This window comes from Salmo salar, chromosome ssa09 (genome assembly GCF_905237065.1).
Source record: "Salmo salar chromosome ssa09, Ssal_v3.1, whole genome shotgun sequence".
NCBI classification, from domain to species: Eukaryota; Metazoa; Chordata; class Actinopteri; order Salmoniformes; family Salmonidae; genus Salmo; species Salmo salar.
The window spans coordinates 156,160,443-156,230,370 of NC_059450.1; the positions used below are offsets into that span (position 1 = coordinate 156,160,443).

The following is a 69,928-nucleotide window of genomic DNA, read 5'->3' on the forward strand; positions in this document are numbered from 1 at the left end:
ACTGACTGACTGACTGTGTAAAGAAAAATGGCGCTGGAGGAAATGGCTGCCGTTGTACTGGCTCCTAACCAACTGTGCTGTTTTTTTTTCTCGCATTGTTTGTAACTTATTTTGTACATAATGTTGTTGCTACCATCACTTATAACCGAAAAGAGATTCTGTATATCAGAACAGCGATTACTCACCTCAACTGGACAAAGACATACGATATTACAGTTTTTAATGAGTCCGACGCTAAAGGATATACTCCTTCTCCGAGACCAGGCCCCAAATCCCCGTCACTCAGGTGTAGAAAAGATGGAAATACAGGGGGCGGAGATCGGGGTGCCTTGTGAGAATTTGTCGGCGAGTGGATAACCCACCTCTACCATTTGTTCTATTAGCCAACGTGCAATCACTGGAGAATAAACTGGATGATCTCCACTCGAGACTATCCTACCAACGGACATTTAAAAACTGTAATATCGTATGTTTTGCTGAATCTTGGCTGAATGACAACACAAATAATGTTCAGTTGGCTGGGTTTTCCTTGCATCGGCAGGAAAAAACAGCTACGTCTTTTAAGACGAGGGGTGGTAGTGTGTGTCTATTTGTCAATAACAGCTGGTGCGTGATGTCTAATATTAAGGAAGTCTCGAGGTATTGCTCACCTGAGGTAGAGTACCTCATGATAAACTGCAGACCACCCTATCTACCAAGAGAGTTTTAATCTATATTTTTCATAGGCATGTATTTACCACCACTAACCGATGCTGGCACTAAGACCGCACTCAACGAACTGTATAAGGCCGTAAGTAAACAAGAAAGCTCATCACTAAGCTAAGGACCCTTGGACTAAACACCTCCCTTTGCAACTTGATCCTGGACTTCCTGACGGGCCACCCCTTGGTGGCAAGGGTAGGCAACAACACATCTGCCATGCTGATCTTCAACACTGGGGCCCCTCGGGGGTGCGTGCTCAGTCCACTCCTGTACTCCATGTTCGCTAAGTCTACGTGGCCAAGCACGACTCCAACACCATCATTAAGTTTGCTGATGGCACAACAGTGGTAGGCCTGATCACCAACAACGATGAGACAGCCTATAGGGAGGAGGTCAGAGACCTGGCAGTGTGGTGCCAAGACAGCAACCTCTCCCTCAATGTGAGCAAGACAAAGGAGCTGATCGTGGACTACAAGAAAAGGAGGGCCGAACAGGCCCCCATTCTCATCGACAGGGCTGTAGTAGAGCGGGTCTGGAGTTTCAGGTTCCTTGGTGTCCACATCACCAACAAACTATCATGGTCCAAATACACCGAGACGGTCGTGAAGAGGGCAGGACAAAGCCTTTTCCCCCTCAGGAGACTGAAAAGATTTTGCATGGGTCCCCAAGATCCTCAATAAGTTCTACAGCTGTACCATCGAGAGCATCCTGACTGGTTGCATCACTGCCTGGTATGGCAACTGCTCTGCGTTTTCAGAGGAAGCCCCCCCCCCCCACACTGCTACTCGCTGTTTATTATCTATGCGTAGTCACTTTATCCCTACCTACGGTACCAGTCAAAAGTTTGGACACACCTACTCATTCAAGGGTTTTTATTTATTTTTACTAGTTTCTTCATTGCAGAATAATAGTGACGACATCAAAACTATGAAGTAACACATATGGAATCATGTGGTAACCCACATTTTATTAAACAAATCAAAATATGTTTTATATTTGAGTTTCTTTAAAGTAGCCACCGTTTGCCTTGATGACAGCTTTGCACACTCTTGGCATTCTCTCAACCAGCTTCATGAGGTAGTCACCTGGAATGCATTTCAATTAACAGGTGTGCCTTGTTAAAAGTTAATTTGGTTAATTTCTTTCCTTCTTAATGCGTTTGAGCCAATCAGTTGTGACAAAGTAGGGGTGGTATACCGAAGATAGCTCTATTTGGTAAAACACCAAGTACATATTATGAGCAACAGCTCAAGAGAAATGACAGTCCATCATTACTTTAGGACATGATGGTCAGTCAATCTGGAAAATTTAAAGAACTTTTAAGTTTCTTTAAGTGCAGTCGCAAAAACCATCAAGCGCTATGATGACTGTCTGTCATGAGGACCGCCACAGGAAAGGAAGACCCAGGGTTACCTCTGCTGCAGAGGATAAGTTCATTTGAGTTACCAGCCTCAGAAATTGCAGCCCAAATAAATGCTTTACAGAGTTCAAATAACAGACACTTGGTCTGATGAGTCCAAATGTGAGATTTTTGGTTCCAACCGCTGTATCTTTCTGAGACGCAGTCGGTGAACGGATGGTCTTCGCATGCATGGTTCCCACCGTGAAGCATGGAGGAGGAGGTGTGATGGTGTGTGGGTGCTTTGCTGGTGACACTGTCAGTGATTTATTTAGAACTAAATCAAGGCACACTTAACCAGCATGGCTACCACAGCATTCTGCAGCGATACGTCGTCCCATCTGGTTTGTGCTTAGTGGGACTATGATTTGTTTTTCAAAAGGACAATGACCCAACACACCTCCAGGCTGTGTAATGGCTATTTGACCTAGAAGGAGAGTGATGGTGTGCCAGATCATCTGATGACCTGGCCTCCACAATCACCTGACCTCAACCCAATTGAGATGGTTTAGGTTGAGTTGGACGGCAGAGTGAAGGAAAAGCAGCCAACAAGTGCTCAGCATATGTGGGAACTCCGTTAAAACTGTTTTAAAAGCATTCCCGGTGAAGCTGGTTGAGAGAATGCCAAGAGTGTGTAAAACTGACATCAATTCTATACATGTGCAAATTAACCTCGACTAACCTGTACCCCCGCACATTGACTCAGTACTGGTACCCCCTGTATATAACCTCTGTATTGTTTTATTGTGTAACTTTTTATTTTAAAAAATTCCTTTCTTTTATTTAGTAAATATTTTCTTAACTCTATATCTTGAACTGCATTGTTGGTTAAGGGCTTGTAAGTAAGCATTTCACGGTAAGAACTACACCTGTTGTATGTGACAAATACATTTGATTTGATTTGACCTGATTGATTGATTGACTGATTGACTGATTGGCTGATTGATTAACTGATGGATGTATGGTTGTATTGATTAGTCGTGCCTGGTGATGGACCCGTTGTTGCGTCTGTCCTGTGAGGAGCTGTTGGAGCTGCCATACTTTCTGGAAGAGGGCGGAGCCAGCTGGGGCCGCGAGGGGGATTGTCCCGGGAGACGCCATGACAACAAAAACTCCAGACGACGACAGGTCGGGGTAAGAGACAGACAGGCTGGGGTGAGAGACAGACAGGCTGGGGTGAGAGAGACAGGCTGGGGTGAGAGACAGACAGGCTGGGGTGAGAGAGACAGGCTGGGGTGAGAGACAACAAATCTCTCTGCCACATGAAAAAATCTGTAACAATTTCAGGAAATGAGCTTGAAAACTGCACACAAATAAAATAGCTGAGGCTTTTAACATTTTCCTTCCCAGGGCCCAAGACTTGGTTCGTACAGCCGTGCACTGACAAAGTCATAGTAAAACTCCTTGTATGCTATTTTTCTGATTATGAGGGGGTCCCTGACTAATGTGCTATCACAAAAGGGGCCCCCAGCCCCAACAAGTTTGAGAACCCCTGAATCCCAAAACTGTATTTTTCAGTCAATGCAAGACAATGTTCTCTGCCTCGTCATCTCTCAAACCCCAGTACCTACTAACGTTGTCTGTCTGTCTGTCTGTCTGTCTGTCTGTCTGTCTGTCTGTCTGTCTGTCTGTCTGTCTGTCTGTCTGTCTGTCTGTCTGTCTGTCTGTCTGTCTGTCTGTCTGTCTGTCTGTCTGTCTGTCTGTCTGTCCTTCCAGCCACAGTACCTTCCTCAGCTCCACAGCAACAACATCTCTCCTGCTCCAGAGACCAAGAAACAGAACAAACACAGATACACCGACCATCACCTGCCCAACATCTAGAGAGGAGAATCAGCTGTCCAACATCTAGAGAGGAGAATCAGCTGTCCAACATCTAGAGAGGAGAAACACCTGTCCAACATCTAGAGAGGAGACACACCTGTCCAACATCTAGAGAGGAGAAACACCTGTCCAACATCTAGAGAGGAGAAACACCTGTCCAACATCTAGAGAGAGGAGAATCACCTGTCCAACATCTAGAGAGGAGAATCAGCTGTCCAACATCTAGAGAGGAGAATCACCTTTCCAACATCTAGAGAGGAGAAACACCTGTCCAACATCTAGAGAGGAGAATCAGCTGTCCAACATCTAGAGAGGAGAATCACCTGTCCAACATCTAGAGAGGAGAAACACCTGTCCAACATCTAGAGAGGAGAAACACCTGTCCAACATCTAGAGAGGAGAAACACCTGTCCAACATCTAGAGAGGAGAAACACCTGTCCAACATCTAGAGAGGAGAATTACCTGTCCAACATCTAGAGAGGAAAATCACCTGTCCAACATTTAGAGAGGAGAATCAGCTGTCCAACATCTAGAGAGGAGAATCACCTGTCCAACATCTAGAGAGGAGAAACACCTGTCCAACATCTAGAGAGGAGAAACACCTGTCCAACATCTAGAGAGGAGATTCACTGTCCAACATCTAGAGAGGAGAAACACCTGTCCAACATCTAGAGAGAGGAGAATCACCTGTCCAACATCTAGAGAGGAAAATCACCTGTCCAACATTTAGAGAGGAGAATCACCTGTCCAACATCTAGAGAGGAGAAACACCTGTCCAACATCTAGAGAGGAGAAACACCTGTCCAACATCTAGAGAGGAGATTCACTGTCCAACATCTAGAGAGGAGAAACACCTGTCCAACATCTAGAGAGAGGAGAATCACCTGTCCAACATCTAGAGAGGAGAATCACCTGTCCAACATCTAGAGAGGAGAATCACCTGTCCAACATCTAGAGAGGAGAAACACCTGTCCAACATCTAGAGAGAGGAGAAACACCTGTCCAACATCTAGAGAGGAGAATCACCTGTCCAACATCTAGAGAGGAGAATCACCTGTCCAACATCTAGAGCGGAGAAACACCTGTCCAACATCTAGAGAGGAGAAACACCTGTCCAACATCTAGAGAGGAGACACACCTGTCCAACATCTAGAGAGGAGAATTACCTGTCCAACATCTAGAGAGGAGAAACACCTGTCCAACATCTAGAGAGGAGAATCACCTGTCCAACATCTAGAGAGGAGAATCACCTGTCCAACATCTAGAGCGGAGAAACACCTGTCCAACATCTAGAGAGGAGAAACACCTGTCCAACATCTAGAGAGGAGAAATACCTGTCCAACATCTAGAGAGAGGAGAATCACCTGTCCAACATCTAGAGAGGAGAATCACCTGTCCAACATCTAGAGAGGAGAAACACCTGTCCAACATCTAGAGAGGAGAATCACCTGTCCAACATCTAGAGAGGAGAATCAGCTGTCCAACATCTAGAGAGGAAAATAACCTGTCCAACATCTAGAGAGGAGAAATACCTGTCCAACATCTAGAGAGGAGAATCACCTGTCCAACATCTAGAGAGGAGAATTACCTGTCCAACATCTAGAGAGGAGAAACACCTGTCCAACATCTAGAGAGGAGAATCACCTGTCCAACATCTAGAGAGGAGAATCACCTGTCCAACATCTAGAGAGGAGAATCACCTGTCCAACATCTAGAGAGGAGAAACACCTGTCCAACATCTAGAGAGGAGAAACACCTGTCCAACATCTAGAGAGGAGAAACACCTGTCGAACATCTAGAGAGGAGAATCACCTGTCCAACATCTAGAGGAGAATCACCTGTCCAACATCTAGAGACGAGAATCACCTGTCCAACATCTAGAGAGGAGAATTCACCTGTCCAACATCTAGAGAGGAGAAACACCTGTCCAACATCTAGAGAGGAGAATCACCTGTCCAACATCTAGAGAGGAGAATCACCTGTCCAACATCTAGAGAGGAGAAACACCTGTCCAACATCTAGAGAGGAGAATCACCTGTCCAACATCTAGAGAGGAGAATTACCTGTCCAACATCTAGAGAGGAGGATCACCTGTCCAACATCTAGAGAGGAGAATCACCTGTCCAACATCTAGAGAGGAGAAACACCTGTCCAACATCTAGAGAGGAGAATCACCTGTCCAACATCTAGAGAGGAGAATCACCTGTCCAACATCTAGAGAGGAGAAACACCTGTCCAACATCTAAGAGGAGAAACACCTGTCCAACATCTAGAGAGGAAAATAACCTGTCCAACATCTAGAGAGGAGAAATACCTGTCCAACATCTAGAGAGGAGAAACACCTGTCCAACATCTAGAGAGGAGAAACACCTGTCGAACATCTAGAGAGGAGAATCACCTGTCCAACATCTAGAGGAGAATCACCTGTCCAACATCTAGAGACGAGAATCACCTGTCCAACATCTAGAGAGGAGAATTCACCTGTCCAACATCTAGAGAGGAGAAACACCTGTCCAACATCTAGAGAGGAGAATCACCTGTCCAACATCTAGAGAGGAGAATCACCTGTCCAACATCTAGAGTGGAGAATCACCTGTCCAACATCTATAGAGGAGAATCACCTGTCCAACATCTAGAGAGGAGAATCACCTGTCCAACATCTAGAGAGGAGAAACACCTGTCCAACATCTAGAGAGGAGAAATCACCTGTCCAACATCTAGAGAGGAGAAACACCTGTCCAACATCTAGAGAAGAGAAACACCTGTCCAACATCTAGAGAGGAGAAACACCTGTCCAACATCTAGAGAGTAGTTCACCTGTCCAACATCTAGAGAGGAGAATCACCTGTCCAACATCTAGAGAGGAGAAATACCTGTCCAACATCTAGAGAGGAGACTCACCTGTCCAACATCTAGAGAGGAGAATCACCTGTCCAACATCTAGAGAGGAGAATCACCTGTCCAACATCTAGAGAGGAGAATCACCTGTCCAACATCTAGAGAGGAGAAACACCTGTCCAACATCTAGAGAGGAGAAACACCTGTCCAACATCTAGAGAGGAGAAACACCTGTCGAACATCTAGAGAGGAGAATCACCTGTCCAACATCTAGAGGAGAATCACCTGTCCAACATTTAGAGAGGAGAACCACCTGTCCAACATCTAGAGAGGAAAATAACCTGTCCAACATCTAGAGACGAGAATCACCTGTCCAACATCTAGAGAGGAGAATCACCTGTCCAACATCTAGAGAGGAGAACCACCTGTCCAACATCTAGAGACGAGAATCACCTGTCCAACATCTAGAGAGGAGAATCACCTGTCCAACATCTAGAGAGGAGAACCACCTGTCCAACATCTAGAGAGGAAAATAACCTGTCCAACATCTAGAGAGGAGAAGCACCTGTCCAACATCTAGAGTGGAGAACCACCTGTCCAACATCTAGAGTGGAGAATCACCTGTCCAACATCTAGAGCGGAGAACCACCTGTCCAACATCTAGAGTGGAGAATCACCTGTCCAACATCTATAGAGGAGATTCACCTGTCCAACATCTAGAGAGGAGAATCACCTGTCCAACATCTAGAGAGGAGAAACACCTGTCCAACATCTAGAGAGGAGAATCACATGTCCAACATCTAGAGAGGAGAAACACCTGTCCAACATCTAGAGAAGAGAAACACCTGTCCAACATCTAGAGAGGAGAAACACCTGTCCAACATCTAGAGAGGAGAATCACCTGTCCAACATCTAGAGAGGAGAAACACCTGTCCAACATCTAGAGAGGAGAATCACCTGTCAAGGGTGGCTTGCACCAACCTCAGCCCTGGGCTAGCACCAACTTCAGCCCTGGGTTAGCACCAACCTTAGCCCTGGGATAGCACCAACTTCAGCCCTGGGCTAGCACCAACCTTAACTCTGGGCTAGCACCAACTTCAGCCCTGGGCTAGCACCAACTTCAGCCCTGGGATAGCACCAACTTCAGCCCTGGATTAGCACCAACCTTATCCCAGGGCTAGCACCAGGCTAGCACCAACTTTATCCCAGGGCTAGCACCAACTTTATCCCAGGGCTAGCACCAGGCTTGCACCAACCTTAGCCCTGGGCTAGCACCAACTTTAGCCCTGGGCTAGCACCAACTTTAGCCCTGGGCTAGCACCAACCTTAGCCCAGGGCTAAGGAAGATTTTAGCCTGAGGCTAAGCAAGTGTTCACACTTGTACATTCTAAAGTGGGCTAGCACCAAACTTAGTCCACGGCTAGCTGGCCCTGCTCCAGAGCAGTGTTAGCACAGACTTTTCGGTGTTAGCCTCAGAAACACAGTGCCAAAATAGCAAGTGTGAAACAGGGTCACGAACAACACCTAGAATGCTTACTGTTCAATCACAAAAGCGGCACTTTCACTTAGTTAACATATGCTGGTGACGCTTGTGAGGCCTGTAATGTGTTCTGCACGGTATTTTAAGAAGTAAATTCATACTATTTCATCCTTCCATCTGAGGACAAAAACCCAAATACTTTCATCAATGCAAAAAAAACAATGCTTGCTCTGCCTAATAAAAATGGTTGCTACTGTATGCAGGTTGGCTAACTTCTTCTCACTTAGCCAACTAAAGCTACAAATTCTACAGCTGGAAGGGCATCAAACATTCCCTTTCCCCCTGTTTTCGTAGCTTTTCTATTGACATTTAATTGCATATACTGTATCCATGAAAGAAATGTTGCGTGATTTCGATTCGGTCCAAAAAGTTTCATTAGTTCACAGCATTCTCTATACAGGGGAGGGATTGATGTTGGACAGGCAGACAGCAAAGTTTATAAAAACAATCACTGTTGGAAATCAAATGCTAGGCTAGAAGCAAGAGGAAATAATGTGTTAATAATCAATGTCGTATTGCTTATAGTCTAGCATGGGGCCGGTCTAGCATATGGGGCCGGTCTACCCCAAGGCCAGCCTAGCATGGGGCCAGTCTAGCATGGGGCCGGTCTAGCATGGGGCCGGTCTAGCATGGGGCCGGTCTAGCATGGGGCCAGTCTAGCATGGGGCCGGTCTAGCATGGGGCCGGTCTAGCATGGGGCCGGTCTAGCATGGGGCCGGTCTAGCATTGGGCCAGCCTAGCATGGGGCCAGTCTAGCATTGGGCCAGTCTAGAATGGGGCTAGTCTACCCTAAGGCCAGTCTAGTATGGGGCCAGTCTAGTATGGGGCCAGTCTAGCATGGGCCAGTCTAGCATTCGGCCAGTCTAGCATGGGGCTAGCATGGGGCTTGTCTTGGGTACCAGTGGGTAATTCTCTAAACTAGGGTACCAGTGGGTCTTTCTATAAACTAGGGTACCAGTGGGTCTTTCTGTAAACTAGGGCACCAATGAGCATTTCTTGTAGTGAACTGTTTGGAGCGGTTACAAAGTCATTAATAATGATTTGCCATTTATTTTCATGTGAATACATTAAGATGTTAAAGGGGGAACATAGATACATTCAATATAATTAATGAGTTGAATGAAAACCTGTGTTTAAACCCTTTCTCGTGCTTGGAGTCTTCACAGATTTGGCAAATATCGTGTGACACAAAACCCTATTACATTGATGATACTGTTGTTTGTTGTTATATCATATACTAAGCATTTTAACAATTTAATTACACATTGACCTTGATTCTGTGAAATTCCTGGATATTGCTGTCAGACTCTATTTAGTGTGGAGCTCTGGGAAGTGGACTGTGACCTCATAACATTTAGTACCGTAAATTCCGGACTATAAGCCGCAACTTTTTTCCCAGCTTTGAACCTCGCGGCTTAAACAATGACGCGGCTAATATACGGATTTTTTCCACTTTCAAATTTTTTTTCAAAAACAAAAACACATTCTGTGACGTGCTCAGTTTTTTGGCGGCATGAAGCTTTCATTAGACCAATGAAATTGCCGAACGGGTTAAGGTCAAACAACTTTTTTGTTTACTGTTTAGATTAAATCGAGCGCTCTCAAACTTCCCATCATTCTGATTACGGTAGTCATTTTGTCACCCTCATCGTGGCAAAGACACGGAGAAATGCATATGATGCAGCTTTCAAGTTGAAGGCGATTGATCTGGCTGTTGGAAAAGGAAATAGAGCTGCTGCACGGGAGCTTGGTCTTAATGAGTCGATGATAAGACGTTGGAAACAGCAGCGTGAGGAATTGACTCAGTGCAAAAAGACAACTAAAGATTACTGCTAATTTATTTTTTGTTACAAGCCGTGTTTCTTTAAAGCCCATTTATTTTTGTTACAAGCCGTGTTTCGTTAAAGCCTATTTATTTTTGTTACAAGCCGTGTTTCGTTAAAGCCTATTTATTATTGTTACAAGCCGTGTTTCGTTAAAGCCTATTTATTTTTGTTACAAGCCGTGTTTCGTTAAAGCCTGTGTAAAGTTCATTTGTTTCAATGTACCAGTAGGCACCTGCGGCTTATAGACATGTGCGGCTTATTTATGTTCAAAATAAAAATAAATAAAAAATTCAGTGGGTGCGGCTTATATTCAGGTGCGCTTAATAGTCCGGAAATTACGGTATCTTCTTATGTTACGGTGTGAAAACAGTTTCCATGGGCGCACATATCCAAAACAATGTATGTGATTACAAAATCCAATGCTTTTTAACAGAAAGAGTAACTTGAACATGATTAATAAAACGAAAATCGATACAATCAATAACGTAGTTCTTCAATAATCATCCATAATAGTTGTTTGATGTCTAGCTGTTTAGTTAAAAGGGGACATTTGTCAGGCAACGTCAGCTGATTCAGGGAAGGATTATCTCTATGACAGTCAAGAGTTTGTAACAGCCAAAGTGCGATAACTAATGCTGATCTGGAGGATTGACAGAACATTTTGGTTCATTACAGCAGTCAAGATAATTATCCTACTTCATGGACAACATTAAATCAAGATTCCGGAGGTAAGATTGCGGTCCGTGTATGTTTTGATCACTTGGTTTCCGTGTAAAAATGGAGCAAATCGGTAACGCATATGCATATGAAACCCCCAAAAATCTACTTGCTATTTCGACGTTCACATGTGGGTGGGGTTAAATGTGGAATGCCTAGTCAAGTGCACATTCAACACTTCCTGTCCTTTCAAAGTAGTCCTTCCTGTCCGTTCAAAGTAGGAGGTCACCCTTCTAACTCCATTCTATTATCTATTAATTAATTGATTGCCAAGGTAAGATTTCTCAATTTCTGCATAAGATTTAGCGTGTATTGTGTGGCTCAGCGGTCTAAGGCAGTGCATCGCGGTGCTAGAGGCGTCACTACAGACCCTGGCTCGATCCCGGGCTGTGTCACAACCGTCTGTGATCAGGAGTCCTATAGGGAGACGCACAATTGGCGCCAGCGTCGTCCGGGTGAGAGGAGGGTTTGGCCGGGGTAGGCTGTCATTTGTAAATAAGAATTTGTTATTAGCTGACTTGCCTAGTTAAATGAAAGGTTACATTAAAAATAATGAACTGCTGTAAATGGTTAGCTGACTGATGCATCTTAGCTACCTAGTTAACCATTGGTCATCTTATTAAATAATGCTATCCAGCCAAACCAACAGTATTTATCGTTAGGCTAGAGATATGGCCTAGCTATGGTTAGCCAGTGGTTGCACATCTAACTAGCTGGAATGAAGCATGGGTGTGAATAGTAGACATGTACATTTCGCCTTTCACTGTTTACAGCAGGTCTCCAGCTACCCAGACCTGTCTGATCAGCCTGATAGGGTGCAGTAGCTGTGTCCTGTGCAAATCTCTGTGTGTGTATAGCAATGGAATTAAACATCCAACCAATGGCTCAAGTGTCGTGCTGTAGGTCCACCCCACAACCAAAGGGTCCTGTCCAGAAACAACCCCTAGCCCCTACTGTCCAGAAACAACCCCTAGCCCCTACTGTCCAGAAACAACCCCTAGCCCCTTACTGTCCAGAAACAACCCCTAGCCCCTACTGTCCAGAAACAACCCCTAGCCCCTACTGTCCAGAAACAACCCCTATCCCCTACTGTCCAGAAACAACCCCTAGCCCCTACTGTCCAGAAACAACCCCTAGCCCCTACTGTCCAGAAACAACCCCTAGCCCCTACTGTCCAGAAACAACCCCTAGCCCCTACTGTCCAGAAACAACCCCTAGCCCTTACTGTCCAGAAACAACCCCTAGCCCCTACTGTCCAGAAACAACCCCTACCCTTACTGTCCAGAAACAACCCCTAGCCCCTACTGTCCAGAAACAACCCCTAGCCCTTACTGTCCAGAAACAACCCCCAGCCCCTACTGTCCAGAAACAACCCCTAGCCCCTACTGTCCAGAAACAACCCCTAGCCCCTACTGTCCAGAAACAACCCCTAGCCCTTACTGTCCAGAAACAACCCCTAGCCCCTACTTTCCAGAAACAACCCCTAGCCCCTACTTTCCAGAAACAACCCCTAGCCCCTACTGTCCAGAAACAACCACTAGCCCCTACTGTCCAGAAACAACCACCAGCCCCTACTGTCCAGAAACAACCCCTAGCCCCTACTGTCCAGAAACAACCCCTAGCCCCTACTGTCCAGAAACAACCCCTAGCCCTTACTGTCCAGAAACAACCCCTAGCCCCTACTGTCCAGAAACAACCCCTAGCCCTTACTGTCCAGAAACAACCCCTAGCCCCTACTGTCCAGAAACAACCCCTAGCCCCTACTGTCCAGAAACAACCCCTAGCCCTTACTGTCCAGAAACAACCCCTAGCCCCTACTGTCCAGACACAACCCCTAATCCCTACTGTTAGAGCCTATTTGGACATATTTGTATAAAAGACAGAACATTCAGAGCTCCATGTATATTTGTGTAAATATGAATGTATATGATGAAATATTAGGTACGTACCTTTATGATTTATATTTACCTGTTTGAGATGTATTCATTTGTTGTTAGTGTAACTTAGTTTTGTCCCCCCCCTCTTGCCCATTCATTGTACTGCAGTAAGTGTGTTAGGATAAAAGCAGGAAGTTGGGCCTTTGGGGGGAGGAGTCCTTGCTAGACGCGGGAGCGGTATAGTTTTTTGACAAGCATACAGACAGGTCATATTGTGTATTTTCCATATCAAGTAACCTATGTTTTAAGTTGATTGGATATTCATTTTCCTGTTAGATATAAGAAGAATAAACATTTTTGTTGCACCATATCCCTGGATCACATTGAATGTTTGGCTTTTTGGAAACCTTGAGTGTGGACTGTATGCGTACCAAACAACCCCGCTTCAGGCTTGGGCAGTAGCTATGGTAAAGAGGAAAGGAAGCCACTACAATCAAGTCAAAAAACTCCGTGAAGGATTGCTATCGGAAGGAAATCTCCGGTTTTGGACACACACTGGATATTATTCTACTTGTAATTGCATTCGTACCATAAGGACAGCTCGCTTGGAAGGACTTGAACTCCTAGAATTCGCCAGCCGTGAGTAACCACTGCGAATGAATGAGCTGCCCTGTTCAATGCGATCGTTTGATCATGCATATTATGGAAGCGCAAATGTGCTTATAATTGGAATGTTTGATAAACTTGGGAATGGAATTCAAAACACAGCGCTGTGAAAACAATTAAGATGTTTAAGTTTGGGAAACACTGAGATCCTATGCACAATGTAACCTAATCATATATCTAATATTTGGCCTAACGTGGAAATGCAATGCATCCACGCAACGAATGATACTGCGTGTTCAAACTTCATTAAAGGGACAAAACGTATAAAGGGATGAAATGTTTAAAACGCAACTAAAATGCCGAACTTGCACATGTTCAATTCAAAATGGGTCAATATGCTGAAATGGATGACTGTGTTTTAAAGCATTAAAGGAGGTCTAAAGGGGCATTACGTTTAACAATCAAACCAACAACTGTGTCATTGTAAATTGAGTGAACTAAAAGTGAATGATGGAGGATGAAATCCCAAATAAGACTCCACTGGAGAGGGCAGAGGATCATTTAAATTCACTATATGCAGCCCGGAGAGGCAAACTTGGAGCGTGTACACGCAAAATGAATGAAATAAAAGTCCTTCTTGTTGATGGAGGAAACATTGAAACTGTGAATGAGAGTCTTGAAGCATTTGATGCTGTTCTCAATGACTTTAAGAATGCTCATGAATCTGTGCTAGAGCTGGTCACAGAGGAGGAACAAGAACAGGAGAGCATGAACTATTATCAACCAAGAATGAGAACTTATGAACATTTCCTGAAAGAGGTGGAAATATGGAAAAAAGCTGAAGTTGAGCCACAAACGCTCATTGAACCACACGACAGCATTTCCAATGTGTCAAAAACATCAAGTAAAACAAAGTATTCTAAGACGGCTTCCTCAGTGTCGTCTGCACGCCTAAAAGCTGAGGCAGAACGAGCAGCTCTACTAGCTCGCCAAGCATCATTACAGGACAAGCATGCACTGGAACTGGAGAGGGCTCAACTGAATGTTAGGATGGAGAAAATGGCACTGGAAACGGACATAGCAGCACATAGCACCAAACTGAAGGTCCTGGAGAGTGTTGAGTCAACTTCTCAATCCCATGCTGTGGCAGCCCATTTACTAAGCCAAGAAGATGGAATGAACTCTTATTTTGAGAACCAGGTACCTGAGGTCTATGTGGAACCTGAAACATCACCTGTTGAGTTTGCTGCATTAGGTGCAGTTCCAAATACCCCACTACAAAGGGTTTTACAACAACCGACAACAAAGCCATCAAAACCTATTCAGAAAACAGTCATGAACCACACCCTTCAGCAGCCAACAGCAAGGTCTAGCAATCAACACAGAATCAACACTGCAGGTATCAGCGATAATGCCAGCCATGATAACCTCTCTACTGTCATGCAAAGGCAGAATGAAATTGCTGACCTCCTTGTACTACAGCACAAACAGGCCACACTCCCTGTTAGGGAGATACCTATGTTTGACGGTGATCCTCTAAACTTTAGGCCATTCATGCGTGCATTTGAACATGGTATAGAAGATAAGACGAGCAGTCACCAGGATAGGCTCTATTACCTGGAACAGTACACCACTGGTCAGCCCAAGGATCTGGTACGTAGTTGTCTGCATATGGAAGCCAGAAGAGGCTATGCAGAGGCTAAGAGGTTGTTAAAGGAACACTTTGGCAATGAAATCAAAGTCCCCACTGCTTACATGGAAAAAGCTTGGAACTGGACAAACATCAAACCGGATGATGGAAAGGGACTGGGTGGCTATGCACTCTATCTTAGAGGTTGCTGTAATGCTATGCAAGACCTACAGAACATGGAAGAGCTTAATCTTCCCTCCAACATAAAGTTGATCATGTCAAAACTTCCCTACAAACTAAGGGAAAAATGGAGGTCTACGGCATGTGATATTTTAGAGAGAAGACACCTGAGGGCCCAGTTCAGTGACCTTGTGACGTTCATGGAAAAACAGGCCAAAATACTGCAGGATCCGTTGTATGGAGATATTCAAGATCCCCTGTTCAACAAAAAGTTTTTTAAAAACCAGAACAGAAGCTGACTTTAAACAGCAGTTCAAGTCCAAGAGTAGGGGAAGCAGCTTTGCCACTGCAGTAGCTGTAGTGGCAGATTGTGACTCTGAAAAACCTCTAAAAGAACAAACATTAAAAGTAAGGAGACCAGGCACCTATCCTTCTGACGCTCCCAGTACCTCATGCGTATTTTGTGCTGGAGAGCATTTATTGGTCGACTGCCAACAGGTGAAGGCACAGCCACACGAATCCAAGGTTGAGTTTCTGAGATCAAAAGGCCTTTGTTTTGGCTGTTTGATGAGAGGACACTTAAGCAAAGAATGTAAAAGAAGGATGACCTGTCAGAGCTGTCAAAGAAAGCACCCCACTATCCTGCACATTGAAGGAAAAGAGAGATTTAGATCTCAAAAGGCAGATATGAGTGGTGTAGCAGTAAAGCGGGAGGAGACTGTCAGCAGTGCTCTTGTCTCACTGGAAGCTGGTGACGATACCGGGGCCGGTACAGATTGTGCACTTGCAATTGTGCCAGTTCAAGTAAAGGTGGCAAATGGAAGCAAGTCTGTGTTAACCTATGCGTTTCTCGATTCTGGTAGCTCGGCAACATTTTGTACGGAGAGACTCATGAGGCAGCTGAATGCTAAATGCAGTGAGACTGAAATTCTGCTACGCACAATGGGGCAGGAGAGTCCTACCAAGAGCTTTGAGATATCTGGATTAGAGATTGGCAACGTGGAAGGCAACACATTTCTTGCATTACCAAAGGTCTACACCCAAAATAAGATCCCAGTGACAAGAGAGAACATTCCCACTCAGAAAGGTCTCAAAAGGTGGCCATACCTGAAAGGGGTTCAGTTGAAGGAAATTGATGCCGACGTCGAACTCCTGATTGGCGTAAATGCTCCAAAGGCAATGGAACCCTGGCAAATCATAAATAGCCAAGGCAACGGACCGTATGCAGTGAAAACCATCTTTGGATGGGTGATGAACGGTCCTCTTAACAATTGTACCATGGCAGAAGAATCTGGATGTCCTACGGTGATGGCCAATCGTATCTCAATGGCCGACCTGGGGGTTCTTCTTGTAAATCAATACAACCATGACTTCCCTGAGAGAGAGTATGAAGAGAAGAGTGAGATGTCAGCTGAGGATCGTAAGTTTATGGAGATAGTATCAAGCTCCATAACCCTCAAAGACCATCACTATTACTTACCGTTGCCCTTTCGCAACAAACAGGTAGTCCTGCCGAACAATCGTGACATGGCAAAGCAGCGGGCTCTAAATATCATAAGGAAGTTTAAGAAGGATGAAGGTTACGCTGCAGAGTACAAAGGCTTCATGGAAGAGATGATAACAAAAGGTTATGCCGAGAAGGTACCACAAGAACAGCTTCTCAGAGAGAAAGGCAAGGTATGGTACATACCACACCATGGCGTTCACCATAAGCGCAAAGGAACAATACGAGTGGTGTTTGACTGTTCATCATCCTATAAAGGTACATCTCTTAACAGTGAACTCCTTCAAGGCCCTGACCTGGCAAACACGCTTATAGGAGTCTTGCTAAGATTTCGGCAAGAGCACATTGCCATGATGGCAGACATCGAAGGAATGTTCCATCAAGTACGTGTCCACGAAGATGACTTGGACTTCCTGCGATTCCTATGGTGGCCGGATGGTGACACTAACAAAAGATTGGAGGAGTACAGAATGACAGTACATCTTTTTCGGTGCTATATCGTCTCCAAGTTGTGCAAATTTTGCACTACGAAAGACTGCAGAAGACAACTGTGAGAGGTACGATGAAGAGGTGATTCAAACAGTGAAGTCCAACTTCTACGTTGATGACTGCCTCAAGTCAGTGGCCACAGAAGAACAACCCATAGCTCTCACAAAAAACCTCAGGGATGTGTGCTCTCAGGGTGGGTTCAAATTGACCAAGTGGGTCGGCAACAGCCGTGCTGTGCTGACTTCTATCCCTGATGAACACAAAGCCAAGCAGATAAAAGAACTGGACCTGGACAGAGAAAAGCTGCCTGTTGAAAGGGCACTTGGAATCCGATGGAACATTGAAAGAGATGTGTTTACCTTCCGAGTCATTGTCAAGAACAGACCCCTTACAAGAAGAGGTATTCTCTCTACTGTCAGCTCTGTTTATGATCCATTAGGTTTCCTCGCACCATTCGTATTAAAGGCAAAGCAAATTCTTCAAGTGCTCTGCAAGCTAAAGTGTGGATGGGACGAAGTCATCCCCGAAGAACACTCTATTTCATGGAAGAGATGGCTCTCAGAGCTAGACCAGCTTTCTAGATTCCAGATAGACAGGTGTATGATGCCTGAGAACTTTGGTCAAGTCAAGACCGCACAGCTGCATCACTTCGGTGACGCAAGTGAGCAAGGTTATGGCACGGCAAGCTACCTTAGGTTCACAAACGGTATGGGAAAGGTCCACATTGCATTCATACTGGGGAAATCAAGGGTCACTCCACTCAAGCAGATGACGATCCCCAGGCTGGAACTTGCTGCAGCAACATTGGCAGTGAGAGTGGGCAGGATGTTAAGGTTGGAGCTCCAGATTGAACTTGAGGAGTCAACTTTCTGGACAGACAGCCAGTCTGTGCTAAAATACATCCGCAACGATACCAAGAGATTCCATACCTTTGTGGCTAATAGGGTTGCTATGATCCGTGACCTATCGAAAGCAAAACAGTGGAGGTATTTGAACTCCAAACACAACCCAGCCGATGATGCTTCAAGAGGATTACATGTTGAAATTTTCCTGAACTCAAAGAGATGGCGCAAAGGACCAGAATTCCTGGAGAAAACAGAAACACAATGGCCAGAAGTCCCCGAGGAGCTTGGCTCCATCCCTTCAGATGATCCAGAGGTGAGAAAAGACGTCATCGTAAACAGTACATGTGTGGAAGAAAAGAGTCCGACCAGCAAACTGATCGAGTACTATTCAACATGGAACAGCTTGAAGAAAGCAGTTGCCTGGATGCTGAAACTGAAGAGACTTCTTATACAGTTAAGCCAGAAAAGGAAAGTTCTCACACAAACTGATCCAGGTTCAGATCAGAGTCTGACAAACTCACTGAAGGAACAAATTGACAAGTTCAAACTGACATTTGGAAAAGAAAGTCTGTCTGTGGATGACCTAGATGAAGCAGAAAAGGCCATCATTCGATTTGAGCAACTACAGCACTATAAACAAGAAATTGCACTAGTTGTGAAAGGAAAACAATGTGCCAAGAGAAATGGCTCAATCTGTAAGCTTGATCCAATTGTTGACAATGGCATTCTGAGAGTGGGAGGAAGGTTAAGCAAAGCTGCTATGCCTACGGAACTAAAGAATCCTATGATCCTACCCAAAGACTCCTACATCTCCAGACTGATCTTACTCCACATCCATGAGCAGGTTGGCCACTCTGGGAGAGGGCACATGCTTTCTAGACTTCGCCAGCGATATTGGATACCCTGTGCCAACTCCTTAGCAAGGAAGATCCTTAAGAGCTGTGTCTTCTGCAGGCGGATGCAAGCTAGAGCTGGAGAACAGAAGATGGCCGACCTTCCACAAGATCGGGTGTCACCTGATTTGCCGCCTTTCACCCATGTGGGCATAGATTACTTCGGCCCCATAGAGGTGAAGCGAGGCCGCGTTCATGTGAAGCGGTATGGTGTGATCTTTACTTGCCTTGTGAGTCGAGCTGTCCATCTAGAAGTTGCTAGTTATCTGGATACTGATTCCTGCATCAATGCCCTGCGCAGGTTCATCTGTCGAAGGGGCCCAGTCACAAGTATCAGAACAGACAATGGCACCAACTTTGTTGGAACACACAGAGAGCTCGGAGAAGCTCTGAAAGAGCTGGATCACAACAAGATTCAAAATGAATTACTGAAGGAAGGAGTGACATGGTCATTCAATCCTCCCTCTGGAGCCCACCATGGCGGGGTATGGGAGAGGTTGATCAGACTAGTAAAAAAGATCCTCTATTCAGTCCTTAAAGAGCAAGTACTGGATGATGAGGCTTTGCAGACAGCCTTGTGTGAAGTTGAGGCAATCATGAACGACAGACCAATCACAACTGTAACAAATGACCCTAATGATCTAGAACCCCTGACTCCGAACCATCTGCTTCATCTGAAAGCAAAGCCAGTCCTGCCACCAGGACTATTCCAGAGAAGCGACCTATACTCACGAAGGAGATGGAAGCAAGTACAATATATTACTGACCTCTTCTGGAAGAGATGGATAAAGGAGTATCTTCCACTTATGCAGGAACGGAACAAGTGGAACAAAACTAAGAGAAACTTCAGTCCTGGTGACCTTGTGGTCATCGTCGACGACACCGCCCCTAGGAACTCTTGGCTAATGGGGCGTGTGGTGGAGGCTTTGCCAGGGGCCAAAGGTCTTGTCCGGAGCGTCTTGGTTAAGACCAAGACCAATATCTTACAGAGACCTATCAATAAACTCTGTCTGCTCCTGGAGGCAGCGTAGTGAGACACACACACACACACACACACACACACACACACACACACACACACACACACACACACACACACACACACACACACATACACAGTGCTCCATCTTTGAATCACGTGCACCTCTGATTCGTTGATGTTGTACTCTTACATTCTTTGATGTCGTAGTCATACATTTTTTGGACGTCATACTCTTGACATTTTTGGAAGTTGAACACCTGAACACTTCAACTCAGACTGAGATCTACGGACTATTTTCCTATATGGCACCTTGTATATTTGTATATAGCTATGAACTGTAATAGTGCTCTGGTATAGAATGTTTTGTGTATTGGCTCTACGTTTGAATATTAAGTAATTGTTGTCCATTCAGTGCAGTCAACAATTAGGGGCCGGTATGTTAGAGCCTATTTGGACATATTTGTATAAAAGACAGAACATTCAGAGCTCCATGTATATTTGTGTAAATATGAATGTATATGATGAAATATTAGGTACGTACCTTTATGATTTATATTTACCTGTTTGAGATGTATTCATTTGTTGTTAGTGTAACTTAGTTTTGTCCCCCCCTCTTGCCCATTCATTGTACTGCAGTAAGTGTGTTAGGATAAAAGCAGGAAGTTGGGCCTTTGGGGGGAGGAGTCCTTGCTAGACGCGGGAGCGGTATAGTTTTTTGACCATACAGACATACAGACAGGTCATATTGTGTATTTTCCATATCAAGTAACCTATGTTTTAAGTTGATTGGATATTCATTTTCCTGTTAGATATAAGAAGAATAAACATTTTTGTTGCACCATATCCCTGGATCACATTGAATGTTTGGCTTTTTGGAAACCTTGAGTGTGGACTGTATGCGTACCAAACAACCCCGCTTCAGGCTTGGGCAGTGGCTATGGTAAAGAGGAAAGGAAGCCACTACACCTACTGTCCAGAAACAACCCCTTGCCCCTACTGTCCAGAAACAACCCCTAGCCCTTACTGTCCAGAAACAACCCCCAGCCCCTACTGTCCAGAAACAACCCCCAGCCCTTACTGTCCAGAAACAACCCCTAATCCCTACTGTCCAGAAACAACCCCTAGCCCCTACTTTGGCGAGTGTTCTGCTAACCCATTTCCAATCCCTTTAGCGTCTCTCGCTAGCTTGCTGGCTAGCTACAGATGTTAGCTAGTTAGTTAGCTACAGATGTTAGCTGGTTAGTTAGCTACATTAGTTAGTTACTGTCATCAGTTGTTTGTTGTGTTATTAGCATATTTTGCGTATTCCACCGTTTGTTGAATGCATACTGGCATTTGAACGTAGCACGGGGAAAAGGGAATCCGGGACACTGTGGACACGGTACAAACATTTACATGTACAGTAGGTGTAGAAGCCGTTTGGAATTTATGATCAGAACTCTATGACTAGAATACAGAATCTGCATGAACAGTCAAGTCTAGATATGATATGGCCGCTGACACCTGGACCCCCCCCCAACTCTAGTCAGATGACATTGGCCTGAATCCATAGAATATATGACATTACTGTCTGCCCCGCCCCAGTATAGCAGCTCCTCCCTCCTCTCCTCCTCTTCTCCTCTCCTCTCCTCCCTTATCAACCCCCTCTCCTCTCCTCTCCCCTCCCTCCTCTCCTCCTCTCCGCTCCTCTCCTCCCTCATCAACCCCCACTCCTCCTCCCTCCACTCCTCCTGCCCACTCCTCCTCTCCGCTCCTCTCCTCCCTCATCAACCCCCACTCCTCCTATCCTCCTCTCCGCTCCTCTCCTCCCTCATCAACCCCCACTCCTCCTGCCCTCTCCTCCTCTCCGCTCCTCTCCTCCCTCATCAACCCCCACTCCTCCTGCCCTCTCCTCCTCTCCGCTCCTCTCCTACCTCATCAACCCCCTCTCCTCCTCCCTCCACTCCTCCTCTCCTCCTCCCTCTCCTCCTCCCTCCTCTCCTACCTCCTCACCCCTCACTTATCACCCCCCCAACACTCCTCACGTCCTCCACCCTCTTGAGTACTCCTGTGTTGTCACTATCTGAAAATGTTACAGTTAGAAACCCCGCCTAGTTCTACAATTTCTCTTCTTAAAATCTGACATTAAACCTGACCATAACCTTATTAACAACACTCCTAAACGTATGCCTAACCTTAACCTTAAATTAAGAAAGGAACACAAAAGCAGAATTTTTTTTTGTTTGTTTTATATTTCAACATGACTCAATACATGTCAAAGAGCATACTGTAAGCACACATACAGTAAAAAAAAAATGCAAACATGAAGTAAATATATTTTTGCATATGCAAAGGAAGAAAAATAGTCCTTTGAAATTAGAAATGATGGCGATGGGCAGTGTTGTACGGACCAAGGGTGAAATGGCGGAGGAGGGACCCCATTGTGGCTCATACCTGCGCATACTTCCCACTTAAACTGTACTTTGTTTCCCCTTCCAGTATTTTATTGGAATCTACAGTCTCTACTGTGCTTTATGTTGTATTAACGTCAAGTAGTGAACGTAGAAGAGAGGTCCAATGTCTGCGGTACATACGGTACCTATTCTCATTATGGGACGTCTGGATGATGGACCCATATGGTGACGCGGCTCAGAGTGGGCAGCGCTCTCTGCCCAGGCTCTCTCAAGGTCAAACTATGGTCCGACACAGTCACCCAAATTTAATCAGATATTACTTTACTTGTTCTTGGTCTTCCTCCACCTCTATCTCTACCTCTCTACCTCTCTACCTCCTCTACCTCTCCATCTTTACCCACAACTCTACCTCCATCTCCACCTCTACCTCCACCTCTACCTTTACATCCACCTCTCTACCTCTCTACCGCTCTACCTCCACCTCCATCTTTACCCACAACTCTACCTCCATCTCCACCTCTACCTCCACCTCTACCTTTACATCACCTCTTATCTCACCACCTACTTTACCTCTACCCACACCTATACCTCTTTCTCCACCTCTACCCTTCTACCTCCACCTCTACCTTTACATCCACCTCTCTACCTCTACCTCCGCCTTTACCTCCGCCTTTACCTCTGCCTTTACCTCTGCCTTTACCTCCGCCTTTACCTCCGCCTTTACCTCTGCCTTTACCTCTGCCTTTACCTCTGTCTTTACCTCTGCCTTTACCTCTGCCTTTATCTCTGCCTTTACCTCTACCTGTCTACCTCTGCCTTTACCTCTGCCTTTACCTCTGCCTTTACCTCTGCCTTTACCTCTGCCTTTACCTCTGCCTTTATCTCTGCCTTTACCTCTACCTGTCTACCTCTGCCTTTACCTCTGCCTTTACCTCTGCCTTTACCTCCGCCTTTACCTCTGCCTTTACCTCTGCCTTTACCTCTGCCTTTACCTCTGCCTTTACCTCTGCCTTTACCTCTGCCTTTACCTCTACCTGTCTACCTCTACCTGTCTACCTCCGCCTTTACCTCTGCCTTTACCTCTGCCTTTACCTCTGCCTTTACATCCACCTCTCTACCTCTACCTGTCTACCTCTACCTGTCTACCTCTGCCTTTACCTCTGCCTTTACCTCTGCCTTTACCTCTGCCTTTATCTCTGCCTCTACCTTTACATCCACCTCTCTACCTCTACCTGTCTACCTCTGCCTTTACCTCTGCCTTTACCTCTGCCTTTACCTCTGCCTTTATCTCTGCCTTTATCTCTGCCTTTACCTCTACCTTTACATCCACCTCTCTACCTCTACCTGTCTACCTCTACCTCTCTACCTCTACCTGTCTACCTCTACCTGTCTACCTCTACCTGTCTACCTCTGCCTTTACCTCTGCCTTTACCTCTGCCTTTACCTCTGCCTTTACATCCACCTCTCTACCTCTACCTGTCTACCTCTACCTGTCTACCTCTACCTGTCTACCTCTACCTGTCTACCTCTACCTGTCTACCTCTGCCTTTACCTCTGCCTTTACCTCTGCCTTTACCTCTGCCTTTACCTCTGCCTTTACCTCTGCCTTTACCTCTGCCTTTACCTCTGCCTTTACCTCTGCCTTTACCTCTGCCTTTACCTCTACCTTTACATCCACCTCTCTACCTCTACCTGTCTACCTCTACCTGTCTACCTCTACCTGTCTACCTCTGCCTTTACCTCCGCCTTTACCTCCGCCTTTACCTCTGCCTTTATCTCTGCCTTTACCTCTGCCTTTATCTCTGCCTTTATCTCTGCCTTTATCTCTGCCTTTATCTCTGCCTTTACCTCTGTCTTTACCTCTGCCTTTACCTCTGCCTTTATCTCTGCCTTTACCTCTGCCTTTACCTCTGCCTTTACCTCTGCCTTTACCTCTGCCTTTACCTCTGCCTTTACCTCTGCCTTTACCTCTGCCTTTATCTCTGCCTTTATCTCTGCCTTTACCTCTGCCTTTACCTCTGCCTTTACCTCTGCCTTTACCTCTGCCTTTACCTCTGCCTTTACCTCTGCCTTTACCTCTACCTTTACATCCACCTGTCTACCTCTACCTGTCTACCTCTACCTGTCTACCTCTACCTGTCTACCTCTGCCTTTACCTCTGCCTTTACCTCTGCCTCTACCTGTCTACCTCTACCTGTCTACCTCCGCCTCAGCCTCCGCCTCTGCCTGCTAAGTTTGTCCTCCAAACACAGGAGTACTCACCTGTGGTCTTTTTATCCATACCAAAAGATCTGATTACAAAGTGAACATTTACGCAATTAGGGTTTGCACATGTGAAGAGTGAAAGTGATCAATTGGTAATTGATCTCAGCTTGTTGAACAGTGTTGCTTTTCATTTGAACCCAAGACGTTTTAGTTGTGAAGGTTTGTGCCAAAAGGTAGAGAATTGTGTGTTGTGATTTGCCAAATGTTTGTTATGGAATTGCAATCTGAGTGTAAATCAAAACACGTGCCAGTAATATTGCATATTTGGTGTACGGATCTGTTAAATTAGTTACAGGTTTGGGTCATTGTACCTCATTGACCAATTTCAGTGTGTAAACAATTGGAAAAACTATAAGACATAGCCAACTTTGACATTGCAGCTTGGCTCATCCTGAGGTGCAGCTGCAGTTCCCCTCCTAGTCAGTGGGGGGAGACGATGTAGTGACGAGACAGAATCACCCAAGCGTTGATTTTGCCGATAGCAGCTACAATATTATTTAGAAGAAAGTGTTATTGTGATATGTGGTCGTTTTACCTTAGCTGAATGCCCTCATTTTAAGCTTCGCTGGTTAAGAATAATTTCTGCTAAATACAACACAATTGTAAAACGACTCTAAAATCAGTGGGTTAATATCAGCAGAGCAGGTTAGGTATAAAATAATGTAACCTAATTCAGAAGGAGATGAGGGAGTGATGATGAGCCGAGCGCTGGCACCATGTTCACTCTCCCATTTGGTGGAAAGCAATTCAATCAGATTTCTGTTGTCTGGGTCAGTGTGTGGGTGGTGTCTGGGTCAGTGTGTGGGTGGTGTCTGGGTCAGTGTGTGGGTGGTGTCTGGGTCAGTGTGTGGGTGGTGTCTGGGTCAGTGTGTCTGGGTCAGTGTGTGGGTGGTGTCTGGGTCAGTGTGTCTGGGTCAGTGTGTGGGTGGTGTCTGGGTCAGTGTGTGGGTGGTGTCTGGGTCAGTGTGTGGGTGGTGTCTGGGTCAGTGTGTCTGGGTCAGTGTCTGGGTCAGTGTGTGTGGGTGGTGTCTGGGTCAGTGTGTGGGTCGGTGTCTGGGTCAGTGTGTGGGTGGTGTCTGGGTCAGTGTGTCTGGGTCAGTGTGTCTGGGTCAGTGTGTTGCTGGTGTCTGGGTCAGTGTGTCTGGGTCAGTGTGTGGGTGGTGTCTGGGTCAGTGTGTTGCTGGTGTCTGGGTCAGTGTGTTGGTGGTGTCTGGGTCAGTGTGTCTGGGTCAGTGTGTCTGGGTCAGTGTGTGGGTGGTGTCTGGGTCAGTGTGTGGGTGGTGTCTGGGTCAGTGTGTTGGTGGTGTCTGGGTCAGTGTGTGGGTGGTGTCTGGGTCAGTGTGTCTGGGTCAGTGTGTGGGTGGTGTCTGGGTCAGTGTGTGGGTGGTGTCTGGGTCAGTGTGTTGGTGGTGTCTGGGTCAGTGTGTGGGTGGTGTCTGGGTCAGTGTGTCTGGGTCAGTGTGTCTGGGTCAGTGTGTTGCTGGTGTCTGGGTCGGTGTCTGGGTCAGTGTGTGGGTGGTGTCTGGGTCAGTGTGTTGCTGGTGTCTGGGTCAGTGTGTTGGTGGTGTCTGGGTCAGTGTGTCTGGGTCAGTGTGTCTGGGTCAGTGTGTCTGGGTCAGTGTGTCTGGGTCAGTGTGTGGGTGGTGTCTGGGTCAGTGTGTGGGTGGTGTCTGGGTCAGTGTGTGGGTGGTGTCTGGGTCAGTGTGTGTCTGGGTCAGTGTGGGGTGTCTGGGTCAGTGTGTGGGTGGTGTCTGGGTCAGTGTGTGGGTGGTGTCTGGGTCAGTGTGTGGGTGTTGTCTGGGTGGCTCTAGCCTTGACTATCAAACCACAATACAGTTTGAGTAGGGTACCTGTTTTACAGAACGACAGTCGGGTAGACGAGAGAGAGAACTTTTGTCTGAATTTGGCATGAGGGTCTGCAATACAAATTGATGGAAAGTGGTGTTGGGGGGGAAAAACACACAACGTCATGAAATCCATGTACACAAACAACAAGTATTGGGTTAAAATTGGCAACAAAATTTGGGGGTGAGACAGGGATGCAGCTTAAGCCCCACCCTCTTCAACATATGCATCAACAAATTGGCGAGGGCACTAGAACAGTCTGCATCACCCAACTAGAAACTGAAGTAAAATGTCTACTGTTTGCTGATGATCCGGTGCTTCTGTCTCCAACCAAGGAGGGCCTACAGCAGCACCTGGATCTTCTGCACAGATTCTGTCAGACCTGGACCCTGGCAGTAAATCTCAGTAAGACAGAAATAATGGTGTTCCATAAAAGGTCCAGTTGCCAGGACCACAAATACAAATTCCATCTAGACACCGTCGTCTTGGAGCACACAAACTATACATACCTCGACCTAAACATCAGCGCCACAGGTAACTTCCACAAAGCTGTGAACGATCTGAGAGACAAGGCAAGAAGGGCCTTCTATGCCATCAAAACATAAAATTCAACATACCAACTAGGATCTGGTTAAAAATACTTGAATCAGTTATAGAACTCATTGCCCTTAATGGTTGTGAGGTCTGGGTTCCGCTCACAAATTCACAAAAAGGGATAAACACCAAATTTAGACCCTGCATGCAGAATTCTGAAAAATATCCTCTGTGTTCAATGTAAAACACCAAATAATGCATGCAGAGCAGAATTAGGCCGATACCCGCTAATTATCAAAATCCAGAAAAGAGCCGTTAAATTCTGCAACCACCTAAAAGGAAGCGATTCCCAAACCTTCCATAACAAAGCCATCACATACTGAGAGATGAACCTGGAGAAGAGTCCCCTAAGCAAGCTGGTCCTGGGGCTCTGTTCACAAACACAAACAGACCCCACAGAGCCCCAGGACAGCAACACAATTAGACCCAACCAAATCATGAGAAAACAAAAAGATAATTACTTGACACTTTGGAAAGAATTAACAAAAAAACTGAGAAACTAGAATGATACTTGGCCCTAAACAGAGAGTACACAGTGGCAGAATACCTGACCACTGTGACTGACCCAAACTTAAGGAAAGCTTTGACTATGTACATACTCAGTGAGCATAGCCTTGCTATTGAGAAAGGCCGCCATAGGCAGACCTGGCTCTCAAGAGAAGACAGGCTATGTGCAACACTGCCCACACAATGAGGTGGAAACTGAGCTGCACTTCCTAACCTCCTGCCCAATGTATGACCATATTAGAGACATATTTCCCTCAGATTACACAGACCCACAAAGAATTAGAAAATTAAATGCAGTTTTGTGCAATCACATTAGTATGATTTGTGACCTGTTGCCATAAGAAAAGGGCAACCAGTGAAGAACGACACCATTGTAATTACAACCCATGTTAATTTATTTTCCCTTTTATACCCTAACTAAACTCAACAACAAAAAAAGAAACTTCCTTTTTTCAGGACCCTGTCTTTCAAAGATAATTCGTAAAAATCCAAATAACTTCACAGATCTTCATTGTAAAGGGTTTAAACACTGTTTCCCGTGCTTATTCAATGAACCAAAAACAATTAATGAACATGCACCTGTGGAACGGTCGTTAAGACACTAACAGCTTACAGACGGTAGGCAATTAAGGTCACAGTTATGAAAACTTAGGACACTAGAGAGGCCTTTCTACTGACTCTGAAAAACGCCAAAAGAAAGTTGCCCAGGGTCCCTGCTTGTCTGCGTGAATGTGCCTTAGGCATGCTGCAAGGAGGCATGAGGACTGCAGATGTGGCCAGGGCAATAAATTGCAATGTCCGTACTGTGAGACGCCTAAGACAGCGCTACAGGGAGACAGGACTGACAGCTGATCGTCCTCGCAATGGCAGACCATGTGTAACAACACCTGCACAGGATCGGTACATCCAAACATCACACCTGTGGGACAGGTACAGGATGGCAACAACTGCCCGAGTTACAACAGGAACGCACAATCCCTCCATCAGTGCTCAGACTGTCCGCAATAGGCTGAGAGGCTGGACTGAGGGCTTGTAGGCCTGTTGTAAGGCAGCTCCTGACCAGACATCACTGGCAACAACATCGCCTATGGGCACAAACCCACCGTTGCTGGACCAGACAGGACTGGCAAAAAGTGCTCTTCACTGACGAGTCGCGGTTTTGTCTCACCAGGGGTGATGGTCGGATTCGTGTTTATCATCGAAGAAATTATCGTTACACCGAGGCCTGTACTCTGGAGCGGGATTGATTTGGAGGTGGAGGGTCCGTCATGGTCTGGGGTGGTGTGTCACAGCATCATCGGACTGAGCTTGTTGTCATTGCAGGCAATCTCAACGCTGTGCGTTACAGGGAAGACATCCTCCTCCCTCATGTGGTACCCTTCCTGCAGGCTCATCCTGACATGACCCTCTAGCATGACAATACCACCAGCCATACTGCTCGTTCTGTGCGTGATTTCCTGCAAGACAGGACTGTCAGTGTTCTGCCTGATGTCTGGGACCTGTTGGATCGGAGGGTGAGGGCTAGGGCCATTCCCCCCCAAAAAATTCCGGGAACTTGCAGGTGCCTTGGTGGAAGTGTTGGGTAACATCTCACAGCAAGAACTGGCAAATCTGGTGCAGTCCATGAGGAGGAGATGCACTGCAGTACTTAATGCAGCTGGTGGCCACACCAGATACTGACTGTTACTTTTGATTTTGACCCCCCCCCCCCACAAACACTTTCAGTTGACAGTGAGAAGACGTTTCTTTTATTTGAGTTTATTTGCACATCGCTACAACACTGTATATACACATAATATCACATTTGAAATCTCTTTATTCTTTTGGAACTTGTGTGAGTGTAATATTTACTGTTCACTTTTTATTGTTTATTTCACTTGCTTCGGCAGTGTAAACATGTGTTTCTCATGCCAATAAAGCCCCTTAGAGAGAGAGAGAGAGAGAGAAAGAGATGTATGTAGAGTGTAATCTAATCCTGTCAGTGCATCTAGTGCATTTTAGGGACAGCATCTGTTTGGGAATTAAGGCTTTCAGTCTCACACAGTGTTACATTGTGATTCAGATGCACTGTGTACTGTATGCTGCTATTCTACCATCCCCTGTCACATGTCAGTTACACTGTGTCCTGTATGCTGCTATTATACCATCCCCTGTCACATGTCAATTACACTGTGTCCTGTATGCTGCTATTATACCATCCCCTGTCACATGTCAATTACACTGTGTCCTGTATGCTGCTATTATACCATCCCCTGTCACATGTCAATTACACTGTGTCCTGTATGCTGCTATTCTACCATCCCTTGTCACATGTCAATTACACTGTGTCCTGTATGCTGCTATTCTACCATCCCCTGTCACATGTCAGATACACTGTGTCCTGTATGTTCCACTCTCTCTTTCTCTCTTTTTGTTGAACACCTCTTAAATGGAGTAAGAGCGGATTATTTGAGGAAGGAGAGGAGTGAGGACGGGGGATGAGGAAGAGATGGAGGGGTGAGGATGAGGAGGAGATGGAGGCGTGAGGACGGCTGATGAGGAGGAGATGGAGGGGTGAGGACGGGGATGAGGAGGAGATGGAGGGGTGAGGCCGGGGGATGAGGACGGGGGATGAGGAGGAGATGGAGGGGTGAGGATGAGGAGGAGATGGAGGCGTGAGGACGGCTGATGAGGAGGAGATGGAGGGGTGAGGACGGGGATGAGGAGGAGATGGAGGGGTGAGGACGGGGATGAGGAGGAGATGGAGGCGTGAGGACGGCTGATGAGGAGGAGATGGAGGGGTGAGGACAGGGATGAGGAGGAGATGGAGGGGTGAGGACGGGGATGAGGAGGAGATGGAGGTGTGAGGACGGGGGAGGAGATGGAGGTGTGAGGACGGGGGATGAGGAGGAGATGGAGGCGTGAGGACGGGGGGATGAGGAGGAGATGGAGGGGTGAGGACGGGGGAGGAGATGGAGGTGTGAGGATGGGGGGAGGAGGAGATGGAGGCGTGAGGACGGGGGGATGAGGAGGAGATGGAGGGGTGAGGATGGGGGATGAGGAGGAGATGGAGGTGTGAGGATGGGGGGGATGAGGAGGAGATGGAGGTGTGAGGAGTGAGGACGGGGGATGAGGAGGAGTGAGGATGGGGAGGATGAGGAGGAGATGGAGGTGAGAGGAGTGAGGACGGGGAGAGAGGAGATGGAGGGGTGAGGATGGGGGAGGAGATGGAGGGGTGAGGATGGGGGATGAGGAGGAGTGAGGATGGGGGAGATGGAGGGGTGAGGATGGGGGGGAGGAGTGAGGACGGAGGGATGAGGAGGAGTGAGGACGGGGGGATGAGGAGGAGTGAGGATGGGGGAAGGAGATGGAGGGGTGAGGATGGGGGGATGAGGAGGAGTGAGGACGGGGGGATGAGGAGGACTGAGGATGGGGGAAGGAGGGAGGGAGGAGGAGGGGGAGGGAGGAGGAGGCAGGTGTTTGGGAAAGCAGGTCAGTGACGTAAAGGGAGAGAAAGAGATGGTTCAGAGTGGAGTCGGCTTGCTAATATCTGAGGAGAATATAGAGACAGATGTACAGTTTATTATTATTATTAGTAGTAGTAGTAGTAGTTTTATGTACAGTATATTACTATTTGTAGTAGTATTATTGCAGTACTGCACACTCACTAATCTATCACAACTCTGACTTCTGATATTGAATTTTAAAAAGTACAAAATAGAATAGATTGTCTCGATGTGGAGCAAACGATGACAGAAACACAGCTGACACAACGTCTTCACTCTGGATACAGTCCAGACCAACAACACCCAGGGTTAGGGGCGTTACCAGACCAACAACACCCAGGGTTAGGGGTGTTACCAGACCAACAACACCCAGGGTTAGGGGTGTTACCAGACCAACAACACCCAGGGTTAGGGGTGTTACCAGACCAACAACACCCAGGGTTAGGGGTGTTACCAGACCAACAACACCCAGGGTTAGGGGTGTTACCAGACCAACAACACCCAGGGTTGGGGCGTTACCAGACCAACAACACCCAGGGTTAGGGGCGTTACCAGACCAACAACACCCAGGGTTAGGGGCGTTACCAGACCAAAAACACCCAGGGTTAGGGGCGTTACCAGACCAAACACACCCAGGGTTAGGGGCGTTACCAGACCAACAACACCCAGGGTTAGGGGCGTTACCAGACCAAACACACCCAGGGTTAGGGGCGTTACCAGACCAAACACACCCAGGGTTAGGGGCGTTACCAGAACGACAACACCCAGGGTTAGGGGCGTTACCAGACCAACAACACCCAGGGTTAGGGGCGTTACCAGACCAACAACACCCAGGGTTAGGGGCGTTACCAGAACGACAACACCCAGGGTTAGGGGCGTTACCAGACCAAACACACCCAGGGTTAGGGGCGTTACCAGGTGTTACCAGACCAAACACACCCAGGGTTAGGGGCATTACCAGGCGTTACCAGACCAAACACACCCAGGGTTAGGGGCGTTACCAGACCAAAAACACCCAGGGTTAGGGGCGTTACCAGACCAAACACACCCAGGGTTAGGGGCGTTACCAGACCAAAACACAGCCAGGGTTAGGGGCGTTACCAGAACGACAACACCCAGGGTTAGGGGCGTTACCAGAACGACAACACCCAGAGTTTGGGGCGTTACCAGACCAAACACACCCAGGGTTAGGGGCGTTACCAGAACGACAACACCCAGGGTTAGGGGCGTTACCAAACCAAACACACCCAGGGTTAGGGGCGTTACCAGAACGACAACACCCAGGGTTAGGGGTGTTACCAGAACAACAACACCCAGGGTTAGGGGCGTTACCAGACCAACAACACCCAGGGTTAGGGGTATTACCAGACCAAACACACCCAGGGTTAGGGGCGTTACCAGACCAACAACACCCAGGGTTAGGGGCGTTACCAGACCAACAACACCCAGGGTTAGGGGCGTTACCAGACCAAACACACCCAGGGTTAGGGGCGTTACCAGACTGACAACACCCAGGGTTAGGGGCGTTACCAGAACGACATCACCCAGGGTTAGGGCCTTAGCAGACCAACAACACCCAGGGTTAGGGGCGTTACCAGACCAAACACACCCAGGGTTAGGGGCGTTACCAGACCAAACACACCCAGGGTTAGAGGCGTTAGCAGACCAAACACACCCAGGGTGAGGGTGTTACCAGACTAACAACACACAGGGTTAAGGGCGTTACCAGACCAAACACACCCAGGGTTAGCGGCGTTACCAGACCAAACACACCCAGGGTTAGGGGCGTTACCAGACCAAACACACCCAGGGTTAGGGGCGTTACCAGACCAACAACACCCAGGGTTAGGGCCTTACCAGACCAACAACACCCAGGGTTAGGGGCGTTACCAGGTGTTACCAGACCAAACACACCCAGGGTTAGGGGCGTTACCAGACCAAACACACCCAGGGTTAGGGGCGTTACCAGACAAACACACGCAGGGTTAGGGGCTTTACCAGACCAACAACACCCAGGGTTAGGGGCGTTACCAGGTGTTACCAGACCAAACACTCGCAGGGTTAGGGGTGTTACCAGAACGACAACACCCAGAGTTAGGGGCGTTACCAGACCAAACACACCCAGGGTTAGGGGCGTTACCAGAACGACAACACCCAGGGTTAGGGGTGTTACCAGACCAAACACACCCAGGGTTAGGGGCGTTACCAGACCAAACACACCCAGGGTTAGGGGCGTTACCAGACCAAACTCACCCAGGGTTAGGGGCGTTACCAGAACGACAACACCCAGGGTTAGGGGCGTTACCAGAACGACAACACCCAGGGTTAGGGGCGTTACCAGAACGACAACACCCAGTGTTAGGGGGTTACCAGACCAAACACACCCAGGGTTAGGGGCGTTACCAGACCAACAACACCCAGGGTTAGGGCCTTACCAGACCAACAACACCCAGGGTTAGGGGCGTTACCAGGTGTTTCCAGACCAACAACACCCAGGGTTAGGGCCTTACCAGACCAACAACACCCAGGGTTAGGGGCGTTACCAGAACGACAACACCCAGGGTTAGGGGCGTTACCAGGTGTTACCAGACCAAACACACGCAGGGTTAGGGGCGTTACCAGGTGTTACCAGACCAAACACACGCAGGGTTAGGGGCGTTACCAGACCAACAACACCCAGGGTTAGGGGCGTTACCAGGTGTTACCAGACCAAACACACGCAGGGTTAGGGGCGTTACCAGGTGTTACCAAACCAACAACACCCAGGGTTAGGGGCATTACCAGAACGACAACACCCAGGGTTAGGGGCGTTACCAGAAGGACAACACCCAGGGTTAGGGGCGTTACCAGAACGACAACACCCAGAGTTAGGGGCATTACCAGACCAAACACACCCAGGGTTAGGGGCGTTACCAGAACAACAACACCCAGGGTTAGGGGCGTTACCAGAACGACAACACCCAGAATTAGGGGCGTTACCAGACCAAACACACCCAGGGTTAGGGGCGTTACCAGAACAACAACACCCAGGGTTAGGGGCGTTACCAGAACGACAACACCCAGGGTTAGGGGTGTTACCAGAACGACAACACCCAGAGTTAGGGGCGTTACCAAACCAAACACACCCAGGGTTAGGGGCGTTACCAGAACGACAACACCCAGGGTTAGGGGCGTTACCAGACCAAACACACCCAGGGTTAGGGGCGTTACCAGAACAACAACACCCAGGGTTAGGGGCGTTACCAGAACGACAACACCCAGGGTTAGGGGTGTTACCAGAACGACAACACCCAGAGTTAGGGGCGTTACCAAACCAAACACACCCAGGGTTAGGGGCGTTACCAGAACGACAACACCCAGGGTTAGGGGCGTTACCAGACCAAACACACCCAGGGTTAGGGGCGTTACCAGACCAACAACACCCAGGGTTAGGGGCGTTACCGGACCAACAACACCCAGGTTTAGGGGCGTTACCAGACCAACAACACCCAGGGTTAGGGGCGTTACCAGACCAAACACACCCAGGGTTAGGGGCATTACCAGAACGACAACACCCAGGGTTAGGGGCGTTACCAGAACGACAACACCCAGGGTTAGGGGCGTTACCAGAACGACAACACCCAGAGTTAGGGGCGTTACCAGACCAAACACACCCAGGGTTAGGGGCGTTACCAGAACAACAACACCCAGGGTTAGGGGCGTTACCAGAACGACAACACCCAGGGTTAGGGGCGTTACCAGAACGACAACACCCAGGGTTAGGGGTGTTACCAGAACGACAACACCCAGAGTTAGGGGCGTTACCAAACCAAACACACCCAGGGTTAGGGGCGTTACCAGAACGACAACACCCAGGGTTAGGGGCGTTACCAGACCAAACACACCCAGGGTTAGGGGCGTTACCAGACCAACAACACCCAGGGTTAGGGGCGTTACCAGACCAAAAACACCCAGGGTTAGGGGCGTTACCAGACCAAACACACCCACGGTTAGGGGCGTTACCAGACCAACAACACCCAGGGTTAGGGGCGTTACCAGACCAACAACACCCAGGGTTAGGGGCGTTACAAGACCAACAACACCCAGGGTTAGGGGCGTTACCAGACCAAACACACCCAGGGTAAGGGGCGTTACCAGAACGACAACACCCAGGGTTAGGGGCGTTACCAGACCAAACACATTCAGTGTTAGGGGGTTACCAAAACGACAACACCCAGGGTTAGGGGCGTTACCAGACCAAACACACCCAGGGTAAGGGGCGTTACCAGAACGACAACACCCAGGGTTAGGGGCGTTACCAGACCAAACACACCCAGGGTTAGGGGCGTTACCAGACTGACAACACCCAGGGTTAGGGGCGTTACCAAACCAAACACACCCAGGGTTAGGGGCGTTTCCAGACCAAACACACCCAGGGTTAGGGGCGTTACCAGACCAAACACACCCAGGGTTAGGGGCGTTACCAGACCAAACACACCCAGGGTTAGGGGCGTGACCAGAACGACATCACCCAGGGTTAGGGGCGTTACCAGACCAACAACACCGAGGGTTAGGGGCGTTACCAGACCAAACACACCCAGGGTTAGGGGCGTTACCAGACCAACAACACCCAGGGTTAGGGGCGTTACCAGACCAAACACACCCAGGGTTAGGGGCGTTACCAGACCAACAACACCCAGGGTTAGGGGCGTTACCAGACCAAACACACCCAGGGTTAGGGGCGTTACCAGACCAAACACACCCAGGGTTAGGGGCGTTACCAGACCAAACACACCCAGGGTTTGGGACGTTACCAGACCAAACACACCCAGGGTTTGGGGCGTTACCAGACCAAACACACCCAGGGTTAGGGGCGTTACCAGACCAACAACACTCAGGGTTAGGGGTGTTACCAGAACGACAACACTTAACAGAGAGCTATTTTATAAAGGTGGTCAGTGTGGGACAGCCCGGGTTAAGGAGGGTTCAAGTTAGGATCGTTAAGACTGTAAAATTCATTAACTAACACATAGGAAGTACATGTGATCAAACAATTCAATAATGGTACAGGTTAACACTTAAAGACAACAATAGACAGGAACTTTCTAAGGCTGTTATAGATCCTATACAGTAAACCACAGTAATTCAACAAATAATATATTATCAACCGTTCACAGTTGTATTTGTTTTAACCCCTAAAAAGCGAACCCTCCGCAATCAAAGGCATCAAAGTCGGAGTCTCCTCCCTCGAAGTCGAAACTGTTGAATTGTGGGGGGTTGTCTATGTCCTGACTACAATGGAAGGACCCACCTGACCCCCCTCCCATCTCTGAGAAGCTCCCGGCCCCCCCGCCGTGGCCCAGCGGGCCCTGCTCCTGCAGGCTGGAGGCTCTGGAGTTCAGAGGGGAGGAGGGAGAACAGGACTGGAGGTAGCCCAGAGCGGAGGAGGCTGCTGCCCCTCCCATCAGCAGACAAACTGCCCTCACCGCCCGCGCGTCGCTGCTGTTACCGTGGCGAAGACAGTCTGACGTACGGTGGGGTGGAGCTACTGATGCCACGCTACGCACGGACCGCACTGACTGTCTGTGGCCGCCCCCTAGACACACACACACACACACACACACACACACACACACACAAAGAAAACAAATAAAGACAAGATACAATACAGTATACCAATGTGTGTAACCCTGACTGAACCAGGCTGATGTCTCTCTGTTAATGTCCTGACTGAACCAGGCTGATGTCTCTCTGTTAATGTCCTGACTGAACCAGGCTGATGTCTCTCTGTTAATGTCCTGACTGAACCAGGCTGATGTCTCTCTGTTAATGTCCTGACTGAACCAGGCTGTTGTCTCTGTTAATGTCCTGACTGAACCAGGCTGATGTCTCTCTGTTAATGTCCTGACTGAACCAGGCTGATGTCTCTCTGTTAATGTCCTGACTGAACCAGGCTGATGTCTCTGTTAATGTCCTGACTGAACCAGGCTGATGTCTCTCTGTTAATGTCCTGACTGAACCAGGCTGATGTCTCTCTGTTAATGTCCTGACTGAACCAGGCTGATGTCTCTGTTAATGTCCTGACTGAACCAGGCTGATGTCTCTCTGTTAATGTCCTGACTGAACCAGGCTGATGTCTCTGTTAAAGTCCTGACTGAACCAGGCTGATGTCTCTCTGTTAATGTCCTGACTGAACCAGGCTGATGTCTCTCTGTTGATGTCCTGACTGACCCAGGCTGATGTCTCTGTTGATGTCCTGACTGAACCAGGCTGATGTCTCTCTGTTAATGTCCTGACTGAACCAGGCTGATGTCTCTGTTAATGTCCTGACTGAACCAGGCTGATGTCTCTCTGTTAATGTCCTGACTGAACCAGGCTGTTGTCTCTGTTAATGTCCTGACTGAACCAGGCTGATGTCTCTCTGTTAATGTCCTGACTGAACCAGGCTGATGTCTCTGTTGATGTCCTGACTGACCCAGGCTGTTGTCTCTCTGTTGATGTCCTGATTGACCCAGGCTGTTGTCTCTGAAGGACCCGGCCCGGGAGGCTGAGGGCGTCGTGGTGGGGGTGACGGTCGGGGTGCCAGTCGGGGTGGCGGTGGGGGTCGAGGTGCTCACTGTCGCCCGTGGCGAGGCGGTGTCCCTGTCGGTGGGAGTGTCAGGTTGGGGGTCTCTGTCTGTGATGTGGGCGGTGAGGCTCGGGGTCAGGCTCTGCTGTCTCTGCAGGACGAGCGTTGACATCACACCCTGGAGGAAACAGGAAGTCAACTACCGTCAGATAACTAACGCTGGACAGAATATAAATAACAACCGTTTTTTTAAGGGTACCTATAAGGATTACATTACCCATACATACTGCATTACCCATACATACTGCATTACCCATACATACTGCATTACCCATACATACTGCATTCATTACCCATACATACTGCATTCATTACCCATACATACTGCATTCATTACCCATACATACTGCATTACCCATACATACTGCATTACCCATACATACTGCATGCATTACCCATACATACTGCATTCATTACCCATACATACTGCATTCATTACCCATACATACTGCATTCATTACCCATACATACTGCATTCATTACCCATACATACTGCATTCATTACCCATACATACTGCATTCATTACCCATACATACTGCCATTACCCATACATACTGCATTACCCATACATACTGCATTACCCATACATACTGCAACAGTGAGGTACTTACCTCTCTCACTTTCCTGATCAACTTCAGCCAGAGACTGTGGAAGACAAAACAAACTGTCTGTTAAGGTCATGTTTACAGATCAGACCTTTAGTCTCGGCTGAAACCCTGATAAGATAAAAACAGACATCTTTTGTTAGATTAGACACTACAGCAGCCATAATCATCTGGACATACAGTGCCTTGCAAAAGTATTCACCCCCGTTGTTGTTTTTCCTATTTTGTTGCATTACAACCTGTAATTTAAATGGATGTTTATTTGGATTTCATGTAATGGACATACACAAAATAGTAAATTGGTGAAGTGAAATGAAAAAAATAACTTGTTTCAAAACATTCAAAAGAATTAAAAAATGAAAAGTGGTGCGTGCATATGTAATCACCCCCTTTGCTATTAAGCCCCTAAATAAGATCTGGATCAACCAATTACCTTCAGAAGTCACATAGTTAGTTAATAAATCCTCTTTGGGCTAGGGGGCAGTATTTTCACGTCCGGATGAAAAGCATGCCCAAAGTAAACTGCCTGCTACTCAGGCACAGAAGCTAGGATATGCATATTATTAGTAGATCTGGATAGAAAACACTCTGAAGTTTCTAAAACTGTTTGAATAATGTCTGTGAGTATTACAGAACTGATTTGGCAGGCGAAACCCCGAGCACAATCCATCCAGGGAAAAACAATTTTGAGCTCAATCTGTTTTCCATTAGCTTTCTATGGCAATCCCTTTTTAATAGAAATATGCTTGCAGTTCCTATGGCTTCCACTAGATGTCAACAGTCTTTAGAAATTGGTTGATGTTTTTCCTTTGAGAAATGAAGAAGTAGCCCTTTCCTTTCTGAGTGTAGAGCCAACTGGACTGTTTTGTTTGGGGCGCACGACCTGGAACTCTCTCCACTTTCATTTTATTTGCTATTGAGCACAGTATATTCTGTCTTAAATTGTATCGATTATTATTTACATTTTAAAATATCTAAAGTTGGATTAGGAAAGTTGTTTGAAATGTTTGGACAAAGTTTACAGGTAACTTATTAGATACTTTGTAGGCATGTTGGGCGAGTTGGAAACGGTGTTTTTCTGAATCAAACGTGCCAAATAAATGGACATTTTGGGGATATAAAGAAACAATTTATCGAACAAAAGGACCATTTGTGATGTTTATGGGACATTTTGGAGTGCCAACAGAAGAAGATCTTCAAAGGTAAGGCATAAATTATATCGTTATTTCTGACTTTTGTGTAGCACCTGCCTGGTTGAAATCTGGTCTGCATGGTCTGCTTTTGCCGTAAAGCCTTTTTGAAATCTGACACTGCGGCTGGATTAACAAGTTAATCTTTAAACTGATGTATAACACTTGTATGATTTATGAATTCTTATTATGAGTATTTCTGTTTTTGAATTTGGCGCGCTGCAATTTCACTGGGTACCTTCTTCCATATGTTTGGGGAGTCTCCCACCTGCCTTTTGGCGAACACCAAATGTGTTTGCTTATTTTTTTCTTTAAGCAATGGCTTTTTTCTGGCCATTCATCTGTAATGCCCAGCTCTGTGGAGTGTACGGCTTGAAACTGGTCCTATGGACAGATACTCCAATCTCCGCTGTGGAGCTTTGCAGCTCCTTCAGGGTTATCTTTGGTCTCTTTGTTGCCTCTCTGATTAATGCCTTCCTTGCCTGGTCCATGAGTTTTGGTGGGCGGCCCTCTCTTGGCATGTTTGTTGTGGTGCCATATTCTTTCCACTTTTTAATAATGGATTTAATGGTGCTCTGTGGGATGTTCAAAGATTCTTTATTTTTATTTTTATAACCCAACCCTGATCTGTACTTCTCCACAACTTTGTCCCTGACCTGTTTGGAGAGCTCCTTGGTCTTCATTGTGCCGCTTGCTTGGTAGTGGCTATTGCTTAGTGGTGTTGCAGATTCTGGGGCCTTTCAGAACAGGTTATATATATATACTGAGATCATGTGACACTTAGATTGCACACGTGGACTTTATTTAAAACTTCTTATGGATCCCTTCGTGCGCCAATCCCGTTAGCGGGATCGATTTGACAGTACTCTGGTCAGATGAGACTAAAATTGAGCTTTTTGGCCATCAAGGAAAACGCTATGTCTAGCGCAAACCCAACACCTCTCATCACCCCGAGACACCATCCCCATAGTGAAGCATGGTGGTGGCAGCATCATGCTGTGGGGATGTTTTTCCATTGGCAAGGACTGGGAGACTAGTCAGGATTTAAGGAATGATGAATGGCGCTAAATACAGGGAAATTCTTGAGGGAAACCTGTTTCAGTCTTCCAGAGATTTGAGACTGGGACAGAGGTTCACCTTCCAGCAGGACAATGACCCTAAGCATACTACTAAAGCAACACTTGAGTAATTTAAAGGGAAACATTGAAATGTCTTGGAATGGCCTTGTCAAAGCCCAGACCTCAAACCAATTGAGAATCTGTGGTATGACTTAAAGATTGCTGAGTCTTGAAGAATCGGCAAAAATCCCAGTGGCTAGATGTGCCAAGCTTATAGAGACATACCCCAAGAGATTTGCAGCTGTAATTGCTGCAAAAGGTGGCTCTACAAAGTATTGACTTTGGGGGGGTGAATAGTTACGCACACTCAAGTTTTCTGTTTTTTTGTCTTATTTCTTGTTTGTTTCACAATAAAAAATAATTTGCATCTTCAAGGTGGTAGGCATGTTGTGTAAATCAAATGATACACACCCTCCAAAAATCTATTTTAATTCCAGGTTGTAAGGCATCAAAATAGGAAAAATGCCAAGGGGGGTGTCACGTCCTGACCCTAGTAAGATGTCATTTTCTATAGTCGAGTAGGTCAGGGCGTGACAGGGGGTGTTTTGTGTTTTTCTATGTTTTCATTTTCTATGTTTGTTCTAGGTTTTCTATTTCTATGTTGGTTCTTTTTGGGTTGATCTCCAATTGGAGGCAGCTGGTCCTCATTGCCTCTGATTGAAGATCATATTTAAGTAGGGGTTTTTCTTTCTGGGTTTTTGTGGGTAGTTGTTTTCCGTTTTGTCAAGTGTACCTGACGGAACTGTTGGCTGTCGTTTTTTTTATTATTTTTTATTAAGTGTTTCATTAAAGAAAAGTATGAGCACTCTACACGCCGCGCCTTGGTCACCTTTAAACGACCCGTGTTACAGAACTACCCACCATGATTGGGTCAAGCGGCGTGCCCAGGCAGAAATGGACACCTGGTCACATAAGAAGTGGACGGAGAGGAGAAACTGGACTTGGGGCCAGGTAATCGAGTGATATGGGAGCCTACCTGGGAAGAATGAGAGGAATCCCCCCCAAAAATTTGGGGGCGGGGCACACGGGTAGTTTGGCTGGGCCAGGGGTGAGGCCTGAGTCAACTCCCGGTGCTTTTTGTGGTGAGCATGTGCCTGCCTCTCGCACTCTCTCTCCAGTGCGCCTCCATAGCCCAGTACGTCCTGTGCCTGCTCCTCGCGCTCTCCCTCCAGTTCGCATCCATAGCCCAGTTCGGCCGGTGCCTGCTTTGAGCACTCGGTCCTCAGTGCGTCTCCCCAGTCCGGTGAGACCGGTTCCAGCTCCACGTACAAAGCCTCCAATGCTAATCGATGGTCCGACGCCTGTAGAGATGATCCATGGCACTAAGCCTGCAGAGGTAATCCGTGGCCCGGAACCTGTAGAGATAATCCTTGGCAAAAAGCCTGGAGGGATTATAAATGGTCCGGAGCCTGTAGGGATAAACCATGGCACGAAGCCTGTAGGAATAATCCATGGCCCGGCACCTGTAGAGATAATCCATGGTAAGAAGCCTCCAGTGATGATCCTTGGCGCGGAACCTGTAGAGATGATCCATGGCATGGAGCCAGCAGCAACGGTCACTAGTCCGGAACCTAGTATGATGCCTCCCAGTCCGGAACCTCCGGTGACGTTTCTCTGTCCGAAGCCTCCAGCGACGCTCCCCAGTCCGGAGCCTCCAGCGACGCTCCCCAGTCCGGAGCCTCCAGCGACGCTTCCCCAGTCCGGAGCCTCCAGCGACGCTCCCCAGTCCGGAGCCTCCAGCGACGCTCCCCAGTCCGGGAGCCTCCAGCGACGCTCCCAGTCCGGAGCCTCCTGCGACGCTCCCCAGTCCGGAGCCTCCAGCGACGCTCCCCAGTCCGGAGCCTCCAGCGACTGCCTGCAGCCCGGAGCCTTCAGCGGCGGTCTGCAGCCCGGAGCCTTCAACGGCGGTCTGCAGCCCGGAGTCTTCAACGGCAGTCTGCAGCCCAGAACCTTCAGCAATGATCCACAGTCCGGTTCCTTCGACGACGATCCACGGTCAGGTGGTAATAAAGCAGAAGGATCAGCGGGTGAAGCGGGGAGTACGCCCCGAACCGGAGCTGCCTCTTATGCTGGAGGTTATGTGGACTGCATTTGAGCCACCATAGACAATTATCACCCTCCCTACCCTCCCTTTTGTTTTGTCTTTTTTTTGTTGGTTTGTTGCATTCGGAGTCTTCACCTTTGGGGGGGTTGTACTGTCATGTCCTGACCGTAGTAAGATGTCATTTTCTATAGTAGAGTAGGTCAGGGCGTGACAGGGGGTGTTTTGTGTTTTTCTATGTTTTCTATTTCTATGTTTGTGTTCTAGGTTTTCTATTTCTGTTTTTTTTTTTTGGGTTGATCTCCAATTGGAGGCAGCTGGTCCTCGTTGCCTCTGATTGGAGATCATATTTAAGTAGGGGTTTTTCTTCCTGGGTTTTTGTGGGTAGTTGTTTTCCGTTTTGTCAAGTGTACCTGACGGAACTTTCCGTAGATTTGACTACTATCTACATGTGGTGTAAGAAGGGATGGAAATTAAGCTGGCCCGCTTGCCCAAGTCTAGTACCTTTTCAGACTGGGCTTTTCCAATAATAGATTTCTTTGAGAAATTGCGGAATACTAGCCCTGCTGGCCAATACCCAAAATCCTGAAACTTCATGCCTGGTTGTAAAACTGATCTCCAGTGCTCAGGGCTGTCAGTGAGTAGTAACAGGAATTAGCTACTACTACTACAGAACAATTACAACAACAACTACTACTACTAATACTACTACTACACTACTATGACTACTACTACCACTACATTACTACTACTATGACTACTACTACTAGAGTACTACTACACTACTACGCCTACTATGACTACTTCTACTACAGTACAACAACAACTACTACACTACTACTACACTGCTACAACTACTACTACATTACTACTAATATGAATACAACTACTAGAGTACTACTACTACCACCACGATTACTATGACAACTACTACTACTTCAGAACAACAACAACAACTACTACTACTACTACAACGACTACTACTACTACTACTACTACTACTACATTTCTACTACAATGACTACAACTACTAGAGTTCTACGACTACTTTGACAACTTTGACTACTACTACTACTATTACTACAGAACAACAACTACTACTCCTACTACCACACTACTACTACTATGACTACCACTACTACACTACTACCACTATGACTACTACTACACTACTATGACTACTATGACTACTACCACTACTACAGTACTACTACTGCAGTACTACTACTACTACTGCTAAAACACTACTACAAGTTATACTACTACTACTAGTAGTAGTAGTAGTACCACTACTACTACTACAGTACTACTACTACTACTACAGTACTAGTACTACTACTACTACTACTAGTACTAGTACCATTACTACTACTACTACCACCGCAGCACCACCGCACCAGTACCAACCCAAAACACAAACACACAATAGTACCGCTACACTATAGCACAGGCACACTCACCACCACCGCTTCCACCAACCAGCAATCACTACCACAGCACCACCGCACACCACAGCACCACACACCACAACACAGAACCACACACCAATAGCACCACCACTACACCACAGCAACTACCACTAAACGCCCACCACAGAACCACGCGCCAACATTACTACGCCAACAATAACAAACAACAAGTACTGCCAGCCACAACCATACACAGACAATAGACCACCCCACGCACCACACCACACAGTACCACCGCTACCACATGTAGTAAGCACAAGCAGACAACACAAAGAAAACCACCAGCAGTAGTCGCACCACCGGAGTACTGCCAAGTAGCAACATACCAGCTACCACTAGTACCACCGTCGCCACCATCACACCATTAGCACTACCACCACACACCACCACGCAACCCACCACCAGGAGCACCACCACCGCCACCACCAAACACCACACATAGCACCACACCGCCACCACCAACACCACCACCAGTAACACCACGCCACCGCCACCACCACCACCACAGCAGCACCACAGTACCGCCACCACCACAGCACCACCACCCACCACCACGCACACCAGCACCACCAAACCACAGAGCACCACCACACACAACCACAACACCACCGCACACCACACACTAGCAGTAGTAGTAGAAGCAATAGTAGAGCACCACACCGCAACCACTAGTAGCACCACTAGTAGAAGAAAGTAGTAGAACACCACCGCAACAAGAGCACACACTGCCACTAGCACCACTAGCACCACCACCACAATACACACCACCGCTGTACCACACCGCCACTAAAAAAAAAACAAACACACACCGCTACCACTACATCACCAACAGCACCAACACCGCCACACCGCTACCACCAACACACCAGTAGTACCAACACCGCCATAGCACCACGCCACCAAGACCACGCGCCACCACCACCAGCTAGCACCACCATACACACCAACCACCACACTACCAGAACACACCACCACCAGACCGCACAGCACCGCCACCACCACCGCCACACACCGCCACCATTAGCACCACCACCACACACTACCATCACCACCAGCACCACCACCACCAGCACTTCCACAAGCACCACTCACCACCACACAACACAACACACCAGCACCGCCACCACACCAGCGCCGCCACCACCACCAGCACCGCCACCACCACCACCACAACCACCACTACTAGCAACAGCACCGCTAGTAGCACAGCACCGCTAGTAGACAGCACCGCAGCAGCACTAGCAGAGCGACACGCTACACAACCACTAGCACCACTACCACCACACTAGTACACCATTACCGCAGTACCAGCATTACCACAGCACAACCACCACCACCACAGCATTACGCTAGTACCACTAGTACCACCGCCACTAGTCACCACCACCAAGCTCTTACCACACACCACACCACCGCCGCACCACGCCACCACTAGTACCACTAGTGCCACTACCAGTACCGCCACCGCCACACCTGCCACTAGTACCACTAGTACCGCTACCACCGCTACCGCCACTACTACTAATACGTACCACTAGGACACCACATAAAATACATTAACACCACGCACACACCACATGTACCACCGCTACCACCAGAAACTACTACACCGCCACGTACACCGCCACTAGCACCACCACCACCACCAGTACCACCACCGCTACCACCACCGCCACCACGACACACGCAACCACGCCAAACTGCCACCACAAACACAATCACCAGTAGTAGTGCTACGCTAGCAAGTAGACCACACACACTAGTATCACCAAATAGTATACCACACACACCACCGCTACTAACCACCACCAACACACCACCGAAATAAGGACAAAACATAAACACGCACTAGCACACACAGCACACTAGTACACGACCACAACCACCGCTACTACTATGCCACCACACTACTACTACCACCAGCAGTAGTGCCACCACCACGCCACACACTACACCACAGTACCACCAGCACTACTACCACGAGCAATACCACCACCACTACACAGCACCACTGCCACAACCGCCACCGCAACACCACACACACTACTACCAGCACCACCAACCACTCACTACCACTAACACCGCCACCACCAGAGCACAACCGCCAGCACCAGCACCACCACCACCACCAGCACCACCGCCGCATCTCCAGCACCATTACGCCACAGCACCACCCCACAGCACCACCACAGCCACTACCCCACCACCACCACCACAGCCAGCACCGCCACCAGCCAGCACTGCCACTACTACCACCGCTACTACTACTACAGTACTACTGCTACCACTGCTACTACTACTGCTGCTACTACTGCTACTACCACTACTGCTACTACTACTACTACATCTACTACTTCTACTACTACAGTACTACTGCTACTAAAGCTACTGCTACTTCTACCACTAGTACTACTGCTACTACCACTAGTTCTACTATTTGTACCACTTGTACTACATCTTCTACTACTACAGTACTACTGCTACTAAAGCTACTGCTACTACTACTGCTACTACTACCACTAGTACTACTGCTACTTCCACTAGTTCTACTATTTGTACCACTTGTACTACTACTGTTACTACTACTACTACTACTAGTACTGCTACTGCTACTACTACTGCTACTACTACTACAGTACTACTGTTGCTACTACTACTACTGCTACTACTACTACTACTGCTACTACCACTAGTACAACAACTACTACTAGTACTAGTACTACTACTACTACTACTACTAGTACAAGTACTACTACTACTAGTTTTACTACTACTGCTACTACTTCTACTGCTACTACTAGTAGTACTACTACTAATACTGCTACTACTAGTAGTACTACTACTAATACTGCTACTACTAGTAGTACTACTACTAATACTACTACTACTGCTAGTTCTACTACTACTACTATTACTAGTAGTAGTGTCACTGCTACTACTACTAGTAGTACTACTGCTGCTACTACTACCAGTTGTACTACTACTACTACTACTACTACTACTACTACTACTAGAACTACTACTATTACTAGTACTGCAACTGTTACTACTACTACTTCTAAAACTACTACTACTACTGCTACTACTAGTAGTACTAGTTCTGCTACTACTACCACTACTAGTACTTCTACTGGTACTACTACTACTACAGTACTACACGTATTACTACTACTACTACAGTTCTACTGCTACTACTACAGTACTAGTACTACTACTACTACTACTACTACTGCAGTACTACTACTACTACTACTACTACTACTACAGTACTACTGTTGCTACTACTACTACTGCTACTACTACTACTACTGCTACTACCACTAGTACAACAACTACTACTAGTACTAGTACTACTACTAGTACTACTACTACTAGTTTTACTACTACTGCTCCTACTTCTACTGCTACTACTAGTAGTACTACTACTAATACTACTACTACTGCTAGTTATACTACTACTATTACTAGTAGTAGTGTCACGGCTCCTCCTCTGCAGTACAGGGGCGGTTCCTTCTGCAGGCAGAGGAGGGTCGTTAGTGATTGGAGCTGGTGTGATTGGAGCCACCTGGGCTCAGGGTATTTAACAAACTGCTCCACTAACCTCTCTATCTCCTGGCTTGGCTTGCTCTCTCTCTCCCTGCTCCTCCAGGTATGATCCTGTTTTGTTTGTTCCTTTGTTGGTTTATTTAGCTTCTATTCAGTCATGTTTACACACACATATTCACGCATCCATGCACCCTACATACACCCTACATTATGACATTTCCACACCTCATTCCTTTTTCTTTGTTTAGAATTAATAGTTTTGTTTGATAATAAAGAACTTTTTGAATTGGCCTATACCGGTTGTTGATGTCCTCTCATTTTTGCCACAGGCTATGAGCCGGCCTGTGACAGTAGTAGTAGTAGTAGTACTACTACTAGTACTGCTACTAGTACTGCTACTAGTACTGCTACTACTACTACTACTACTGCTACTATTAGTACTACTACTACTACTACTACTTCTGCTGCTACTACTCTGCTGCTACTACTCTGCTGCCACTACTGCTACCACCACGACCGCCACTACTACTCACTACCACTCGGTACTACTACTACTCAGCACTCCACAAGTACTACTGTCACTACTACTACTAGTAGTACTAGTACTGCTAGTAGTACTAGTACTGCTACTACTACTAGTACTGCTACTACTACTACTACTACAACTACTAGTACTACTACTACTCATACTAGTACTACTATTACTGCAGTACTAGTATTACTACAGTACAACTACTACTACTACAGTATTACTACTAGTACTACTGCTAGTACTACTAGTACTACTACTACTAGTTCTACTACTAGTAGTTTTACTACTACTACTACACTACTGCTGCTACTACTGCTACTACTAGTACTACTAGTGCTACTACTAGTACTGCTACTGCTACTACTTCTGCTACTAGTACTGCTACTACTGCTACTGCTACTGCTACTACTACTAATACTGCTACTACTAGTAGTACTACTACTACTAATACTGATACTATTAGTACTAGTACTAGCACCACTAGCACTACCACCGCCACCACCACCACCACTGTACCACTGCTACTACTAGCACCACCACTACCACCGCCACTGCACCACCGCCACTAGTACCACTACTACCTACTAGTACTACTACTGCTACTACTACTGCTACTACGACTACTACTGCTACCACTGCTACTACTAGTACTACTACTAATACTACTAATACTGATACTACTAGTACTAGTACTACTAGTATTAGTAGTACTACTACTGCTACTACTACTACCGCTACTTGTACTACCGCTACTAGTACTACTACTAGTACTACTACTGCTACTACTACTGCTACTACGACTACTACTACTGCTACTAATACTACTACTACTAGTACTACCAGTACTACTACTACTACGAGTAATACTACCACTACTACTACAGTACTACTGCTACAACTGCTACTGCTACTACTACTACTACTACTACTACTAGTACTACCACGACTACTACTACTAATACTGCTACTACTAGTAGTACTACTAATACTGCTACTACTAGTAGTACTACTAATACTGCTACTACTAGTAGTACTACTAATACTGCTACTACTAGTACTACTACTACTACTACTAGTAGTACTACTACTGCATCTTCTAGTACTATTACCGCTACTAGTACTACCTCTACTAGTACTACTACAGCTACTACTGCTACTACTACAGCTAGTACTGCTACTGCTACTACTTCTACTGCTACTACTACTACAGTACTACTGACTGACTACTACTGACTACTACTGCTACAACTACTGCTACTCCTACTGCTACCACTACTACCGCTACTAGTACTACTACTACTACTGCTACTACTACTACTGCTACTACTACTGCTACTACGACTACTACTGCTACAGCTACTGCTACAGCTACTGCTACTACTACTGCTACTACTACTACTACTGCTACTACTACTACTACTACTACTACTAGTAGTGCTACTAGTAGTAGTGGTGCTACTAGTAGTAGTAGTGCTACTAGTAGTAGTAGTGCTACTGCTAGTAGTAGTAGTGCTACTGCTAGTACTAGTAGTAGTGCGACTGCTAGTACTACTAGTAGTCGTAGTGCTACTAGTAGTAGTAGTGCTACTGCTAGTACTAGTAGTAGTGCTACTGCTAGTACTAGTAGTAGTGCGACTGCTAGTACTAGTAGTAGTGCGACTGCTAGTACTACTAGTAGTGCGACTGCTAGTACTACTAGTAGTGCGACTGCTAGTACTACTTCTGCTGCTACTACTCATTCAAAGACATCCATAAACATATTAGACCTTATGCATATTCATAGGCCTATATATGAGCCCAAGCCCCTCCCCCCAAAAAACCTGAATTAAAAGAATGATTGTCTAGCCTAAATTAAACAAATTCAGAGTTTTCCTATAATTTGTATTTGATTTTGATTAGCCTAGCAATAAGGATTTAATTAAAATTGTAATTTTTTTTATATTTGTATAATTTATTGGCTGACACATTACCTTTAGCTACAGAATATCTCACCACTGTGTTTCCATCTCCTCCTCTCTCCTTCATTCCTTTCTCCGGCGCACAGAGAGAGAGGCGCTTTAAGGAAATATCTTACGCTGTGAAAACATGTTACTATGGACGTTCCTGAACACATTTCACTTGGTTTTCCCAAATGAAGCACTGCAGGAACAGGGTTGGAGAGCCCATGACATACAGAGTACTGGGTAGCTACAGGAACAGGGTTGGAGAGCCCATGACATACAGAGTACTGGGTAGCTACAGGAACAGGTTTGGAGAGCCCATGACATGCAGAGTTTGGGCGGAATAACACCTGTAGTGGCAGCGAAATAACCTGAGTAGCCTACCTGACATGTAGTGTACCTGACATGAGGGAAACCCGTACCGGAGGGAAAGTAGCCTCCACTCCCTATTTCAGTGCATAATGTATTGTTATTATACATCATTATTGATGACATGTATTTTTCTTCTTGACCCTGTTCCTGCCCATTTCATAAATCAAAACTAATTTTACATATTAGTAAAGACAATATTCAACTGAGAATAGTCTGATGGGTGAAAATGTGATCACTTGGTGAGAGAACAGCTTGTGCAGCCTGAGACCAGGAACAGAGAGCAAACTTCCTGAAATCATCAATAGTCTATAGTCCCACCATGCAGCCTGAGACCAGGAACAGAGAGCAAACTTCCTGAAATCATCAATAGTCTATAGTCCCACCATGCAGCCTGAGGCCAGGAACAGAGAGCAAACTTCCTGAAATCATCAATAGTCTATAGTCCCACCATGCAGCCTGAGACCAGGAACAGAGAGCAAACTTCCTGAAATCATCAATAGTCTATAGTCCCACCATGCAGTCGATATATCTTTTGATTTCTAACACATTCTAAGGTTTGTATCATTTACAACTAAAGTTGACAAAATAACTCCAAATCTAGTATATAGGACCTGTTTCAAATGATCACTTTTATGCTCAACATAGCCACTTCATATGCGCACTCTCGCTTCGGGACAAACATATTTTCAATTTTATTCTTATTACTGTAAAATCATATAATATAAAATAATGGCACGGGACTTATAAGCATATCTTGTCAGATAAATGAACAAGTCTACAGCCTATGGCATGGAGAATAGCCAGATAACATACAGTATCTAGTCTGATAAATGAACAAGTCTACAGTCTATATCATAGCCAGATAACATACAGTATCTAGTCTGATAAATGAACAAGTCTACAGTCTATATCATAACCAGATAACATACAGTATCTAGTCTGATAAATGAACAAGTCTACAGTCTATATCATAGCCAGATAACATACAGTATCTAGTCTGATAAATGAACAAGTCTACAGTCTATATCATAGCCAGATAACATACAGTATCTAGTCTGATAAATGAACAAGTCTACAGTCTATATCATAACCAGATAACATACAGTATCTAGTCTGATAAATGAACAAGTCTACAGTCTATATCATAGCCAGATAACATACAGTATCTAGTCTGATAAATGAACAAGTCTACAGTCTATATCATAGCCAGATAACATACAGTATCTAGTCTGATAAATGAACCGTCTAAGTCTACACTAATAGTCTATATCATAACCTGATAACATACAGTATCTAGTCTGATAAATGAACAAGTCTACAGTCTATATCATAGCCAGATAACATACAGTATCTAGTCTGATAAATGAACAAGTCTACAGTCTATATCATAGCCAGATAACATACAGTATCTAGTCTGATAAATGAACAAGTCTACAGTCTATATCATAGCCAGATAACATACAGTATCTAGTCTGATAAATGAACAAGTCTACAGTCTATATCATAGCCAGATAACATACAGTATCTAGTCTGATAAATGAACAAGTCTAGAGTCTATATCATAACCAGATAACATACAGTGTCTAGTCTGATAAATGAACAAGTCTACAGTCTATATCATAGCCAGATAACATACAGTATCTAGTCTGATAAATGAACAAGTGTCATAATCTTCGTCGTCTGAATAGGAGAAATCATCGGACCAATATGCAGCGGGTATATTGTTCATCTTCGTATTTATTGAAGGTAAACACACTTAAACAAAATAACGACGATAACAGCGGAGTCAATCACCACCTTCCGGAGACACCTGAAACCCCACCTCTTTAAGGAATACCTGGGATAGGATAAAGTAATCCTTCTAGCCCCCCCCCAAAAAAAGATTTAGATGCACTATTGTAAAGTGGTTGTTCCACTGGATATCATAAGGTGAATGCACCAATTTGTAAGTCGCTCTGGATAAGAGCGTCTGCTAAATGACTTAAATGTAAATGTAAACAGTCCAGTAAGGTGCACAGACTAAACCGGAAACAACCACCCACAAACACAAGTGAAAACGAACACACTAAATATGGCCTCCAATTAGAGACAATAACCACCAGCTGCCTCTAATTGGAGGTCATTGAAAAAACACAACATAGAAAGAGAAACCTAGAATAAACATAGCAATAGAAAATATAGAGCATACATCAAAACCCCGAAACACACAAAACAAACACCCCCTGCCACGCCCTGACCAAACTACAATAACAAATAACCCCTTTTACTGGTCAGGACGTGACAACAAGTCTACAGTCTATATCATGGATCATAGCCAGATTACATACAGTAGGACAACTCATATTCTGTTCTTCTGAAATACATTTTCTTCATCATGTTTCTTTAGACCTAAAATAAATAATGGATTTATTGTGATGGTGATTTATTAGACTTTTTTTAAATGTAGCTGTTTCAAAGGCATCAGAGGCTTGTATATGTGTGGAGGCTTTATTTATGATGTAGGCTGTTGTTGTGTTTTGTTGTGATGTAATTGTTTTAACCCTTAATGGACCCCAGGATCCTAATACATACTGAATACTACTACTACTACTACAGTACTACTACTACAACAACAACTACCAGTACTACTACTACAACAACAACTACTACTACTACTACTACTACTACAACTACTACTACAACTACTACTACTACAACTACTACTACTACTACTACTACAACTACTACTACTACTACTACTACAACTACTACTACTACTACTACAACTACTACTACAACTACTTCTAATACTACTACAGTACAACAAGAACAAGAACAAGCACTACTACTACTACTTCTACTACTACTACTACTACTACTACTACTACTACAGTACAACAAGCACAAGCACAACAACTACTACTACTACTACTTCTTCTACTACCACTACAACTATTACAGTACTGCTACAAACCTGCAGTCCTCTGGGCTGTCAGCCAGTAGTAACAGGAACTTTTCCTGGGGCAGGATGAGGGCGAAGCAGCAGTCTCTCCTTCCCCCTGGGGGAAGCCGTGGTAGGTCCAGGATCTCCCTGCCCTCTACGATGGCCTCACAGTTCCACTGCAGTGCCACCACCTGGTCAGGAGGACTCTCTGCATCGCGACACACCCTCAGACTGCCTTCTACTGTCAGCACCAGGTAGCGCTCCTTCCACTGCTTAAACAGCTTGAAACCACCTGGAGGTGGGGGGGGTGGGGGTGGGGGGAGTAAAGGAAGGAAGAGGACCCAAGGATAGTAAAGTGTGTGTGCTATAATTCAACAGTCAACAGTAGCACTGCTGGAACAAAGGACTACAGACAGACAGACAGTGGAGGAGATGGGTGATTCTCATGAAACCAGTGATAACCATGGCAGTAGCAAATTGAGTTAGAAAACCAAGGTCAGGGTTGGGAAGGTTGCTAGTTAGAGTCCTGGGGGTCAGGGTTGGTTACTAGTTAGAGTCCTGGGGGTCAGGGTTGGGAAGGTTACTAGTTAGAGTACTGGGGGTCAGGGTTGGGAAGGTTACTAGTTAGAGTACTGGGGGTCAGGGTTGGGGTTACTAGTTAGAGTACTGGGGGTCAGGGTTGGTTACTAGTTAGAGTACTGGGGGTCAGGGTTGGGTGGTTACTAGTTAGTGTCCTGGGGGTCAGGGTTGGTTACTAGTTAGAGTACTGGGGGTCAGGGTTGGGAAGGTTACTAGTTAGAGTCCTGGGGGTCAGGGTTGGGTAGGTTACTAGTTAGTGTCCTGGGGGTCAGGGTTGGTTACTAGTTAGAGTAGTGGGGGTCAGGGTTAGTAGGTTGCTAGTTAGAGTACTGGGGGTCAGGGTTGGTTACTAGTTAGAGTACTGGGGTCAGGGTTGGAAGGTTACTAGTTAGAGTACTGGGGGTCAGGGTTGGTTACTAGTTAGAGTACTGGGGGTCAGGGTTGGTTACTAGTTAGAGTACTGGGGGTCAGGGTTGGTTACTAGTTAGAGTACTGGGGGTCAGGGTTGGTTACTAGTTAGAGTACTGGGGGTCAGGGTTGGTTACTAGTTAGAGTACTGGGGGTCAGGGTTGGGAAGGTTGCTAGTTAGAGTCCTGGGGGTCAGGGTTGGGAAGGTTACTAGTTAGAGTACTGGGGGTCAGAGTTGGGAAGGTTACTAGTTAGAGTACTGGGGGTCAGAGTTGGGAAGGTTACTAGTTAGAGTACTGGGGGTCAGGGTTGGGAAGGTTACTAGTTAGAGTACTGGGGGTCAGGGTTGGTTACTAGTTAGAGTCCTGGGGGTCAGGGTTGGGTAGGTTACTAGTTAGAGTCCTGGGGGTCAGGGTTGGGTAGGTTACTAGTTAGAATACTGGGGGTCAGAGTTGGGAAGGTTACTAGTTAGAGTACTGGGGGTCAGAGTTGGGTAGGTTACTAGTTAGAGTACTGGGGGTCAGAGTTGGGAAGGTTACTAGTTAGAGTCCTGGGGGTCAGAGTTGGGTAGGTTACTAGTTAGAGTACTGGGGGTCAGAGTTGGGAAGGTTACTAGTTAGAGTACTGGGGGTCAGAGTTGGGTAGGTTACTAGTTAGAGTACTGGGGTCAGAGTTGGGAAGGTTACTAGTTAGAGTACTGGGGGTCAGGGTTGGGTAGGTTACTAGTTAGAGTACTGGGGGTCAGGGTTGGGTAGGTTACTAGTTAGAGTACTGGGGGTCAGGGTTGGGTAGGTTACTAGTTAGAGTCCTGGGGGTCAGGGTTGGGTAGGTTACTAGTTAGAGTACTGGGGGTCAGAGTTGGGAAGGTTACTAGTTAGAGTCCTGGGGGTCAGGGTTGGGTAGGTTACTAGTTAGAGTACTGGGGGTCAGGGTTGGGTAGGTTACTAGTTAGAGTCCTGGGGGTCAGGGTTGGGTAGGTTACTAGTTAGAGTCCTGGGGGTCAGGGTTGGGAAGGTTACTAGTTAGAGTACTGGGGGTCGGGAAGGTATTAGAAGAAGACAAAAAGGATCCATCAAACGCATTTGGTGTGACCTCATAGTGGTCTCTGATTGGTGGTCATCATTTGGTGTGACCTCATAGTGGTCTCTGATTGGTGGTCAGACTCACTCAGCTGGAACAAACTTAAACGGTCACATTTATTCAATGCGGAATTGAATGTCATTGAGGAAACAACAATTTGAATTTGAAAGTAATCCAACAAGTAATTATCTAGTTTTTCAAAAGTATCTGTAATCTGATTACAATATTTTTGCTGGTAACGTAACGGATTACAGTTTTTTTTTTTGTAATCAGACCATGTTTACACGTTTTTTAATGTTCAAAATAAAAATGTAATATTAGGATTAATATTAGGATATTATGCCTATCACGAATTGGATTGGGGGCATAAACCACATTTCTGTAGCGTGGATCATATGGAACCTGGGAAATCATTTCCGAGGGTCTGATATCTGTCAGAAGTTCCCTCGTGGCGGTGGGAAAGTGAGACTAATGAAATATATGAATAAAAAAAATCCCTTTAGCATTTATATTTATGTGTAATCCTATGAAATGTCTTATGTTGCACAGCTTAATATAAGCTCAACTTCTGTACAGATGTCCTTTCTTTTCATTCAGAATCTTTCTCTCCAGCCGCCATTGCTGGTTGCATAGCGATGGTTATCTAGAAAGCACACCCTCGTCTACACGGTGAAGCCCTCTACGGGTTTTATAAAGCACACCCTCGTCTAGACCGTAAAGCCCTCTACGGGTTTTATAAAGCACACCCTCATCTACACTGTAAAGCCCTCTACGGGTTTTATAAAACACACCCTCATCTAGACCGTAAAGCCCTCTACGGGTTTTATAAAGCACACCCTCATCTACACCGTAAAGCCCTCTACGGGTTTTATAAAGCACACCCTCGTCTACACCGTAAAGCCCTCTACGGGTTTTATAAAGCACACCCTCATCTACACCGTAAAGCCCTCTACGGGTTTTATAAAGCACACCCTCATCTACACCGTAAAGCCCTCTACGGGTTTTATAAAGCACACCCTCGTCTACACCGTAAAGCCCTCTATGGGTTTTATAAAGCACACCCTCGTCTAGACCGTAAAGCCCTCTATGGGTTTTATAAAGCACACCCTCATCTACACGGTAAAGCCCTCTACGGGTTTTAGAAAGCACACCCTCGTCTACACCGTAAAGCCCTCTACGGGTTTTAGAAAGCACACCCTCGTCTACACCGTAAAGCCCTCTATGGGTTTTATAAAGCACACCCTCATCTACACGGTAAAGCCCTCTATGGGTTTTATAAAGCACACCCTCATCTACACGGTAAAGCCCTCTACGGGTTTTAGAAAGCACACCCTCGTCTACACCGTAAAGCCCTCTATGGGTTTTATAAAACACACCCTCATCTACACCGTAAAGCCCTCTACGGGTTTTATAAAGCACACCCTCGTCTACACCGTAAAGCCCTCTACGTGTTCACTGGCGCGATTCATGGTAAAGATCAGAGGTGCGTTCCGTTGATGGTAAAAGTAAAATGGTTACTGTTAACGCGTTACTCCCCAACACTGGTCCCTAATACATTATACTACAAATATTATTTTAGTCAATTGCATTAAGATCAGTGAGTTTAGTATTATGCACATCGTCTGGGATTAACAAATTACATCATTCTATGATTTGGGTTACTGATTCTCTGATAGAGCTCAGTACAGTTTGATAATGTATTGGGTTACTGATTCTCTGATAGAGATCAGTACAGTTTGATAATGTATTGGGTTAATGTATCTCTGATAGAGATCAGTACAGTTTGATAATGTATTGGGTTACTGAATCTCTGATAGAGATCAGTACAGTTTGATAATGTATTGGGTTAATGAATCTCTGATAGAGATCAGTACGGTTTGATAATGTATTGGGTTACTGAATCGCTGATAGAGATCAGTACAGTTTGATAATGTATTGGGTTACTGAATCTCTGATAGAGATCAGTACGGTTTGATAATGTATTGGGTTACTGAATCTCTGATAGAGATCAGTACGGTTTGATAATGTATTGGGTTACTGAATCTCTGATAGAGATCAGTACGGTTTGATAATGTATTGGGTTACTGAATCTCTGATAGAGATCAGTACGGTTTGATAATGTATTGGGTTACTGAATCTCTGATAGAGATCAGTACGGTTTGATAATGTATTGGGTTACTGAATCTCTGATAGAGATCAGTACGGTTTGATAATGTATTGGGTTACTGAATCTCTGATAGAGATCAGTACGGTTTGATAATGTATTGGGTTACTGAATCTCTGATAGAGATCAGTACGGTTTGATAATGTATTGGGTTACTGAATCTCTGATAGAGATCAGTACGGTTTGATAATGTATTGGGTTACTGAATCTCTGATAAAGCTCAGTACAGTTTTTCAATGGCACACTATGCAACACGCGTTCTCATCTCTGAAATGATTACCTTAATGCACCAGTATTTAGTTTTGGCTTAATCTGATTTTGTGTCTTTTGTTCATTATTCAAATATGTGTACACCAAAAAATAACATCTATACACAAGTAATTATGACAACAACAAAAAAGTATTCAGAAAAGGTTTTTTTGTTGCGGTAATGAAATAAATAATTAAAACTGTAAATATATTTGTTTTCAGTGTTATGTTTAACTCAAGTCTTTTCATTAGGTGAGCAATGTAAAAAAATATATATATTATTTGAGTTTTTATTACTTTTTTGTACTTTGTTAGTAGTTGTGGTAAAATGCATGATTTCTGATCAATAAACATAACAATAATTATGAAATTGATCAATACAGATTCTAATCCTAGTGATCCAAGAGGAAGTACGGTGGAAAAAGTTTATAAAAAAAAAAAAATTGTCTTAAAAAAAAAAAAAAACATTGGTGTGAAGTGCCAGTTTCGTAACAATCACCCAGGTAGCTATAATATCTCGGTGTCTCTGTCCTTCAGAGATATTATCAGGACCACCAGCCAGCCTCTGTGTTAATAATAATAATAAGAATAATAATATGGATGTGGATGGAGAGAATTTGTTAGGCTGACGGAGAAGGAGGAGAATTCTGGGATTATTAGAGTGGAACAGATGGATTATCCTGAGAGGTGTAGGGGGATCATCGAGTGGATAATCCTGAGAGATGTAAGGGGATCATCTGAGACATACATAGTAGCATCGCATCACCTACACATCACAGCAACACTGATGGAATGTACACTACGACAGATGCAACAACTATTAGAAGCAACCTAGCTGGGAGACCAACAGATGCCCAGTACAAACACATAACTATTGCTTTCATTCAGCTATACTTTATGGAGGATTCAGAACGAGTTTATATCGGTCATTCATTTACAGATTAGTAATAAACAGTTATAACTAATAGGTTGAAATACTATAACGTGAGTTGAATCTAATCACTGGCTTCGTTATTCTACAGCAGGTAGAGTATGTATCTGTTCAGACAGTTGAAGCGTCAACACTTCCTGCTTCATTTCATGGTGCATCATCCACGTACCACCCAGATAACAGATACGGGAAAGTATGAGGTCTGTTTGTCTAATTCAGAAAAAGCTGAATTAGACAAGCTGTTATATTGTCCAACAATGTCATCCTCAAAACAGTATCAAAGCATTTAAAATCAAACCATAGTTATTTTGCACAGCACAGTAAAATAACTTCAACCCTCTATTCCATGCCAGACAGCCAGACACCATTAGAACCAGTAGAAGACTGTCAGTCTTACCATATTTTCTGAGGAAGCCGCGGTGTACTCCTCCTGTAGACATGTCTGCTGTTAGACACAAGAGACACATATGAACTGAGTGTCTGGGTGAAAGTGAGGGCTAGAGAGAGAGAGAGGGGGATATAGAAACTGAGAGAGAGGTAGAGGGAGGTAGACAGAGGGAGAGAGAGAATAGGAACAAGAGAAAAAGCGAGAGAATGAGAGAATGAGAGGGATAGAGAAAATGAAAGAGGGATGGAGGGAAAGAGAGAGAGAGAGACAGAGAGAGAGATAGGTAGGGAGAGGGAGAGAGGCAGAAACAGAGGGAGTTTAATCTGGACTATTTAGGACTCTCTCCAACCCAGCTGCCAGGCAGTGAGAGAGCGGTGGGTGATGAGGGTTAGGGGATTGGGATTGTCCTGAATTACACCACAGAACAGATCAACATCACATGAGTCCTAAAAAAAAGAATCCTTATAGTGATGCTTTATCCTGCCTGAATGACAGGCAGCACCTCTCATGCTGCCTGAGGCTCACCATGGAGAGACCAGATGGTTGATTGGATTCTCTCTCTCTCTCTCTCTCTCTCTCTCTCTCTCTCTCTCTCTCTCTCTCTCTCTCTCTCTCTCTCTCTGACCCCTCTCTCTCTCTCTCTCTCTCTCTCTCTGACCCCTCTGCAAAACATGACTTAGTACTTGGTGGCAAAACCCTTGTTGGCAATCACAGAGGTCAGGCTAGGCCACTCCAGGACCTTAATGTGCTTCTTCTTGAGCCACTCCTTTGTTGCCTTGGCCGTGTGTTTTGGGTCATTGTCATGCTGGAATACCCATCCACGACCCATTTTCAATGCCCTGGCTGAGGGAAGGAGGTTCTCAATTCTTTGTGGATCTGTGTAATCTGAGGGAAATATGTGTCTCTAATATGGTCATACATTTGGCAGGAGGTTAGGAAGTGCAGCTCAGTTTCCACCTCATTTTGTGGGCAGTGTGCACATAGCCTGTCTTCCCTTGAGAGCCAGGTCTGCCTACGGCGGCTTTTCTCAATAGCAAGGCTATGCTCACTGAATCTGTACATAGTCAAAGCCTTCCTTAAGTTTGGGTCAGTCACAGTGGTCAGGTATTCTGCCACTGTGTACTCTCTGTTTAGGGCCAAATAGCATTCTAGTTCGCTCAGTTTTTTTGTAAATTCTTTCCTATGTGTCAAGTAATTACCTTTTTGTTTTCTCATGATTTGGTTGGGTCTAATTGTGTTGCTGTCCTGGGGCTCTGTGGGGTCTGTTTGTGTTTGTGAACAGAGCCCCAGGACCAGCTTGCTTAGGGGACTCTTCTCCAGGTTCATCTCTCTGTAGGTGATGGCTTTGTTATGGAAGGTTTGGGAATCGCTTCCTTTTAGGTGGTTGTAGAGTTTAACGTCTCTTTTCTGGATTTTGATCATTAGTGGGTATCGGCCTAATTCTGCTCTGCATTATTTGGTGTTTTACATTGTACACGGAGGATATTTCTGCAGCATTCTTCATGCAGAATCTCAATTTGGTGTTTGTCCAATTTTGTGAATTCTTGGTTGATGAGCGGACCCCAGACCTCACAACCATAAAGGGCAATGGGTTCCATAACTGATTCAAGTATTTTTTTCCAGATCCGAATTGGTATTAGCCAGATCCGCTCACTCTCTCTTTCTCTGTCCCCCACTCCCCCCCACCTCTCTCTCTCTGTGTCTCTTTATCTCCCCCTCTCTCTCTCTTTTTCTCTGTCTCTCTTTATCTCCCCCCTCTCCTCTTGATCGCTCTGCCTTTCTCTCTCTCTCCCTCCCTCTTTATCTTTCTCTTTCTTTCTCTCTCTCTCTCTCTCTCTCTCTCTCTCTCTCTCTCTCTCTCTCTCTCTCTCTCTCTCTCTCTCTCTCTCTGTCTCTTTACCTCCCCCCTCTCCTCTTGATCTCTCTGCCTTTCTCTCTCTCTCTCTCTCTCTCTCTCTCTTCTCTCTCTCTCTCTGTCTCTCTCTTTATCTCCCCCCTCTCCTCTTGATCTCTCTGCCTTTCTCTCTCTCTCTTTCTCTCTCTCTCTCTGTCTCTCTCTTTATCTCCCCCCTCTCCTCTTGATCTCTCTGCCTTTCTCTCTCTCTCAAACACACACAAATCATTATTTTCTAAGAATCTTCCGTCTCTAGCGATCTTTTCATACATTCTTACTCAACCCTGTACTGTTTCCCACAATCCAATTAGTGCCACAGCAGATTTTAGGCAGTCGCTATCAACATCCCATAATTTTGATCTTCACACTCTAAAATCTCTCACCACTTTTATTCAGGTCCAGATGACAGATTAAAAACACAGAAATGCCTCCCTCAACAATAAAATTCACCAGCACTGATGTAGTGGTCACATAATACACGGGTAAACATTGAGCACCGTGAATAAAGTCATGCTCCGTATATTTTTCAGTGTATTTCCCGTGATAAAAAAAATATGCGTAAATGTCATTTATGTGTGTTTACCCTCCACTACACTGTTCATGAGACTATATGGAGATCAGCATAGAGTTACCATAGAGTTACTATATATTTACCATAGAGTTACCATAGAGTTACCATAGAGTTACCATAGAGTTACCACATAGTTACCATAGAGTTACCATAGAGTTACTATAGAGTTACCATAGAGTTACCATAGAGTTACCATAGAGTTACCATAGAGTTACCATATAGTTAGCATAGAGTCACTATAGAGTTACTATAGAGTTACTATAGAGTTACTATAGACTTACTATATATTTACCATAGAGTTACCATAGAGTTACCATAGAGCTACCATAGAGCTACCACACAGTTACAGAGAGTTACTAGAGTTACTATAGAGTTACTATAGAGTTACTATAGAGTTACTATAGAGTTACCATATAGTTACCATATAGTTAGCATAGAGTCACTATAGAGTTACTATAGAGTTACTATAGAGTTACTATAGACTTACTATATATTTACCATAGAGGTACTACATAGAGTTACTATATATTTACCATAGAGGTACTACATAGATTTACTATATATTTACCATAGAGGTACTACATAGTTACCACCATAGAGTTACTACATAGTTACCATAGAGTTACTATAGAGGTACAACATAGTTACTATAGAGTTACTATAGAGGTACAATATAGTTACCATAGAGTTACTATAGAGGTACTACATAGTTACCATAGATTTACTATAGAGTTACTACATGGTTACTAAAGAGGTACTACATAGTTACCATATAGTTACTATAGAGTTACCATAGAGTTACCATAGAGTTACTACATAGTTACCATAGAGTTACTGTAGACTTACTATATAGTTACCATAGAGGTACTACATAGTTACCACCATAGAGTTACTACATAGTTACTATAGAGTTACTATAGAGGTACAACATAGTTACCATAGAGTTACTATAGAGGTACAACATAGTTACCATAGAGTTACTACATAGTTACCATAGAGTTACTATAGACTTACTATATATTTACCATAGAGGTACTACATAGATTTACTATATATTTACCATAGAGGTACTACATAGTTACCACTATAGAGTTACTATATAGTTACCATAGAGTTACTATAGAGGTACAACATAGTTACTATAGAGTTACTATAGAGGTACTACATAGTTACCATAGAGTTACTATAGAGTTACTATAGAGTTACCATAGAGTTAGCATAGAGTTAGAGTTACCATAGAGTTACCATAGAGTTACCATAGAGTTACCATAGAGTTACCATAGTTACCATAGAGTTACTATAGAGTTAGAGTTACCATAGAGTTACCAAAGAGTTAGAGAAACTATAGAGTTACTATAGAGTTACTATAGAGTTACTATAGAGTTACCATAGAGTTACTATAGAATCACCATAGAGTTACTACATAGTTACTATATATTTACCATAGAGGTACTACATAGAGTTACTATATATTTACCATAGAGGTTCTACATAGAGTTACTATATATTTACCATAGAGGTACTACATAGTTACCATAGAGTTACTATAGAGGTACAACATAGTTACCATAGAGTTACTATAGAGTTACGATAGAGGTACAACATAGTTACCATATAGTTAGTATAGAGTTACTACATAGTTACCATAGATTTAGTATAGAGTTACTACATAGTTCCCATAGAGTTACTATAGAGGTACTACATAGTTACCATAGAGTTACTACATGGTTACTAAAGAGGTACTACATAGTTACCATAGAGTTACTATAGAGTTACCATAGAGTTACCATGAGTTACTACATAGTTACCATAGAGTTACTATAGACTTACTATATATTTACCATAGAGGTACTACATCGATTTACTATATATTTACCATAGAGGTACTACATAGTTACCACTATAGAGTTACAACATAGTTACTATAGAGTTACTATGGAGGTACTACATAGTTACCATAGAGTTAGAGTTACCATAGAGTTAGAGTTACCATAGAGTTACTATAGAGTTACTATAGAGGTACCATAGAGTTAGAGTTACCATAGAGTTACCATAGAGTTACCATAGAGTTACCATAGAGTTACCATAGAGTTACCATAGAGTTAATACATAGTTACCATAGAGTTACCATAGAGTTACCATAGAGTTACTATATATTTACCATATAGGTACTACATAGAGTTACTATATGTTTACCATAAAGGTACTACTTAGTTACCACTATAGAGTTACTATATAGTTACCATAGAGTTACTATAGAGTTAGTATATATTTACCATAGAGTTACAATAGAGTTACTATATATTTAACACAGAGGTACTACATAGATTTACTATATATTTACCATAGAGGTACTAAATAGTTACCACTATAAAGTTACTACATAGTTACCATAGAGTTACTATAGAGGTCCAACATAGTTACTATAGAGTTACTATAGAGGTACAACATAGTTACCATAGAGTTATGATAGAGTTATGATAGAGTTACCATAGAGTTACCATAGAGTTACTACATAGTTACATGGAGTTACTACATAGTTACCATAGAGTTACTATAGAGTTACTATATATTTACCATAGAGGTACTACATAGAGTTACTATATATTTACCATATAGGTTCAACATAGATTTAATAAATATTTACCATAGAGGTACTACATAGTTACCACTATAGCGTTACTACATAGTTACCATAGAGTTACTATAGAGGTCCAACATAGTTACCATAGAGTTACTATAGAGTTACTATAGAGGTACACCATAGTTACCATAGAGTTAGTATAGAGTTACTACATAGTTACCATAGAGTTAGTATAGAGTTACTACATAGTTACCATAGAGTTACTATAGAGGTACAACATAGTTACCATAGAGTTACTATAGAGGTACTACATAGTTACCATAGAGTTACTATAGAGGTACTACATGGTTACTATAGAGGTACTACATAGTTACCATAGAGTTACCATAGAGTTACTATAGAGGTACTATATAGTTACCACTATAGAGTTACTACATAGTTACTATAGAGTTACCATAGAGTTACTATAGAGGTACTACATAGTTACTATAGTGTTACTATATAGTTACCATAGAGTTACCATAGAGTTACCATTGAGTTACTATTGAATTATCATAGAGTTACCATAGAGTTACCATAGAGTTACTATAGAGTTACTATATATTTACCATAGAGTTACTATATATTTACCATAGAGTTACTATATAGAGTTATTATATATTTACCATATAGTTACTACATAGTTACCACTATAGAGTTACTATATAGTTACCATAGAGTTACTATAGAGGTACTACATAGTTACTATAGCGTTTCTATATAGTTACCATAGAGTTACCGTTGAGTTACCATTGAGTTACTATTGAATTATCATAGAGTTACCATAGAGTTACCATAGAGTTGCTATAGAGGTGCTATATATTTACCATAGAGTTACTATATATTTACCATAGAGTTACTATATATTATACCATAGAGTTACTATATATTTACCAAAGAGTTACTATATATTATACCATAGAGTTACTATTGAATTATCATAGAGTTACCATAGAGTTATTATATATTTACCATATAGTTACTATATATTTACCATAGAGGTACTACATAGTTACCACTATAGAGTTACTATATAGTTACCATAGAGTTACTATAGAGTTACTATAGAATTATCACAGTTACTATAGCGTTACTATAGAGTTACCGTAGAGTTACCATAGAGTTACTATATAGTTGCCATAGAGTTACTACATAGTTACTATAGAGTTACCATTGAGTTACTATATATTTACCAAAGAGGTACTACATAGTTACCACTATAGAGTTAATATATAGTTACCATAGAGTTACTACATAGTTACCATAGAGTTACTACATAGTTACCATAGAGTTACTACATAGTTACCATAGAGTTACTACATAGTTACTATAGAGTTACTACATAGTTACTATAGAGTTATTATAGAGTTTCCATAGAGTTACTATAGAGTTACCATAGTTACTACATAGTTACCATAGAGTTACTACATAGTTACTATAGAGTTACTACATAGTTACTATAGAGTTACTACATAGTTACTATAGAGTTACCATTGAGTTACTATATATTTACTATAGAGTTACTACATAGTTACCACTATAGAGTTATTATATAGTTACCATAGAGTTACTACATAGTTACCATAGAGTTACTACATAGTTACTATAGAGTTATCATAGAGTTTCCATAGAGTTACTACATAGTTACTATAGAGTTATTATAGAGTTTCCATAGAGTTACTATAGAGTTACCATAGCGGTAACATAGAGTTACCATAGAGTTAGGATGGGAACAGGCTATAACACATCACTATAACTCGTAGTTCACGTGTATAGAACCTGGCCCTAGTCATATCTCTGCAGGGTTAGAGTTACCGACCCACCCACAGGGATTAATCGTGGTTAATCTGTCCTCTGTCAGGGTCAGGGTTAGAGTTACCCACCCAACGCAATATTGATTGTTTTCAAAGTCATATGTGGAACAGGGATTAATCATGGTTCATCTGTCCTCTGCCAGAGTTAGGGTTATCAAGGATAGGAGAAAATCAGCCGCTACAATAACATTACATTACAATACCGTTATGTAACCACCTGGCTGAAGAACACTGTTGTTGTTTTAATCTACCACCATGTACTGTAGATATACTGCAGATATATACAGAGATGTACTGTAGATATACTGCAGATATATACAGAGATGTACTGTAGATATACTGCAGATATATACAGAGATGTACTGTAGATATACTGCAGATATATACAGAGATGTACTGTAGATATACTGCAGATATATGGAGAGATGTACTGTAGATATACTGCAGATATATACAGAGATGTACTGTAGATATACTGCAGATATATAGAGAGATGTGCTGTAGATATACTGCAGATATATGGAGATATATGGAGAGATGTACTGTAGATATACTACAGATATATGGAGAGATGTACTGTAGATATACTGCAGATATATACAGAGATGTACTGTAGATATACTGCAGATATATACAGAGATGTACTGTAGATATACTGCAGATATATCTAGAGATGTACTGTAGATATACTGCAGATATATGGAGAGATGTACTGTAGATATACTGCATATATATGGAGAGATGTACTGTAGATATACTGCAGATATATACAGAGATGTACTGTAGATATACTGCAGATATATGGAGAGATGTACTGTAGATATACTGCAGATATATACAGAGATGTACTGTAGATATACTGCAGATATATCTAGAGATGTACTGTAGATATACTGCAGATATATACAGACATGTGCTGTAGAGAGATGTACTGTAGATATACTGCAGATATATGGAGAGATGTACTGTAGATATACTGCAGATATATAGAGAGATGTACTGTAGATATACTGCAGTATATAGAGAGATGTACTGTAGATATACACTACCGTTCAAAAGTTTGGGGTCACTTAGAAATGTCCTTGTTTTTGAAAGAAAAGCACATTTTTTGTCAATTAAAATAACAAAAAATGTATCAGAAATACAGTGCAGACATTGTTAATGTTGTAAATGACTATTGTAGCTGGAAACGGCAGATGTTTTATGGAATATCTACGTAGGCGTACATAGGCCAATTATCAGCAACCATCACTCCTGTGTTCCAATGGCCTGTTGTGTTAGCTAATCCAAGTTTATCATTTTAAAAGGCTAATTGATCATTAAAAACCATTTTGCAATTATATTAGCACAGCTGAAAACTGTTGTTCTGATTAAAGAAGCAATAAAACTGGCCTTCTTTAGACTAGTTGAGTATCTGGAGCATCAGCATGTGTGGGTTCGATTACAGGCTCAAAATGTCTAGAAATAAAGAACTTTCTTCTGAAACTCGTCAGTCTATTCTTGTTCTGAGAAATGAAGGCTATTCCATGCGAGAAAATGCCAAGAAATTGAAGATCTCGTACAATGCTGTGTAATACTCTGTTCACAGAACAGCGCGAACTGGCTCTAACCAGAATAGAAAGAGGAGTGTGAGGCCCCGGTGGACAACTGAGCAAGATGACAAGTACATTAAACTGTCTAGTTTGAGAAACAGACACCTCACAAGTCCTCAACTGGCAGCTTCATTAAATAGTAGCCGCAAAACACCAGTCTCAACGTCAAAAGTGAAGAGGCGACTTCGGGACTCCAATATTCTGTTGGCACCAATGCTATCATTCATAATGGACTCTTTATCCTGTTGGCACCAGTCCCCCACCATCAGAGGGCAGCAGTCCCCACCAGCAGAGGGCAGCAGTCCCCAACCATCAGAGGGCAGCAGTCCCCAACCATCAGAGGGCAGCAGTCCCCAACCAGCAGAGGGCAGCAGTCCCCCACCATCAGAGGGCAGCAGTCCCCAACCAGCAGAGGGCAGCAGTCCCCCACCAGCAGAGGGCAGCAGTCCCCCACCAGCAGAGGGCAGCAGTCCCCCACCAGCAGAGGGCAGCAGTCCCCAACCATCAGAGGGCAGCAGTCCCCCACCATCAGAGGGCAGCAGTCCCCCACCAGCAGAGGGCAGCAGTCCCCCACCAGCAGAGGGCAGCAGTCCCCCACCAGCAGAGGGCAGCAGTCCCCAACCATCAGAGGGCAGCAGTCCCCCACCAGCAGAGGGCAGCAGTCCCCCACCAGCAGAGGGCAGCAGTCCCCCACCATCAGAGGGCAGCAGTCCCCCACCAGCAGAGGGCAGCAGTCCCCCACCAGCAGAGGGCAGCAGTCCCCCCACCAGCAGAGGGCAGCAGTCCCCCCACCAGCAGAGGGCAGCAGTCCCCCACCAGCAGAGGGCAGCAGTCCCCCACCAGCAGAGGGCAGCAGTCCCCCACCAGCAGAGGGCAGCAGTCCCCCACCAGCAGAGGGCAGCAGTCCCCCACCAGCAGAGGGCAGCAGTCCCTAGCAGCAGCACGCACGGACCAGAGGAGTCATGTTTCATTGAGATGTATTGTCCTCCAGGACCCTGTTTGACAGCTCTCTCCTCTGGGGTGAACGTGGAGGAAGGGGGACTAGAGAGGGACTTGAAAAGGCAGGGAAGAGCTGCGCAGTTCTCTGCTCAGTGCTCTGAAGCTGGGGGGTTGTATCAGTAACTATTCACACATCGTTACAAAACTATAGATAGAGACAATATGACATTAGACATGTCTTTATTATTTTGGAACTGTTGTAAGTGTAATGTTTACTGTAAATGTTTTATTGTTTATTTCACTTTTGTTTATTATCTACTGGCTGGAGGGAGGGAGGAGGAGGGGAGTACTGGCTGGAGGGAGGGAGGAAACTACTGGCTGGAGGGAGGGAGGAGGAGGAGGAGGAGGAGACTACTGGCTGGAGGGAAGGAGGGAGGAGGAGACTACTGGCTGGAGGGAAGGAGGGAGGAGGGGACTACTGGCTGGAGGGAGGGAGGGAGGGGACTACTGGCTGGAGGGAGGGAGGGAGGGCGGGAGGAGGAGACTACTGGCTGGAGGGAGGGAGGGAGGGAGGAGGAGACTACTGGCTGGAGGGAGGGAGGGAGGGAGGAGACTACTGGCTGGAGGGAAGGAGGGAGGGAGGGGGACTACTGGCTGGACGGAAGGTGGGAGGGAGGGAGGAGACTACTGGCTGGAGGGAAGGAGGAGGAAGACTACTGGCTGGAGGGAGGGAGGGAGGGAGGGAGGAGACTACTGGCTGGAGGGAGGAGGAGGAGGGGACTACTGGCTGGAGGGAAGGAGGAGGAGACTACTGGCTGGAGGAGGAGGGAGGGAGGGAGGGAGGGAGGAGACTACTGGCTGGAGGGAGGAGGAGGAGGGACCACTGGCTGGAGGGAAGGAGGGAGGGAGGGAGGGAGGAGACTACTGGCTGGAGGGAGGGAGGGAGGGAGGGAGGGAGGAGACTACTGGCTGGAGGGAGGGAGGGAGGGGCAGACTACTGGCTGGAGGGAGGGAGGGGGAGGGAGGGAGGGAGGAGACTACTGGCTGGAGGGAGGGAGGGAGGAGGGAGACTACTGGCTGGAGGGAAGGAGGGAGGGAGGAGGAGACTACTGGCTGGAGGGAAGGAGGGAGGGAGGGAGGAGACTACTGGCTGGAGGGAAGGAGGGAGGGAGGAGGAGACTACTGGCTGGAGGGAAGGAGGAGGGAGGGGGACTACTGGCTGGAGGGAAGGAAGGGAGGAGGGAGACTACTGGCTGGAGGGAAGGAGGGAGGGAGGAGGGGACTACTGGCTGGAGGGAAGGAGGGAGGGGAGGAGGAGACTACTGGCTGGAGGGAGGGGGGAGGAGGAGACCACTGGCTGGAGGGAGGGAGGGAGGGAGGGAGGAGACTAGCTGGCTGGAGGGAGGGAGGGAG

General features: G+C 45.3%; 2 protein-coding genes and 1 long non-coding RNA gene across 5 annotated transcripts in view; 2 read left to right on the top strand and 1 right to left on the bottom strand.

The window, feature by feature from the left end:
- The window catches only part of LOC106613336 (cyclin-dependent kinase-like 1), a 20,604-nt gene extending 16,510 nt beyond the window's left edge, over positions 1-4,094 (top strand). For both annotated transcript variants that reach the window (XM_045724882.1, XM_045724883.1), the window contains 2 exons: positions 3,080-3,235; positions 3,818-4,094. In XM_045724882.1, coding sequence (XP_045580838.1) covers positions 3,080-3,235; positions 3,818-3,922 — 261 coding nt within the window. In that variant the 3' untranslated portion in view covers positions 3,923-4,094. The remainder of the gene's footprint in view (positions 1-3,079; positions 3,236-3,817) is intronic.
- A 27,376-nt stretch (positions 4,095-31,470) lies between these two features.
- On the top strand, positions 31,471-32,440 carry LOC123744768 (uncharacterized). Of its 2 annotated transcripts, none has more exons than XR_006771250.1 (2): positions 31,471-31,857; positions 32,242-32,440. It is a non-coding gene; the product is annotated as an uncharacterized lncRNA (long non-coding RNA). The 2 variants fall into 2 exon arrangements; XR_006771249.1 differs by having other exon boundaries at positions 32,275-32,440.
- A 2,448-nt stretch (positions 32,441-34,888) lies between these two features.
- Positions 34,889-59,436, bottom strand: LOC106613334 (uncharacterized). The gene is made up of 5 exons (XM_045724884.1): positions 59,092-59,436; positions 53,314-53,575; positions 38,159-38,192; positions 37,394-37,664; positions 34,889-36,514 (listed from the first exon to the last, which is right to left on the bottom strand). Exons 1-5 carry the CDS (start codon positions 59,159-59,161, stop codon positions 36,114-36,116), a joined length of 1,038 nt encoding a protein of 345 aa, XP_045580840.1. The 5' UTR covers positions 59,162-59,436; the 3' UTR covers positions 34,889-36,113.
- Between the last annotated feature and the right edge of the window lie 10,492 nt (positions 59,437-69,928).

Coding starts and splice junctions, on each gene's coding strand:
- LOC106613334 (XM_045724884.1), bottom strand. CDS start 59,161: ATGTGTCTCTTGTGTCTAACAGCAGACATGTCTACAGGAGGAGTACAC. Junction 37,665..38,158: donor TGATCAGGAAAGTGAGAGAG/GTAAGTACCTCA, acceptor TGTTTCCTCCAG/GGTGTGATGTCAACGCTCGT. Junction 36,515..37,393: donor ACAGAGAGACAACAGCCTGG/GTCAGTCAGGAC, acceptor GTGTGTGTCTAG/GGGGCGGCCACAGACAGTCA.